General features: G+C 33.0%; 2 protein-coding genes across 19 annotated transcripts; both read right to left on the bottom strand.

The window, feature by feature from the left end:
- Positions 1-2,199: 2,199 nt before the first annotated feature.
- Positions 2,200-38,173, bottom strand: LOC148604345 (uncharacterized). 12 transcript variants are annotated; one of them, XM_088547783.1, is made up of 10 exons: positions 38,152-38,173; positions 27,203-27,234; positions 16,070-16,152; positions 14,033-14,098; positions 11,250-11,309; positions 8,902-8,967; positions 7,711-7,776; positions 6,382-6,447; positions 3,755-3,826; positions 2,200-2,313 (listed from the first exon to the last, which is right to left on the bottom strand). In XM_088547783.1, exons 3-10 carry the CDS (start codon positions 16,102-16,104, stop codon positions 2,229-2,231), a joined length of 516 nt encoding a protein of 171 aa, XP_088403909.1. In that variant the 5' UTR covers positions 16,105-16,152; positions 27,203-27,234; positions 38,152-38,173; the 3' UTR covers positions 2,200-2,228. The 12 variants fall into 12 exon arrangements, with proteins under 12 accessions (XP_088403909.1, XP_088403907.1, XP_088403910.1 ...); XM_088547781.1 differs by lacking the exon at positions 38,152-38,173 and adding an exon at positions 37,981-38,100; XM_088547784.1 differs by lacking the exon at positions 38,152-38,173 and adding an exon at positions 37,686-37,801.
- A 4,302-nt stretch (positions 38,174-42,475) lies between these two features.
- On the bottom strand, positions 42,476-50,424 carry LOC148604344 (ankyrin repeat domain-containing protein 61-like). 7 transcript variants are annotated; one of them, XM_088549903.1, is made up of 7 exons: positions 49,611-49,626; positions 47,832-47,849; positions 47,199-47,346; positions 45,648-45,757; positions 44,396-44,516; positions 43,918-44,120; positions 42,476-43,396 (listed from the first exon to the last, which is right to left on the bottom strand). In XM_088549903.1, exons 3-7 carry the CDS (start codon positions 47,335-47,337, stop codon positions 43,178-43,180), a joined length of 792 nt encoding a protein of 263 aa, XP_088406029.1. In that variant the 5' UTR covers positions 47,338-47,346; positions 47,832-47,849; positions 49,611-49,626; the 3' UTR covers positions 42,476-43,177. The 7 variants fall into 7 exon arrangements, with proteins under 7 accessions (XP_088406029.1, XP_088406025.1, XP_088406024.1 ...); XM_088549899.1 differs by lacking the exons at positions 47,832-47,849; positions 49,611-49,626 and adding an exon at positions 50,357-50,424; XM_088549898.1 differs by lacking the exons at positions 47,832-47,849; positions 49,611-49,626 and adding an exon at positions 50,391-50,409.
- Positions 50,425-54,200: the final 3,776 nt, after the last annotated feature.

The raw sequence follows: 54,200 nt of genomic DNA, 5'->3' as shown, positions 1-54,200 counted from the left end.
AGGGGGGATGTGCAGGGTCGGGCAATTTAGCCTCCTTCTGTGGCGGAGCGCAAAGGTTCCTACTCCTATCGAATACCACAGCAGGGTTCTTTAACGTGCGAGGAACGTGACATCTTTCCCAATACGGTGCACTACTATGGTTTGCAGTCAGATTTTCCGTATTATAGTCTGATAACCCAAGCATGTAAAATGCCAGGGGTACCCCATTCCACCACCTGGGGCACACATCCCAGTTGCTCTGTGGGCTGAGCGCCTAGCCCCCGGCTAGGTTTCTGAGCACTATTTAGTTGCCTTTTACGACAAGCTTAGCGCTGCTGCAGGCCTATTCTTTTAACACCCGGACCTGCACGGGGCTAAAAAAAATAACAATATTGACTTTTTTTGTTTTTTGTACTCTATTACAAAAACTTCTGTTTGTCAAAACAAATGGGATAGTCGAGCATAAATTAAAAAAGGAGATTTTTTTCACATTTCACCTTTTTATATAAGGTCCTGCTTTTTAAACGTTTTCATTTCACCACATGCCCTTTCGATTAAAGATGGGTTTGGACCCCAATGGTATGAGTGTAAAGTTATAACGCATCTTTCAACTAACCACAGTATACCGAAAAAACCGTTCCCAACTCGCTTTTGTTTATATTCAGACGACACGAAGGTCGTGTTAGTCATGCCCGGTCCTCTGACGTTTTCAAGAGCTTACGACTTGCACACTCATCTCGTCCTTTACAATCACCCAAGTGCTCATATAGCCACCCACATCCCAATGTGTGGATTTTTTACGCTTCCAGCGCTAGATGAGTTAAAGCGCCCCAGCCTTTTGTGTTGACACCTCCAATACTTTCCACAATCTCGGGACATTTCGTCAATTCAATATATCCTTGTAGTGACGTGCTCACTTAGCACAACCTATTTTTCCAGAATCCCGATACCTGACCTGTGTCATCTCGCTTATAAACCTCATTCGAAGTAATATAATAGTTATAGTATATACCATTTTTCGTAATTTTGTTTTCTTTAAAAATGTCCCTATTCCCTATTTTTTCGCTTTTAACAAGAGTGTTTATTGAAGTTCATCCGATTTCAAATAGATGTGTCTCAGAATGAATTCCTACCCTTCTGGTCCATGCTCCCAGTTTTTAGTGGAGTCGGAGTTGCTCATTTGCTTTTGTTACTGTGTATGTATTATTTTAGTTACTTAATGTTCTTTGTTGTGAATGTCTGATTTCCATGTTTGGTCTTTGTCCCTGGATTACTTTCTTTTGACTTTCGCTAGAACCTTTGGTTCCCTTGATTACTCCTTCTAATGAAGTCGAAACAAAAACACAAAATCTATGTAAAATTATTAAAAAGAGTAATCATGGGAACCAAGGTTATAGCGGTAATAAATCGAATAAATCTGTTTTCATGGTGCAGATGGATACACCATAACGATCCATGAGTTCATGATGACGACCATAAAACTTCTGTAGTGATGACTTCAATCTTGTAGCAACATAACCCTGTTCTAGAAGCCTATTTGTTAGAGTTCTAGCGCGATAAGTCTGCGTAGTTTCGGCAAGCTCTGGCATAACGTATGAGTTGTGATATGAACACTCCATACGCAGGGGCTGAAGGGATGTTGCCACAGATGAAAGGAAAGTTGACAATTCTGAATGAAAAGTCATCACGTTTGTCGTAAAGTTTGGTCAATAGTTTTCCTTTACCATCGATTTCTAAGTGTAGGTCAAGATATGAGGCTGACTTCACAGTGTCTGTAGTATCCTTTATCTCAAGTTCTTTTGGGTAGATGCGATGTATCAAACCCCCCCCACCCAAAAAAAAAAAAAAAAAAAAAAACAATTTTTAAAATAGAGCAACATGCATTTCTTCGAAAACCAGAATCATGAAACAAGTGTAACGGTAACATAGGCATGCACTGCTTATCCAGAAGCGCCAAATAATTTGTCAATGTCATGCTGCTATAAGGAAAATTAAACAATAAGTACTTATGGTAAAGAACGACGAACAATATTGGTAATTTACTTGGTTGATGATGGCAATCCAATGTCAGAAGTACACTTGTTGTAAAATTTTCGGTATTTTAATGTGATGTTGAATGCGATATTTTTTTTATCAAAGGAATTGTTAAGCGTCAAAGGTGTAGTACAACATCTAGTCAGTCACCAAATTGTAATGCGAGACAAAGAAAATACAATGATCTTTGATTTCATAATTTTATTGAATGAATTTTAATTACGGCCAGCTTTGCCCATGGTGTTGTGGTTCCCTAATTGAATCTGTGCCCCATCACCGTTGATGATGTTAATCTTGTTGCTGGAAGAAAATATGACATTTAATTGCATACTTGTTTGTTTAATTTTAAAAAGGTTGTCTCTACTAAAATAAGAGAGTAATACATCGCTTATTGTAATGTTATCTACTAGTAAATAAAACTCTAAAGATTCGACTTGAAATGATGAGGTCTAATTGATACATTGTAGACAAGTTTTCTGGATTTCGGTGGAATTGAACCTAATTTGAGCCAACCTTTCTTAGATACTTTACAGTCGAGGCATTTTTTGTCTAATAAGGTCCATTGGTCGATAATTTAAACATTTTGAATTGATCGTCTTTTAATGACTGTACGTAAAAGTTGATAACAATTCACACGCATTTAGAAATGATTTGTTTGTGTCTTGGGATTTAACGTCCGAGCAGCAATATTTCAGCTATATTCAGACGATGAACATGAAATTGATGATAAAATGAACATGAAATGATGATGAAATGAAAAAGGGATGGGACACAAGGACAATGGGGTCGACAAATTTTGATTGCCTCTGGAAATAGGGAGAGGTGGGTAGAGTCGGGCAATTTAGCCTCCTGTGGCGGAGCCCTATGGTTCCTACTCCGGGAGAATACCACAGTAGGGTTCTTTAACGTGCGAGGAACGTGGCATCTTTCCCAACACGGTGCACTACTATGGTTTGCGGTCAGGTTTTCCGTATTATAGCCTGACAACCCCAGCATGTAACACGCCAGGGGTACCCCATTCCACCACCTGGGGCACACACCCCAGTTGATCTGTGGGCAGAGCGCCCTAGCCCCGGCTAGGGTTCTGAGCACTATTTAGTCGCCTTTTACGACAAGCTTAGCGCTGCAGCAGGCCTATTTTTTTAACACCCGGACCTTCACGGGTATTTAAGACATTTTCACTAACCTAACGGATTCGAAATTTAAGTGCAAATTCTCTGTACTGACCAAAAATTAGGAAAAAATTGGAAAACACAAATGCCCAATTAATTTCATGCATGTAAACGTGGGAAAAATAAAAGTTTTTTTTTTTTATTTTTGTAACACCGTTGTCATGGTAATTGTGAAAGTAATTTCAATCTACTGCAAGAATGGTCATTCCATGCAGTTTTCCATGGGAACTATTAATGTATTGATTTAATATCGTTATTCTGCATTTATTAACAACTACATTTTAATATTAATATTTGTAATACTGCTGTTAGAATTCTTGTTCAAAAAAGAGTTCAGAAGTACCTTTCAAATATGGTATTTTTTTTGCAATATTATAATGCTATTTTTAGTGAATTCAAATTTGCAAAGACAAGCAATTACTGGATATGTTAAAAATATTATATTACTTCTACAATGAGAGAATTAGACAAGTCATTTTTTCTATTTTAAGAAAAATGACCTTTAATATGATTACAATGACAAAAGCAAAAATATAAATTTCATAATATTTTCTAAACTCAAAACCTACATGTATTGATATACTTTCGCATCCTTTTCTCTTCCATCATTTTTCAGATCCTCTGGTTTTCTATTTGTAGCTCTACAAGATACACCGTAAAAGTAAAGTTTAAATAAGTAATCAAGAGAACCAAGGAAACTGGGAGCATGGACCAGATGCACCGGTAGGGTAAGCGTCCTCTGCTTTTCTAGAAACACCCGCCGAATTGCTCATAAAAAGTCGTCTGGAGTAGACGAAAGAGGAAAGGAAAACTATGACAAGTTGAACAAATCTGTTTTCATGGCACAGATGGATACATTGTAACGATCCATGAGTTCATAATGACGACCATAAAACTACTGTAGTGATGACGTCAATCTTATAGCAACATAACCCTGTTCTAGAAGCCTATTTGTTAGAAATCTAGCGCGATACAAAAAGTCTGCGTAGTTTTGGCAAGCTCTGACATAATGTAGGGGTTGTGATATGAACACTCCATTCGCAGGTGCTGAAGGGATGTTGCTACAGATAAAAGGAAAGTTGACAATTCTGAATGAAAAGTTATTACGTTTGTCGTAAAGTTTGGTCAATGGTTTTCCTTCACCAACGATTTCTAAGTGTAGGTCAAGATATGAGGCTGACTTCACAGTGTCCGTAGTATCCTTTATCTCAAGTTCTTTGGTATAGATGCTATGTATCAAATCCCCAAAATTAGGATTGTTTAAAGATAATACGTCATCTATATAGCGGAAACTGAGATTAATGGATTTTGCTAAACGATATTCTTTCTTTCGGATCAGATCAGCTATAAAGTCAGCATCATAAGAGTGAAGGGAATGACGAAATAGGTCAGCAAGTAGAGGAGCACAATTTGTTCCCATTGGAATGCCGACTGTTTGTTGAAAAACACGTCCACCGCACTGGACAAATATGTTGTCGATTAAAAATTCCAGCATTATTTATAATTTACCACCATTTCTGCGTTCTTAACTTGTTTGTTTCATGATACTTTGTTTAATTGGAAGATTTTTCCCTAGTGTAAATTGTTTCTGACGGGACTCCTTTGTGCCTTGTATTGGGGAGCTGCATTATTGTTGCTACATTACAACCAGATTATACACCTTCGCAATACGACGGTTGCTACTTGTGGAGTAGGACATGCTTACCCTTTGGGGCACCTGATGTGACTCTCTGAATTATTACCGATATTTGGGTAGTTGAAAGAGTGATCAAGGGTAGTCAAATCCGGGTAGACGAAAGAGGAAAAGAAAATTATGACACTTCGAACAAATCAGTTTCATGGTGCAGATGTATACATCGTAACGATCTACGAGTTCATGATGACGACCATAACACTTCGGTAGTGATTATTTCAACCTCGTAGCAACATAACCCTGTAATAGAAGCCTACTTGTATGGTCTTGCATGGTCTGCATAGATATGGCAAGCCTTGGCATAACGTATGCGTTGTGATATTAGACCTCCATACGTAGGTGCAGACGGGATGTTGCCACAGATGAAAGGAAAGTTGACAATACAGAATGAAAAGTCATCGCGTTTGTCGTATATGGTCAATAGCTTTCTTTCATCATTAATCTCAGAGTGTATGTCAATTTATGAGAATGACTTCACAGTGTCTGTAGTATCCTTTATCTTTTTGGGGGTAGATGAATGAAATCCCCGGAACCATGATTGTTCAACGATCATACGTTATCTATATAGCGGAAACTGATATTAAATGACCTAGTTAAACGATGTTCCTTCTTTTGGATTAGATCAGCTATAAGTCAGCCTAGTAAATGTGAAAGAGTAGGTTAGCAGGTAGAGGCGCACAATTTGTTCCCATGTGAATGACGACCGTTTGTTGAGAATCGCGTCCACCACACTAGACAAATATGTTGTCGATAAAAACAATCCAGCATTTTGAAAACATTATCTCGGTATATTTAGAAGATGATTTGAAAACATCTTATTTACAAAGCAATATTGTAAAAATAGGCATGACTATTTTAGGATGTTTGGCTAACCAATTAACGATTGGTCCTTTTTATGTTTTCTGGCTAACCAATTAACGATTGGTCCTTTTTATGTTTTCTGGCTAACCAATTAACGATTGGTCCTTTTTATGTTTAATAGAACTGATTTAGATTTACAGTATCATACTCCTGGTTTCATTGTTTACATTTTATTTACTGTGTGAATCGCTCATTGACGGTATCAAAATATAGGCTGGATTTTTTTAAATAAAAATTTAACAACCAAGCAGTTTAATATGTGAATCAGATTTAAGATGCTTTATCTTTCGCAATATTGAGAAGAAACGTATAAGCTTTAGATAAATCTACAGTTTAAAGTCAATTGTGTAATAATATACATAGAAATAATAGCATTTACTTCTATAGTTATTTTTAATTTGCACAGGTTTTTTTTTAATTTTTCATACCAAGGAATATTTATTTTGTTTTTACTCAAGGTCATTGTAACTATTATTATCTAATTCACTAGTACAATTGACAAAATCCTTTTTATGAGTCAAATATAATTTTAAATGATGATGATCAATCCAAAATTTTTAATATTGCATTTATAAATATGTTTCTTCGGAAAGCTTGAATTTTAGTAGAAATAATTATGTATTAAACTTGTAATGTACATACTCATAACCTGACCCAACGTATTTCACTGCATAATTATTTGGCATCATTATGCAAGGATTTACCAACCTGAAAAAAGTTATATCACAAATTAAAACTATTGAGATTTTTTAAAATGTGTTTACATAACGTAGGCAGGATAATATAGACACATCTTACTTTCCATTAATTGACTTTTCAGTCTTCATTGTAAGAGTAATTAAGAGAACCAAGGTTATAACGGTAATCAAAAGAATGCAATCCAGGGACAAAGACCAGACATGGAAAACAGACATACACAACAAAGAACATAAAGTAACTAAAATCATACATACAAAGTTACAAAAGCAAATGAGCAACTCAGACTCAACTAAAAACTGGGAGCATTGACCAGGTGCACCGTTAGGTAAACGTCCTCTGCTTTTCTAGAAAAACCGCCGAGTTGCTCATAGACAAATAAGTTGTCGATAAAAAAAATCCAGCATTTTGAAAACATTATCTCGGTATATTTAGAAGATAATTTGAAAACATCTTATTTACAATGCAATATTGTAAAAATAGGCATGACTATTTTAGGATGTTTGGCTAACCAATTAACGATTGGTCCTTTTTATGTTTTCTGGCTAACCAATTAACGATTGGTCCTTTTTATGTTTTCTGGCTAACCAATTAACGATTGGTCCTTTTTATGTTTTCTGGCTAACCAATTAACGATTGGTCCTTTTTATGTTTAATAGAACTGATTTAGATTTAAACAACAGTATCATACTCTTGGTTTCATTGTTTACATTTTATTTAAACAACAGTATCATACTCTTGGTTTCATTGTTTACATTTTATTTAAACAACAGTATCATACTCTTGGTTTCATTGTTTACATTTTATTTACTGTGTGAATCGCTCATTGACGGTATCAAAATATAGGCAGGGTATTTTGAAATACAAATTTAACAACCAAGCAGTTTAATATGTGAATCATATTGAAAATACTTTATCTTTTGCAATATTGAGAAGAAACGTATAAGCTTCAGTTAAATCTACAGTTTAAAGTCAATTGTATAATAATATACATAGAAATAAAAGCATTTACTTCTATATTTATTTTTACTTTGTACAAGTTTTTTTTTTAATTTTTCATACCAAGGAATATTTATTTTGTTTTTACTCGTGGTCATTGTAACTATTATTATCTAATTCACTAGTACAATTGACAAAATCCTTTTTTATGAGTCAAATAATTTTAAATGATGATGATCAATCCAAACGTTTTAATATTGCATTTATAAATATGTTTCTTCGGAAAGCTTGAATTTTAGTAGAAATAATTATGTATTAAACTTGTAATGTACATACTCATAACCTGACCCAACGTATTTCACTGCATAATTATTTGGCATCATTATGCAAGGATTTACCAACCTGAAACAAGTTATATCACAAATTAAAACTATTGAGATTTTTTAAAATGTATTTACATAACGTAGGCAGGATAATATAGAAACATCTTACTTTCCATTAATTGACTTTTCAGTCTTCATTGTAAGAGTAATTAAGAGAACCAAGGTTATAGCGGTAATCAAAAGAATGCAATCCAGGGACAAAGACCAGACATGGAAAACAGACATACACAACAAAGAACATAAAGTTACTTACAAAAGCAAATGAGCAACTCAGACTCAACTAAAAACTGGGAACATGGACCAGGTGCACCGTTAGGGTAAACGTCCTCTACTTTTTTAGAAAAACCGCCGAGTTGCTCATAGACAAATAAGTTGTCGATAAAAAAAATCCAGCATTTTGAAAACATTATCTTCGGTATATTTAGAAGATGATTTGAAAACATCCTATTTACAATGCAATATTGTAAAAATAGGCATCACTATTTTAGGATGTTTGGCTAACCAATTAACGATTGATCCTTTTTATGTTTTCTGGCTAACCAATTAACGATTGGTCCTTTTAATGTTTAATAGAACTGATTTAGATTTAAACAACAGTATCATACTCTTGGTTTCATTGTTTACATTTTATTTAAACAACAGTATCATACTCTTGGTTTCATTGTTTACATTTTATTTACTGTGTGAATCGCTCATTGACAGTATCAGAATATAGGCAGGGTATTTTGAAATACAAATTTAACAACCAAGCAGTTTAATATGTGAATCAGATTTAAGATGCTTTATCTTTCGCAATATTGAGAAGAAACGTATAAGCTTTAGATAAATCTACAGTTTAAAGTCAATTGTGTAATAATATACATAGAAATAATAGCATTTACTTCTATAGTTATTTTTAATTTGCACAGGTTTTTTTTTAATTTTTCATACCAAGGAATATTTATTTTGTTTTTACTCAAGGTCATTGTAACTATTATTATCTAATTCACTAGTACAATTGACAAAATCCTTTTTATGAGTCAAATATAATTTTAAATGATGATGATCAATCCAAAATTTTTAATATTGCATTTATAAATATGTTTCTTCGGAAAGCTTGAATTTTAGTAGAAATAATTATGTATTAAACTTGTAATGTACATACTCATAACCTGACCCAACGTATTTCACTGCATAATTATTTGGCATCATTATGCAAGGATTTACCAACCTGAAACAAGTTATATCACAAATTAAAACTATTGAGATTTTTTAAAATGTATTTACATAACGTAGTCATGATAACATAGACACATCTTACTTTCCGTTAACTGACCTTTCAGTCTTTATTGTAAGAGTAATTAAGAGAACCAAGGTTATAGCGGTAATCAAAAGAATGCTGCAATCCAGGGACTAAGACCGGACATGGAAAATAGACATACACAACAAATAACATAAAATAACTAAAATCATACAAACCAAGTAACAAAAGCAAATTAGCAACTCGGACTTGGAGCATGGACCAGATGCACCGGTAGGGTATGCGTCCTCTGCTTTTCAAGAAACATCCGTCGAGTTGCTCATAAAAAGTCATGTCCGGAGTAGACAAACGAGGAAAGAAAACTATGACTCGTTGAATAAATCAGTTTTCATGGTAGATGGATACACCATAACGATCCACGAGTTCATGATGACGACCATAAAACTTCTGTAGTGATGATTTCAATCTTGTGGCAACATATCCTTGTTCAAGAAGCCTATTTGTTAGAGTTCTAGCGCGATACAAAAAGTCTGCGTAGATTTTGCAAGCTCTGGCATAACGTATGAGTTGTGATATGAACACTCCATACGCAGGTGCTGAATGGATGTAACAATTTTCATTTAATTCTGAAGTACTTTCAGTGGAAATTAGTGGAACCCCTTAAATGCGTTGGACTACAAAGTATTGTTTTAAATATTAGACCCATATACGGCTATATAATATCTAGTTTAATAATATTATACTTATTTTAGAGAGAATAGTTGTATTTATTTTCCTTTTTGTATTGTTTAGAAACATGGTGAAAAATCAATCAACCCTTATAAACTTCGAATTTTATAGGATAGTTGATATAAGTACAATCATGTGACGTCCAGAATACGACTGATGTGAGTAGTTTGTAATATAGAAAGAAGAATTCTATAAAAGTCAATCAGAAAATAGCGACAACCGTAGAACATTTGGAATGACAACCATTGTCTTTGGACTACATATCTTTGTCCTAGTAACTTTAGCGTAAGCCGTTGACATCCTTAAAATAGATCAGTATAATTATAGCAAATTCTAGCATAGAGTTTGAGCTGTGAAACCAAATTTCAAATCTGGAAGCAACTGGAATGCATTTAGGATTTGACCTTACAACTTGGGAAAATAAAGTCGTCGACTATGTCAAAGAGTTTATTTGAAAGCCTTCCCCTTTGTCAATTTTGTGATTATGGTCAATATACAAGACCAGTTTGTCTATATAATCCTTAATTTCAAGTCATTTTGGCAAATGATTGAAATAAGGAAAGGATAATTTCGTGATAAGGTTATATTGCGGAAGTTCTAAAGGACTGTGCCGACTTACATAGGAATCTAGATCATTAAATAGATGTGGATGACTACTGTCTGTTAAAGCATCAATCTACCAAACTTTACAAATATGTTTTCAATCATAAAGTCAAAATAGTAGTGTCTCTATGATTTAATTTCAAAGTTACGTCAAAAAATAATTCTCTGTCAGCCAAAATATTTTTGTTGTTTTCAATTTATCGTATTGTTTAAAAGAGTAAACAAGGGAACCAAGATTCTAAGGAATGTGATCAAGGGACAAAGACCAGACATAGAAAACAGACACACAAAACAGAGAACGCAACAAAAGCAAATGAGCAACTGGGACTTTACTAAAAACTGGGAACATGAACCAGCGTCCTCTGCTTTTTCTGCTGGATTCATTCTAAAAGTTCTTTCCGAACAGTAATGCCAATGGCATGCAATGCCCTCCGTTTTTGAACTAATTCGGAAAAGTTTTGCAAATGTCCGTTGCCATGGTCAAAATGTAAATTGGCGACCTTCGGGTGAATTCGCTGATCGCACAGCAATCATTGAGATGAAGCGCAGTACTTCATTGTTTTTTTAGGTAAAATGTTGTGACATTACCGAAAGTAAGTTTCCTCTTCTTTTCACAATACATTTGGTAAGAATGCAGTTTCCGTGTGCTACAGTGAAATATTTTTTTAAAACATTTTGGACTTCAATGTAGGTTCCTTTCTGGCAGGTATTCTGTTTACCAAGGTCCAATATAAAATTTTGTTTATATAAAGGGCCTTCAAAAGGCTTTGGTTCAGAAGGTTTTCGGATTATTCAGAGTTCGGTTGAGACAGGTTTTACTGTATATATAAAGAATCAAGTTTAAACAATCCCATTTTTTATTCCAAATTTGTTCGATATTTTGATTGATTTTAAAAAGAGAATATTTATGATTAACATACATGTGCAAGTATCCATGAAGAAGTCTTCGATTGTAAATTGTCCCAGCATAATGTGCGATACTACAAATAAAATTCAGTAACAAAAATGAAAATATGTGATTTCTTTTTTAATAGAAGTCAAATGCTCACTCATTATTAGGGATAATACTGTTTCTGCGATGTAAGTTCACATTCATACATTTTTGGTACACTTGCTAGTTATTTGTTCATAGTACTTTGAGTCTGAGACTTCTACGTTACTATTTATGTCAATGGTAATATGTTCTTATCGTGATTACAAACCAGGCGAAAAAAATAACTATTAATATTTAACGTCAAGAAAAATAAAAACTTGTATGTAAAAGTGAAAATTTCAGTTTTATTTATTTCAAAAGTTGCTTCATAAACAATAATTTTATCATCGAGCACATAGAGGAAATAAATTTTGTGATCTTATTTTGAAGAAATTTAATATTAAAATTAAAGTGAACACTATTAACCATTAAATCCCAAAATTCGAGCGTAGTTTAAAAACGTACCAGACAACTTCTAAAGCAACATTTTTTGTAATACGGAGTTTGTTGGATAAACCGTACATTTGAGGCTGTCTGTTCCACGATTTTCTGTGTCAAATTGTGTACGTGTGAGTCATTTTCAAATGTTTTTGATTATTTTAAAGGATTTATTTAACAGTTACATAAGAAAGGAACTATCCGTATAACATTTGAAGATTTGTCCTATTAATATACATATAGCTTTGACACACGCAACTATTCGTTAACTTGTTCCGCTTGCGCCTCGCAAACAAGCTCAATTTGTCACCGTCGAATACACAAATGACGCCTCCAAGTCCGTAAGTATAATACTGTCTTCTCCTTAGAAGAGCGAAAATGAAAACCGGTTCATGCAAGATAAAAGAAGATAGGCCTTTTTTGTTTTAGATAAAAATAACCAATGTCTGATAACAGATGACACATTGACAAATATAAGTTATACTAGAGGATGCCCGCGAAATCGCGGTCGATTGATCAAAGTGTGGACACAGTACTAAGTTGATGGTGTACAGTTTTGTTCAAATTGCTTTAGTGGTTTAAGAGAAGTAGACCATTAACCTTTCAGGGGACTTGGTTTTCTTTAGACTCAGAATTATTTTTTCTTGCAAAATATGCACCCTACCGGTGCACCTGGTCCATGCTCTCAGTTTTTAGTGGAGTCCGAGTTGCTCATTTGTTTTTGTTACTTTGTATGTATGGTTTCAGTTACTTTATGTTCTTTGTTGTGTATTTCTGTTTTCCATGTCTGGTCTTTGTCCCTGGATTGCATTCTTTTGATTACCGCTATAACCTTGGTTTCCTTGATTACTCTTTCTAACGCATGTAAGACAAATTTTTAAGTAAAAATTACCAAATTATCTTTTCTCCAAAGCCAGGATGGAAATATTTTTAACAAGCAAAGAACCCAATATCCCCCCCCCCCCGAAGTTAAATGGTGTGTCTCTTAGTAAAGCTTCAAATCTTCATGACAATGCACTTTCCTGGAAAAAAAACTGGTTTAATCTGAGACTAAGAAGCTGTTTTTTGGTCCTTGGTTTAATTTGACCCATGGGTATGGGAGGAGCTGATGTTTTACGACGACGATGACGAAACCGACAAACGCAAAAAGAAGACTTTTAAATTTGATATGGCCCGTTAAGAAAAAAAACTCCATTGAAATACACTTGCAATAAACAATATGACTGATCCAGACATGCGTTGCGTTAATGAAGTATTTTTGCAGCGATCGATTAATTCAAGATTAGCAGTCTTTACATGTAACCCTGGCGCTATTAGCTGGTTATCCGGAGGCTTCGCTCAAGTTTTCACTCCATGGCCAGTGGGTATAGCAAAAGAGTAATCTTGATTTTTATTTTATCAAGAATTCTGATTATGTGTACGTTATAGGGGGCCTTCTTGGTCTGGTTTGAAGGAGTTAACATTTTTTCATTGTTGAAGACCCTCGTTCAACATCAAGACGCAGAAGAGGCATTAAAGCCCTGTTCCGCGATATCGGTTATTTCCAATTTATCGTGTGAGTTTTTTTTTCAGACGCACATTCACTCTGTAACCACCCTTTTAAATGTTTATACAAATGTGTGATCAACCCTCAAACTGGGACTTGTTCGTTTGCAATTTTTCAATGGCTGAATTGGCGAGAAAGTCGAAAGGGAACTTTCTAGCATTAGGTCCTATTATTCTGCCAAATTTCCTGTTAGTTATCAAAGAATTACACCCAATAATGCTTTCAAGTAGGTTAACAAAGTGGTCTCTTGCTAACTGAAAAATTATTTTTTTTTTATCTAGCTCAAACTACATGTATTTTTGTGCTTAACAACGGTACAAAATTTTGTTTATCAAATGCAAACGCCAGGAGACGAAAGGAATTAAGCAAAAAAAAATGAACGTACAATACTCGTGTAACACATGTACACATAATCCGGACAGTACATCAATTGAGCATACGCGAAAGCGTATTATAACACACGAACCAATGACGGTCTCCGAATTGAGATATTTTCCCCAAAATTTGTGTTTTCCGTAGAAAAATTATTGTTTCAAAGACAAATTTAGGAAGTACACAATACTACATTTATACCTCAAATCACAAATGTATTCGACCTTGTTTGGTTTCAGAGCTCAAAGAAATTGTTCTCGTCCTTTAGTAGTATAGAAGCATAATATCACTAATATTATATCATAATATATTCATGAATATGTGTATGTTTGAAAAGGGCAATTTATTGTTTTAATTTTTCATTATGTACTTACTTTAGAAATGGATTAAACCACACCAATGGCTGCTCGATCAGAAACAGTTTTGGTGTTTGTTCCATTCTACAAAACAGTTCTTATTGAAGTCCAATATCATAATAAAATATAGTGATGAAATTAAATAAGAAATTTGCTGTAAACAGATGTCTATTTTTAGAAAATGAGCCTTCTTATACAGTAGGATAACGGAAAAAATAGATTGAACAAGTTATGAAAAGCAATAATTAAAATGGGAAAACCAAACAAAAAAACAGATATATATAGAAAATATGATTAAAATTTCCACAAAGCTTGTTTTACTTGAAAGATAATAAGAAACAGAAATATGTCAGTATAGACAACTTCCACATTCACTTCCATTCCGAGAAGGCTCTTCAATTATGTAGAGGTTAACAGGCGTAAGACCAGGCGATATTACAATGCTAAGAAATATTTAAATGATACATGTATTAAAGAAGCATTTCAGATATTTTTTTATGTTCGGAGACGTATTACCATACAACTATAACTTTTCTTGTAGCCTATACACTGCTGGCTGAAATTATGACTGTAGTGACCATGCACAGTCAAAATATACTTGATAAAAACAAATATAGGCTACTAAAACGCTCATTTCGTTTTACTTAGTCACATTTTTACCATATCAGCATGTACAATGTTCATTTAAAACACAATTTGTCTAACTCAACACAGAAATACGTTGTCTTAAAACACCAAAGTAAATTTAGTGTTAAGTAGGACACAAAATGTCTAACACAACGATTTTGTGCGTTGAGGTGGACACATATTGTCTACCACAACGCAAAGTGTTGACGTAGACATTTTTTTAACTCATTCCAAAAAGCGTTCACATCGACATTTTTGACTAATTCAACCTTAAAAGTGTTGACAAAGCCAAAAAATGCCTACATAAACATTGTATTTGGTTTAGATTGACAAAAATAAATGATACAACATTTTTTTTTACCGTTGTGGTAGAAGAAATGTATTTCTTTTATACATACAATGCATTGATTGAGACATTTGTATCAGTCAAAAAACGACTGTGGATGGTCATGTCTGTCATTATTTTGTCTAGTAGTGAGCTACAAATCTGATATTCTTTCTTTGTCTCGTATAAAAACTCTGACCATTTGCTTACAGATTAGTCGGAAATGGCGAACGTAAAAGTCGTCTATCTATCTAAATGTTTGGATGCTGCAAAGTGGCTTTCAGTTTTTTCTTTTACTTTCTATTAACTTAGTCGAAGTTTTAATCTTTATTATATTGTTTTATTGATTTCATTTACTTCTGTTGTTTTGTATGTATTATTTTAGTTATTTAGTGTTATTTGTTGTGTGTGTCTGTTTTCCCTGACAGATCTTTGTCCCTGGATTACGTTCTTTTGATTCCCTCTGGAATATTGGTTCCCTTGATTACTCTTTTAAAACTAATGGAAAGCGACAGGTTTTCATCTAATAATGTACACATTAAAATATTTTGTTTTGGTCAATTTTTTTATATTTACCAAGCACATTTTTAAAAAGTATATTAGCACATTGTATGCACCATAACAATACTTAAAATAGTTAAGAGTAAATTGCACCTATGGCATTGGAGTATTCTTTTCTGTGGCCTTGCAAAACTATAGAGACATACATGTTTACAATTAAATAATAGTGTTTGAAATTATCTGAAAATAATGTGTAAGACTATTTGTCATTAAAAAAAATTGTAAGGTAACATTATAGACATTATTTGTGAAAATCCTCTTTCAAGGTGATACATGTGGCTAAAAAATTCTTTCAAATGAGGATAACATTTTGGAAAATGTTTTACAAAAATGTGCCATGGGAATCCTTTTTTATATAAAATGAGAAACCAGGGGGTCTATATAAGGTATGATCCAGCTAAATACAAAAAGCTACAACATATATCATATTAACGCAAAACATGTGATCAGTTATTTATTGGGTTATTTCTCTTCTTTTTCTTTTCCTTTTCCATAATGACAATATTGACAAGGTTATTCCAAATGATTTATTTCATACTTACAGTTCAAGGTTTGGTATTTGGTACACAACTGACATCCTTGTTTTTTGTTTTAAATGTGCAGCAAATGGAGTTGAAAATATCCTCTGAATTCAATAAAATAGAATTTCAAAATGATATTAAATATTTCATATATCATATGTTCATCAGAGTATTATCAACAAAAACAAAATGTATAATGTGTTTATTACAATAAACAAAAGAAAAAAATTCACAACAACGAAACTTTGATAAAGAATCCTATTCACCAGGAGGAACAGTGCCTTATTATTTACAACCAAATGATTACATATTTTAATTCCAATTTGATTTTTGATGTGAGGAAAATTTTGAAGCCATAAGAATTTGGGAAGAATTACAAACAAAAGTGAATATCATCTTGCTTCACCCTTGCTTATATGTTTTAGTATTGTGATTTCATACCAAATTTGACAAAAATCCAATCAATGGAGTAGAGATTTTTGTGACGAAAATTTTCGCTATCATTCGATACAGTGAAAATAGCTAATTCCCACGAAACAGAAAGTTGATATCATACAACATCACAAAATGATTCCAACATATGTCCCATTAATATAAAGCCACACCTCAAACTTAAAATTAATCCATCCATTGGGAGTTTAGATAAGAAATTCGAACAGACGGTCTGACAAGTTAATTCCAATACACTACCCACTTGTTGAAAGAGTAATCAAGGGAACCAAAATTCTAGCGGAAATCAAAAGAATGAAATCCAGGGACAAAGACCAGACATATAAAAGAGACAATCACAACAAAGAACATAAAGTAACTAAAATTATACATACAAAGTAACAAAAGTAAATGAGCAACTCGGACTAAAGACTGGGAGCATGGACCAGTTGCATCAGTAGGATAAGTGTCCTCTACTTTTCTAGAAACACCCGCCGAGGTGCTCATAAAAAGTCAAGTGCGGGGTAGACAAACGGGGAAAGGAAAACCATGACCAGTTGAATAAATCAGTTTTCATGGTGCAGATGGATACACCATAACGATCCACAAGTTCATGATGACGACCATAAAACCTCTGTAGTGATGACTTCCATTTTGTAGCAACATAACCCTGTTCCAGAAGCATATTTGTTAGAGTTCTAGCGCGATATAAGAAGTCTGCGCAGTTTTGGCAAGCTCTGGCATAACGTATGAGTTGTGATAGGAACAATCCATACGCACGTGCCGAAGAGATGTTGTCACAGATGAAAGGAAAGTTGACAATTCTGAATGAAAAGTCATCACGTTTGTCGTAGAGTTTGGTCAATAGTTTTCCTTTACCATCGATTTCTAAGTGTAGGTCAAGATATGAGGCTGACTTTACAGTGTCTGTAGTATCTTTTATCTTCTTTTGGGTAGATGCGATGTATCAAATCCCCGAAATTAGGATTGTATAAAGATAATACGTCATATATATAGCGGAAACTGAGACTGACGGATCTAGCCAAACGATATTCTTTCTTTCTGATCTGATCAGCTATAAAGTCAGCCTCATAAGAGTAAAGGAATAGTGAAAAACAACGATGTATAATCTTTTTAAGTCGGGATTTTAACTGAGTATGGGGAATAGGAGTATACAGTGTTGAAAAAGCATAGGTTTTAATACTATTATATTCAGATAATAATCTTGAACTGATTGTCTCCATAAGATCTTTCGAGTTTTTCAGGATCCACATTGAATTAATACCACTACGGGAGTAACAAGTGTTGTGGTAAGACTGCAGACCCTCTTTGACAGTTGTGAGTATAGAAGTTAAAAGTTTTGAAAGAGGTTTGGTGGTACATTTTGCAGATCCAGCTATGAAACGTTGTTTGTATGGATTCTTGTGGAGTTTAGGAATCCAGTACATAGACGGTAAATCACAATCATCGTCCTTGGTAGGGAAACCAAAAGAGGATAGCACAGATTTATGAAAAACGTGTCCATCACACTGGACAAATATGTTATCGATCAAACATTCCAGATTTAAATTTGAGAGAGAGTATAGATTTGTCAATTTGTTATGATATAAAAGTATAACTATCGTCAACAACAAATCACTTCCGTTTTCACAACCCGCAATGACATAATATATTTAAAGGATATTGGAATACATTGATCAATTATGGACTGTTTTAAATGCTTTTTTTAGTGTCAACATCATCGATTAACTGACAATAAATAGCTCTAATCATGGGCTTAATATAGGAATTCACTGATTTCCCTTTTAATAATTATGCTTTGAAAGTTGACTATACTATATAAAATACATTGCAACAAAATCAAAAGTGAAAGTGTGTTTTTTTAAAACAAATTATCTTGTCAAATTTTATCTAATTTGGTTGCGATTTACAGGTCGGGCAAAAGCATTTTATAGTTGAGTTGAAAGATGTCAGAAAATGATCACGTACGTAATTCACCAGTGACAATCACAATAAATCGAAAGTAGACAAATCGCGTATTTAAAAACCTGTCTTATCAAACAAATCTCATAGAAAATGTATAATAGCAATCTTAGTAATTTCAAAACAGTTTTACTACAGAATTCAACTTAAAGATTTTTTTATTTCACTTAAAACGGCCTTAACCGCCGTGCGTTTCTATAACAGTTACTATATCCAATGAGAAACCTTCTTAAAATGTTGATTTCATTTGCATATCCAAATGATTCTGTAAACTAATTGCATACAAAATAGACTTTAGTGACAAAATTTAATTTTGTCTCACAAAAGTCAATTTTGTGACATATAATTGACTTTTGTGACACAAAATTGAAAATTGAAAATTTTGTAGTATGTTATAGATTTTGTTAATCAGAATTAATTTTTGTTGAACAAAATTAGCTTTTGTGAGTACAAAACCACAAGAGTTCATTTGGCGCCCATACAGAAAAGGTTTAACTGTGGTTAAAAAAGAAGAACATATTACAGACAACTCTCTGCAAGTTGGGTTCCGATTATCTTTTTAAAAATAGGTGTAATGCACCACGAAGAAAAAAAATATAACCTCTTAATGTGCTAATCCTTATTTAAAATACAATTAACGGGTTATATTCTTTCTTTCATAGATAATTTTGAAAGTGAGGCAAGCTGATCATAACTTCTATCATGAGCATGAAAAGGTGATTTATTCCAGGGGCTGACTGTACATCTCGATGTATAGAAGGCAGACACAATAACTCTCAGGTCGTAATGTATACCATTTCAAAATGAAAATAAGGTCTGTCATAAAACTTGTGTTCCCTTGAATAAACCGTAAAAGTAACGACCGAAAATTCCATCAATTCATAATTACAATAAAATGCCACAAATTTCTATTACCTATTGTTGGATATGTTGCTTATTTACTAACTACGCAGTTATATGGAAGGGTATATATTTACATATCAAAAGTGAATCGATAGATGCAAGGGGGCGGGAGTTACGGCCGGCCTCACCCCAGATTTACTTGCTAATAGCATACTTGCCGATAAACAATGTTCATGACAAACTGTGAAAGGATTCAAGTAACCCATTTTAAAAGTACAATGCATAGGACAAGGAGTCGTCAAATAAGTATCAGAAACATCTTTGGTCTCTGTACAATTTCTTACTAAGTGACTAAGTATTTTATTTTCTTTTTACAAGAAATTCTTTTCTCGACGGTAATTTCTCCCTGGGTGCTATGCTAGTAAACAAGAGAAACAAAACAAAGTTAAAATTGTCAATATTTATATTGTATTAGTTTTAAAATTTTTATTAAAACTTTTTTTTCAAAAATATTCCGAAACGGTAGCAATAAAAATCAAGAATGTTACTGATCTGGTCAACGAGTTCGCCATGAATCAAAAAATGATTTCCATTATTTTATTCTTATATTTGGACTTCTGCATCACAAGATAAATAATTTGTCTTTATTGCCATCTTTAAAGCAGAAAAAAAATCCAGATTTGCATGTGTTGTGAAATACGTTTTCACATATATTAATTATCCTGAAGTATTTTGGGAATTATAACAGTTTTGGGAAGACAAAAATATACTTAGGGATAATGGTTTAGCATTGTCTTACCATTTAAGTTATTAATTATTATCATTGTAACAGAAGTCTGTCGCTGTTTTGACGTCTACATTTTCCGCCAAAGTAGAGTTATCGTTCCTTTGGCGTACATTAATTTTTATACCAGGACTGGTTAGATGCGGGTTTAAATTCCGTGTTTTGAGTAAATTAGTTTTGTTATAGAATATTGTTGTATATAGTTATGTTTTATTCGTTCTACATATTTGTCAGTCGCGTCAGTGTTGTGAACGTATTTTATTCCGCGAAATTAGTGTATTGCGGGAAATTTCATGCGTTGTGGTCAACAATCTGACGTTGGTGTTTCTACTGAAAACAAAGTTGGGAAATTCGAAATTCGACTGTCCCAGGGATCGGCGGTGTCGTTCCCTTGACCTGTTTATTTGCCACGTTTGGACTTGTGGATATTTATATAGTCAACGGTAAGCTTTATAGCTCTTTTTATACACATCTTCCTGTATTTCAAGTGTTTTTAGACGGTGAATTCCGTAACGCTTTTACTTGAAGGTGCTGTTTTTGTTAGCCCAACCCCGGCCTAGATTTGATATTTTATTATTATCACTGATAATTATTTAGTGTTATATTTATATTTTTGCCTAAATTACTGACATTATGCAGGTTCTTTGACTTGGGTAACGGAATTTGTATATTGTTTTTGGATTGTCAAAATTATATTCCTGCATAATAAACTATTCATTTTTATACGTGTTACATGCAGCTTCTACGCCCATCAGTTTCTGATTATTTCGTAGATTTCCGCTCGGTTTCCTAGTTTTGCAATATTGGGTTTTTTTTCCATCAGTTTCTGATTATTTCGTAGATTTCCGCTCGGTTTCCTAGTTTTACAATACATGCCACAGTTGGTCAAAAATAATCGTAAATACACATTGGAAATGATTCCAGGTAGGATGCCGCATGCCAATGTCGCAAAATATGTACTCCTACCCCAACGACAAATCGCTGAAATTGACGTTAAGTAATGTCAAAACCTCTAGAGAATACCGCTGAATGGAGTGGTAGGGAATGTATGGTGTACCCTCCCAGCCAATGAGCTAATTATGTGGATGATGCTACTGTCCGGATCTTTATGATTGTCGTTATTTCGTTTATATATTGCTTGTGACAGCTGTGTAGACCCAAAGGTTCCCATTGTAAAATTCAGTAGAAACACTCCTCGTTAATCCTAGCACAATCAGAGACGGCAGTAAATCAACAAATTATGAAAAGAATACCTGGCACACATTGAATGAGTAACTATGATGCATTAACTAACTATAAGGAATATTGTTAATTTTAATCAAGCTGATTGCTTTACATCCACAAAAGCTTAATAATCGCTTGTAAATATGTACTATTATTCCAATGACACTTGTCCAAATAAATGTACAATGTTAAAATTTTATGGCAGTTTTATTTTCGGTCAGATTGTAACGTGAAATTCTAATTAACGTGAATATTTATTTGAACGTTATAGTTCAGGAACTATCGTGAATTTATGACTTTTTGACAGTATAATGATGACAAAAACCGCGAAAAAAGTGTCCTCTTCATTAAATAGAGATTATAAAGTATAACTGAAACCACAACAAAATATATCGTTATCATGGTTACAGTCTTGCAATACAGGTAGAACTATTAAATATACTCCAGCAATAAAAATGGAATAAAATGCGTCATTATACAAAGGCGCATAAATCTTAAGCAATCGATTGCTCTTGTATCGTTAACCTGAAATGTAGTTAAAATATATGTGCAAGAATTTCAAGATTTGTTAAAAATAACGCCCATATCATGAATTCACAGCAAATGCTGCAATCATGAAAAGAACATATTTTCCTTAAAATTGTCCACTAGGCCATAAACATAAAAGCTTGGACTGTAATATTCAGTAATGGACATTTTCAATATATCATGAACCTTAAATGAATATTCACTATACAGGCATATTAATTTCTGAGTGAAAAATGCAGTGGATGCAACGATGACACGCAAATATAATATGATAAGGTTTACTAACTTATATAAAGATATCCCAATTTAATGAAAGAGAAATAAAATTCAATTTTGTTTTTTCCGGATATGTTTTTAATTTGTAATCAGGAATTTGACTTTCCCTTTCATGATCAAACAAAATCTTGAAAGCGACGATCCAACTAATACAATATCGACATTTTTTTCAATCGTCAAAATCTCAACTAATTATCGGCCATCCAAGAAAAATTGTCGCCGAAAAGAAATAGTCAACCTCCAAAAAAGTATAATCCAAAAGTTTTTGGCTCAGACCAGCTTCTCCCGTCCCTTTCAGCAAATTAAACAAAACCAACTGAAAGTCAATAAGCCCATGCTTTCACCATTTCAAGACAAAGTAACCAAGAGCTACCCGGTGCAGTGCAGATCCTTGATCCCTGTTGCATCCACCCATGGCATCTCCAACGAACAATCACGGTATGCAATATGATCAATCAATGCCAATTTCATCTAAATGTTAAGGGCCAGGCACCCATGGGATCGGAGTCATTTCAGCTAGTCCCCTTGATGATGACTTGCATGTGATCCAAGATCCTGGTAATGTTTCTTGTGTATTTGATCTGATTCCTTCTCACATCCCACATAATAATAATTCTAAGATTTCAATTTACTCCTAATATTTACACAGGATCTTGCAGACATCGAGTAAAAGAGAAATTTCAGTAAAAGGCGGTGTCTAACCCAGAGTTTACAAAATGACAAATCTTATCAATAAAAATATATATTTGGACTACAGGAAGCATAATTGTTGCTAACATTTTTATTATAGAAAAATGGCCGAATAAATATCAAGAACTTTTTAAAAATGTTTCATTTAATCAGAATGGAATCTTCTAGGGGATAGTCATATGGTTGGGTTGAGATGATGAACAATACCCGTTTACGAAAAGCAATTTCACCATTCACTTCTTGGGGAATGGTAGACCTGGAGTTGTGGATGTTATGAGTCGCAACTCCAAATTTGGATCCCGTTAAAAATCTGGACAATCTATTAGACAAACTGTTAATCATTTGGGGGTAACTTTTACTAGGGTCAGTCCAACTAGTACTAGAACTATAGGAATACATTACGTCGTCTTATTTATACATGTAGATTATACAATAGAGGACATTGTAAATAATTGAAAAATAATTAAATATACACATTAATGCTCAAAATGTAATGGGAATCACAATTAAGTAAGCTTGAAAAATGTGGTTACATTTATCATGTTTTCTTAATACCTAAGATATATATCTATATTAGTTTCGTTACATTCGATCCAAACATGTCATCCGTTTATTGATATCAATGATTTTTACATTTTGTTTTTCTTTTTAAAATGTATGCAGTTACATTCGTTGGGAAATTAACCCGTTAATATAAAGGAAGTTAAAAAAAAAGTTTTAGTTAATGATCCACAACGACTTATTCAAGGACTTGAGTACGGGTTGAGATTGCAATACTCCGGACGGCGCCTGCCGATAACATTCCTTTAAACCGTCACTGCCAAAAATAAAATTAAAAAAGAGATACATAAGATCGAATCGCTGGTTCTTTCTCTGGCCATTCTTTCCCAACTTTTTGTGTTTTCACTTCATAGCTCATCCCAAAGAAGTCAAATTCCGAATTTTGCATGATACATTCATCCAAGAGTTTGAGAAAAGATTTATATTGCAATACTCCCGTCTGCGCCTGAGCAAAGAACACTTATCCTACCGGTGCACCTGATCCATGCTGCCAGTCTTTAGCTTATTTACTTTTGTTACAGTCTATGTATTGTGTTGATTATTTATGTTCTTTGTTGTGTATGCATGTTTTCCATGTCTTGCCTTTGTCCCTGGACTACGTTTTTCTTATTTCCGCTAGAACACAACTTTTCATTACCGCATATGAATTTTGACAAATAATTTTGTTTAGTAAAGTGCTCGATATCATGGACATGTTGTACCAATGATTTACCAACTAGAAATGCCCTTCTTTTAAAATGCCACGTACAATATGCGTTTAGATTACTATGATTGTCTCCAACCGAGTATGAAATCGTGTGGTTCAAAATCAGTACTACCCTGATAGGTGTTAACCACAATGATGTGCATTGAAATAATGTCTTTCAGCATAGCCCTCACAGTGCAGCAACGGCAAAAATGATGATGTCCTTCTTTATTTGGTTGGTTTCTTTTTCGGTGATAAAGCGGGATTTAAGTTGATTTTAATTTCCTTTTCGTGTGGGATAACGGGGGAACCTATGTAAGTACAGATACATCGTACGCTATTCAAAATTCATGTAATGTAAATCATGGGGTGCACTTTTAGTCCATGACAAAACAGTCGAACCTACAGTGATTATAGTTTTTCTAGCCATTGATTTCGATAAATCAAAATGGTCATGAAACTCATCCATGACAAGTTTTTCGAATGAAAAGAAATGATAACATTTGCCGTGCATAGTCAACAAATAATTTTAAGAAAGATACAGTAGTGCAGCGGACGTCTAAAGATTTTTTAGAATTTTAATGGGCCTATATGGTATACGGCTATATTATATGTCAATGGAAAGATAGATCAGTGTAGTTTATGAATATCATTTTTTTTTCTAACTGAAAAGTAGTAGAGTTTTCTGCTATTTTGCGTTGATTAGAGTAGGGGTCAATAATCAATCGACCTGGATACACTTTGATAAGTAATGTAAATGAAATCGTGCGTAATAGGTATCGGAAAACCGGTAACATGTAAAGATCACATTTATAGAATTTCAAAAATGTAAAGGGAAACATTTTTCCGACAAAATTTGATTATTTGATGACTAAACAAAAATGCCCTTATAATTGGTTGCATTTTAGTGCATTTTCATTGATTAAGAGATAAGACACCGTAGAATATTACAATGTATATCTAAATATTCTGTACTGAAACACAAATAAAAACAACGCAATGTTTTCGATTCGATCTGCAACATCAGCTATGTAAAACGAGTTTAAAGTTGGAAATTTTCATACATACTATTACTTGTATTACATTGATTAATGCGGAATCATTTCCGGACAATTTGTCTACTTAATGTAAAGCATCGAGTGTACCTTCCGTTTTGGCGAAAAGATTTATTTTTGTACATACAAAATCATACATATTTTTTTTTACATTTGTCTTAATATGCTTTGACTTCAAATAAAACGTTTAAGATTAAACCATGAATCAGGGATTCTCAAACATAAAAAACGCGACTCTGGGTTCACGGCAGGGCTGGATTTCGTAATAAATTTGATAATGCATTAACTGTGAACTTTGAACTTTGAGGCATGTGCATACATGTACATGTATGTTACCACAAAATATATGTCTTATGATATTGTTCTCCATTATTTTAAATGTGATTCAGGCTGATGGTTGTAATACAATATCGTCTCAGTCTGAACGGGTTATTCTAAAGGAGTTGATAAAAACAAACCAGATTCCTTGTAAAAATTCCATGGTCAGACAAAATAAAACTTCTAAGACTTTCTTTCCCCTAAAAAAGGCTCCATTTTTAATAGCAGTATGAATAGGCCACAATGGTGACATAGTGGTTATAGAATATTAGTTCAGCGGAAACATCATTGTCCAGGGCAGGGGAGGACCGAGAATATCAGGAAAAAAGATGGGCTCTGATCAGGACATTTATAGACAGATGATACCATTTGCTTTTTACTGTCAATAAGTTGTTCAAAACTTACTTTTTACGGCGTAAACATACATGTACAGATCCGTTGTAGTTAGTGGTCGGTGCATTTAATTGATTGGTATAAGAAAGTATCGTGACTACTGTTGTCATTTTTTAACAAGGTAAAAAGTTGTTTTGAACATTTACGATGTCATAATTATAATTTTCACGTCTGTCTGCTTCACGTAAAGAATGAATAAGAGTAATCAAGAGAACCAATATTCTAGCGGAAATCAAAAGAATGTAAATGAGGGACAAAGACAAGACATGGAAAACAGACTAACACAACCAAGAACATTGAATAACCAAAAGAATACATACAATATAACAAAAGTAAATGAGCAACACGAACTCCACTAAAAACTGGAAGCATGGACCAAGTGCACCGGTAGGGTGAGCGTTCCTTGTTTTTTTCTAAAAACACCAGCCAAGTTGCTAATAAAAAGCAAAGTTCGATGTAGACCTAAAAGGAAAGATAAAATATGACACGTTGAACAAATTGGTTCTCATGGTGCAGATGGATACACCATAACGATCACAGAGTTCATGATGATGACCGTAAATCTTCTGTAGTGATGACTTTGATTTCTAAATGTAGGTCAAGGTATGAGGTTGACTTCACAGTGTCTTTAGTACATGTATCTTTTATGTCAAGTTCATTGGTGTAGATGCAATGCATCAAATCCCCGAAATTCGGATTGTTTAAAGACAATACGTCATCTATATAGCGGAAACTGAGATTAAATGGTCTAGCTAAACGATGTTCTCTCTTTCGGATCATATCAGCTATAAAGTCAGCCTCTTAAAAGTGAATGAATAGTTCAGCAAGTAGAGGAGCACATTTGTTTCCATTGGAATGCCGACCGTTTGTTGAAAAACGCGTCCACCACAATGGACATATATGTTGTCGATTAAAAATATCTTGTTTACCCTTTTTATACAAAATTAAAATGATTAAAACAGGATTAGAGAAACTTGCAACGTATCATGTACGTTTTGTTTACTTACTTAGTTAGCATTTGTACTTGTATTCCAGTAAATTTACAACTTAATTGTAGTTTTTTTTTATTCCAATTTGCTTATGATTTTTATTAATTCTTACTTTCGTTATCACCAAATAGTCAATATAAAGGTTAAGTTTAATTTCAGTTAAAAACAAATCGAGACTGTTTTGAAGTCATCCCCTTGTAAAATGAAGCTACAAACAAATGTGAATATTATCTTCGGGCAATCGTGCTTGTATGTTCTAAATACTTTACAGGAAATACATTTTATGTATTCAGAATAAATGGAAAACTAATACATCCTGTGTATACTCAAGCAAATGAAGAATACAGCAAAAACATTTCAATGAATCGCCAATTTATGATATAAAAGTATAACTACCTTGAGCAATATATCACTTCAGTAGTAACAACCTGAAATTAAATAATATATTTAAAGACTTAATAATAAATTGATGTACTATGAACAGTTGTAAATGGTTTATGGTTTATAGATATACTGATAATGATAATGACATGTCTAATAATCGGTAAAATAAAGGAAATCACTAAAAGCACTTTATTTATCATGTCAAAGAAATTACAACAAAAACAAAAGGAACTGATGGTTTTCTAAAAAATGTATCAAAATACACTAAACAAAACTAAATACACATATTCAATATTTACAGAAGAGCAATGATGTTAAAAATTGAACGAGCATTTTTTTTTCATTTGCGAAATGTTGCAGCGTAGCATACATACTGTCATAAAAAGTAATCTGACTGACAATATCTCCTTATGATAAACTAATTTAACAAAAGAAATCAATTAAAAGAAAATAGATAAATTATACTTGGTTAAGGTATAAGGATAACTAGCATGGGTACTGAGAAAATACCTCATGTTTTCCTTCAAACTCATCCTCTGTAACATTATTTTCATGTATTCTATTAACGAATCAATTTGTTGCCCAGAGTGAAGAGAATGATTTTTTAATTTATGACCATTTTTATATTTCGAGATTTTTTTATTTTGGTTATTTTATAGACTTTTACGTAATGAAGGAGGTAAATCAACATATAGTTCAACTTCGGAGGCTTTTGATAAGTTTTAAAAAGTTGCGGTCATACATCCATTTTTTTGGATAAATACAAAATCTGTACCAATATTCCAACGACAATTTGATTAAATTGACACTTATTTCAATGTAAACCCCCCCCCCCCATAGCATACTGATGAGTGTAGTGTGATTCTTAGACCCCTAGCTCAGGGACTTATAGATGGTAGTACTATTTTGGCTCTTCATAATCGTCGCGTTGCTTTTGTTCTTTGTTTGTTTGTTTGTTTGTTTGTTTGTTTTTGTTTTTTGTTTTGTTTTTTGTTTTTTTGTTTTTTGTTTTGTTTTGTTTTTTTTCTTTTTGTTTTTATTTGTTTTTTTTACTTAGAGAAAGCTGCTTGTGATAAAACAATAACTGTTTCATCTGTAAAATTATCATTACTAACAATCCGCAGATACTGGAACAATCAGAGAGGCAATTACCTCAACAAAATCATGAAAATTACCCGAAACATGTATTTAACGGAACTTCTATTCCTTAACCTATGGAGACTACGGTTTATGTAAATTAACTTGATTAATTTAACTTCCAAAAAATAAAAAAATTATCGCTTTATAATTCTAATCATAAGGTTCTTCATGCTTATTTCTGTTTTGGATTGGTCGAGAATGTCTTTCCAGAAAGTTCATACTTGCATGAACTTCGCCAGATCGTTCATACATGCATGAACGCCAGTCAACTTGAAACCAATATGGCGGCCGTGAAGTTCGAAAGAGTGTGGCAACGACCTAAACGGGGGGAACATATCCGTAATAATAGTTTAATACATCAACATTGACTTTACTGGTACAGTATTACAAGATATTACAAGTAATATCGCCCCAAAATTAAATTGTCCCAGAACTATATTCTATAAATACATTTTCCGGTTCAACACATTTAAGAAAAATAATTCCCAAATGTCAGGATATAATTATAAGGATTAAACAGCTATTTTCGGTCGTTCATGCTTGTATGAACGGATCTTTTCAATCCTAGACATTACATGAACGGCCTTCGGTCTTCATTGAGTTTGGGAGCTTCGAGATCCGTTCATACATGCATGAACGATCGAAAATAGCTGTTAAATCCTATAATAATTCTAATAATAAGATTCTTTATGCTTATAGCCGTTTTTAGTTGGTCGAGAACGACTTTGCCAGAAAGGTCATACTGGCATGAACGTCAGTCAACTTGAAACCAATATGGCGGTCGTGTAGTTCGGAAGAGTGTGAAAACGACCTAAACGGCATGATATAGCTGTAAGAATGGTTTATTACATCCATATTTATTTTACCGGTACAGTTTGTTAACAGAGAGTAATTTTCAGCTCAGGGAAAGAAACTTATAAATGCTACAAGTAAATTCGTCCCAACATTAAATTGACTCACAACTACATTCTAAAAATACATTTGCCGGTTCAACACATTTAAAAAAAAATATTGCCAAATGTCGGGACAGAATTATAAGGATTAAACAGCTATTTTATGTCGTTCATGCATGTATGAACGGATCACTTCACTCCCAAACATTACATGAACGGCCTTGGGTCGTTCATTGAGTTTGGGAGCTCCGAGAGACGTTCATACATGCATGAACGACATACAATAGCTGTTTAGTCCTATTTTGAACTTGTTCTACAATTTTCATTGCAACAGTCGGAACAAATGTTAACTGTGTGATTTTAATGTCCGTCGTATTTAGGTAAAACTTGCAACGAAAACAAAATAAATGTTTGTGAATATTTTATCCAATGGACATAAATATAAAGAATATTGCGAATTTAAAATTGTTTGAAAGGAGATGGATCGCAAAACCGTAAAAAATAGATGGCGAAAGTTCCCCGATTTAGATTAAATACTGGTTCTTATCATTCAACAGTAATTATATATCATAACTGGAAACATAAACTGAATCGTTGTCTGGTTATATTGATGAATTATTTTCATAACATGGCTAACTAGGAATTATGCGCCATAGGTATGTCCCATTTATAGACTCAACCAATAGCGAAAAAAGAAACTAAAGCAAATTCGTTTTATTTTTTTTTTTTAACAAATGAAATGGTTTTTTTAATGTTATATGATGTAAAAGTGTATTTATCTTGAATAAGATATTGCTTCTATATATACGACGTAAAAGGAGGTAAAATATATGTGAATGTATTTTAAGAACCTAGTAATATGTTTAAAATAGCATTTCCTTAAATATCAGTATCATAAGTTGACTGATATGGAAAGTGTGCAATCATAGCGATTATATAACTTTTACTCAGAACTAAATATAAATATGCGTTTTTAACTGCTTCAATTCTTTTTAAGTGAAATTAAAAATACATATTCAACGTTTACAGAAAATCAACGGAAAAAATGTAGGTAGTAAAACTAACGAGTTTAAAAATTATAAAAACTGTCTGTCATTGAGACATCTTACAATTAACGATCATGGCGATTTAAAATATTTCAAAAGTTATCAGTTATCATTGTTTTTTATACACTAAAGGTAAAATAAATAATAATTATACAACTAACTTTATTTGGTTTGCATATTTTTAAAATAGCAATAAATATAAAATGAATGAAAATGGTCATATCAATCATTTAGGGGCACTAATTTCCTTTTTAAGGTATTACGATATATTGATGATGCTACTGTTCGGCTCTTTAGAACATTCCATATTGTTGAACCTGATGACAGTTGTGTAGTTTAAATGTAACAACTGAATATGGCATCTGAGTATAATAATTAATCTTTGTTAAATAAGAGAATAGTTTTATTTAATATTTTGATATAGCAAAGCCACTACAAAAACGTAAAAATAATAACAGAAAGACATCGTATAGATCTTATTCTCTAACTCGTAGTGACGGTTGGTGTAACTTGGCCCAATAGAAGTAACTGTTAGTGGCAAAAGCGAAACAATCCCTGCTGTTGAACTTGCTCAAGAAGTATTATGATAATTATCCGAATGAAAGTTTTTCCATACAAACATCACATTTACATAATGATATTATAACATGACTAGACACAGGAAATTGTGCACGAATCGCCATCTGGTTATTAAGAATAGACAACGTAAAGCAGCTCCGTGTAAAATAAAAGGTTATAACGGGCCATCAAATTAAGTCCTTCATCATTAATGTCTTTTTATATGTTTATATACAAAGAATGCCAAATAACAAAAAAGGTATCTCTGGCAAAATAACTTGCTTTATCTTAACTTTAAGTAGAACTAACGTAAACCAGTATATGTACATAATACAAATATCCATGCTTTAAACAAACATAAACTTAGCATTCACAAACGCCTTACAAGAAAATTTGTTTTCTTGAAATTATACCAGTCCATAACAGCTCGTTTCTGAATATTCAATAATCGGAAGTTAAAGATTTTATAGAAACTAAATCGAGTATTCACTATGCATTTACATTCAGTACTTATCGTAAAAAATACTGCAATGATTGAAACTGTGACCTGCAAAAATCATATATGAATATATGAGCATTATGAATGACCTTGACCCAAACATTGAATATTGCAGATTTTTGTGGAGTATATTTTAAAAGAAAGATAAGTTCATATATCAGCCCTGCGTTTTAGGTCATATTGTGTTATATTATTTAAAAAGGTACTTAAAAAAGAAACAAAATTAAAGGTGTTAGATAATCACGGAAAAAGATCCAAACTATTTTTACAGTAGTTTTATTTATTCATTGTCGCGTTCGAATGAAATGGTCCTTTGATATCACATTTTTCTGAGTATGGTAATCTAGGGAAAACAACACCAACACAAATACTTAGCTAAAGCCAATAATAGTGACTCACATCAACGTAAACGTTACACAGAGATAATAACATTTTTTCACTTGATATTTTAAAATCTAAATCGTTTTTTATTATGATTAACGATCTTTTTGTAATTTGGACTAGTCGAACCATATATATATACTCCGGATATAAAAAAAGAAATAAAAATTGTGTTATTAATTTTTTTTTCTAAAACAAATATCATTCTAGACAAATGCGTTCTGTTAAAAAAGTATCACCTTTAAAAAGAGTAATCAAGGGAACCAAGTTTATAGCTGTAATCAAAAGAATGCAATCCAGGGACAAAGACCAGACTTGGAAAACAGACATACACAACAAAGAACATAAAGTAACTAAAATCATACATACAAAGTAACAAAAGTAAATGAGCAACTCGGATTCCACTGAAAACTGATGAACTCCATTAAAAGATGTTGTTACTGTACGGAAGTAAAAGTAGTCATACATGTACTTTAAGAACCAAGTAATAATTTAATTAAAAAAGAAGTGCTTAAATAACATAAGTTGTCTCAAATTCAATACCTACCTACTGATATAAACGTTCCTATTAAAGACAATATTAATATTTGGAATACACGTTCTGTCGTAATATAGCATTAAGAAGTTTATAACACAGAAGCAAATGATTTTGTTTTACAAACAAGTAAACGCGCATTAAACGAAAGTAAATATACATATTCAACATTTACGGAAAATCAATGGAAGCAGACAGGTAGTAAGAATCATGAGTTTATTTAACTTTTCAATTAAAGAGCTATGTCACAGCAAATATGGCGTCTAACATTTCACCGAAAGTTATCAGCCCGATCCAAATTGATTATATTCCAAGTATACACATTATTAATGACTATGCAGTTGACCATTAGTTTGAAATTGTCTTAAACATATATAATAAGTGTCGTTCTTGTGTTAAATTTGATCCGGAAGTTCTACTCTGTAAGTATTTTAAACCAACTACCGATTTGCATTTAGTTAGCTGCTGACGAGTGTATCAATGTGATGTCTAGTTTTCAAAATTTCCTTTTTTGTGTACATTCCAAACGCCAATAATTATTTTAATAGGAGTTGGGGATCCATTCTCGTAAATTCACGGGATCATGTGACGAGGCTTGCAAGCCCAACGATTGCATATAATTTATGACAACAAAAACTGACAAAAAATTTTTTTTTAAAATAATCAGATAGAATCAAAAATAATTGTCATTGATAAGAAGCGTATTATGAATCTATTACGCTCTTCAGAATCATTGCTTTTTCTCCTACATAAATCAGGAACCGAATATCAAATTTCTCGACGTAAAATTCTCGTAGCCATAATTCGTGAATGCTAGCACAACCACATATCAGTTTTCAACCTCTTGATATTGCAAAACCTCAAATAATCTTTAAAAAAATACCCAGAACAAATTGTTGAATCTAAAGCAGTTCCATATCGAAAATGATCAAATTGATACAGGGAATTCCCAACGATGTTAGAACTTATATATATAAATGCCGGCCGCGTCTGATGAATATTTTAAATAACTTAATTCATAAAATACAATAAAGTACCAATCTATTCCTAGGGCGGCATTTTTTTACCAAATGAAATGCGCAATTTCATTTTATCTTAAACGATTTACACGTTAAGTTGATACAGCAACGAAATATCGACAGTTATTTTAAGAAAATTAATCATGTATAAACTAAAGTCAATGAACCTATTGACGCTTCGAATGCCGATACAGATTTTTAAAACCTTCTTCAAGCTGCTCCACTGATGAAAAAGCTGACTCTTTTACTGGGCCTTGCAATTTCAACCTAGGAAAAGCGTCTACCGCTACATGATAAAAAGAAGATGAATTCAAAAATGGAATTTTTGATAAAAATAGCCCAACGTTGAAAATAAATATTTTTGGACATGAAAAATTCCCAACGATGTTAGAACTGTTAAATTTGCGATGCAAATTTTTGGTCGTTCCTTCCGCGGGACTCGAACTCGTACTGCTGTGACATCTATGGCAACACCGCCTGCACATAGACCAACGACCTAGACCACTCGGCCAGCTAGGCTATATATAGCTAGAAAATCTATGTAATTAACCTCTCTGATAACGCCAGTACTTATTGCAAAATCTCGCAATAATTAGTAGATTTTGCTGTCAGTGAGATACATGCAATAAATAAACTTTCTGTCCATATTTGTGTAAATGTATGCTCATCTTACTGTGCATACCTGTCCTGTATGCTACGACCGGGAGTGCGTAGATTGAACCTTATCTACGTTCGACAATAGCATATAGCGACTAACAGGATTGTGCATATCGCTTGCAATGACATTGACTAAGTTATAGACTGTTTCTTTGAACGTTAGGACCGCAGACTTGCATTCATATTCAGAGTAGAAGGCGAAGCTTACCTGAATTAGACTTATATTAAACTGTACTTTATAACGAATATACTATAATAAATATTCTAGCTCTCTACTTACAAATATTCTTCAATATAATAATCCAGTTTTGAGAATTTTCCTAGGGTTACATTTTTGAAATACAATATGCTATTGTACGTCTGAGATAAAGAAACCTCAATCACATCAGTTATATGTTGAAAATATATATTCTTAACCCATGCAGATACAGTTAATGCTTATCCAAAATTAAAAATCTTGTCACCGTGCATGTCGATATGTTTTGTGTATTTAATTGGTCAAGAATTGTAACTATTTTATTGGATGTTATTTTCCTCATTTCCGTTATTATTCATTTGGCGTATATTAATTTATGCAGAGACCACAAAAAGGTATGAATGCAGGTAATGTCTGGACATTATTTTCTGTCTCAAATTAACAGAAATTCTGGAGCTTCCATTAGGCTTTGTCCACCCCCTGGGTCCCCATCAAGGCGTTCCCTAGGACCCACTCGGGCCATTCAGGGGCCCTAACTCCTTGTCTTGATAGGCTTCTACATGCATCAATCCCTGGCCACACCCCTGATAGAAAGTAAAGTGCGTTTATGTAATATGATGTTAATATCATTAATTATGTACACTAATAAACGAACGTACATCAGTAAGTTTTAAAACTGCTTTGAACTGGTTGATAAAAGCATGGCAATTTCTTTTCTAAATTTTCTTCATGTTGACTTGTTTGTAATATGTTCTTATTGAACCACAGTTTATTTTTTTAACTTTTCTAAAGACAAATATAATTTTTTTGAACAAAAACAAATACAGCTGAGTCTTTTTCTCCAACTAAGGGTTACGGTTTTCTGAAAATGTTGAACTATTGTATGTACTTTCGTTTTAAAACGAGAGACTTTTTATAATTACTATATTCGATATAAGGTCATTTTTTTCTTACGATTATCACCCTATGAGACCACAATATCTCAATTTTTTTAATTAAATTGAATAATTAGAAATAATACCCCCTAAATGTAGTAATTCTTACTTAAAATACAAATGACGGGGGTATTTTTTCTTTCATAAATAATTTTCAAAGTTAGACGAATTGATCATAACTTATACCATGAGCTTGAAACGGTGACTTATTCCAGGGCCGACTGTACATCAGACACAATCACGCCCAGCATATAATGTATGCAATTTCAAATAGCCATTAGGCCTGTCATTGAAATTTTTGTTTATTTTGTATTACTATTTAAAATTTTCTATTAGCCTATCTTAAAGCTTAAATAATGTATGATTACTATTATACAGAAAATACACGCTGTTGTGTCATAATTTTGTCCCAAACAGGGCACAAAGGTATACTTTTGTCACAAAGAGGGCACAAAGGTATACTTTTGTCACAAAGAGGGCACAAAGGTATACTTTTTTGCATGTTATATGTAGTATTTATTAGAGAAATATACTTAGTATTAGGACTTATTTATCATTACATGGAAACTTGAGGCAAGTCTGATTTCATATAAATTGGTGTTCAGTGCAAATCTTTGATGAAAAACCATCATGTCCCACAGAAATTGTTCTTTAACAAAGTAGATGCCCCATGCCAATCTAGACCTTACCCATACCTTGTTAAATTGTCTTGATAAAAAGAAAGAGTAATCAAGGAAACCAAGGTTATAGCGGTAATTAAAAGAATGTAATCCAGGGACAAAGACCAGGCATGGAAAACAGACATACACAACAAAGAACATAAAGTAACTAAAATAATACATACAAAGTTACAAAAGTAAATGAGCAACTCGGACTCCACTAAAAACTGGGAGCATGGACCAGGTGCACCGGTAGGGTAAGCGTCCTCTGCTTTTCTAGAAACACTCGCCGAGTTGCTCATAAAAAGTCAAGTCCGGGGTAGACAAACGAGGAAAGGAAAACTATGACCCGTTGAATAAATCAGTTTTCATGGTGCTGATGGATACATCATAGCGATCCACGAGTTCATGATGACGAAAATAAAACTTCTGTAGTGATGACTTCAATCTTGGTGCAACATAACCCTGTTCCAGAAGCATATTTGTTAAGAGTTCTAGCGCGATACAAAAAGTCTGCGTAGTTTCGGCAAGCTCTGGCATAACGTATGAGTTGTGATATGAACACTCCATACGCAGGAGCCGAAGGGATGTTGCCACAGATGAAAGGAAAGTTGACAATTCTGAATAAAAGAAATGATACAAGGTAAAAGTTGTCAATATTTATATTTGTTTAGATTTAACATTTTTATTTATTTATTTTTATATTTTTTAATATTCCGAAACGGAAGGCAATGAAAATCAGGAATGTTAATGTTTCCGCACCACGAGTGTGCCATGAATTAAGCAATTAGTTTAATTGATTAGAAAGTCTTGCAAAGTTAGGTATAATCATTGTGTATTCTCCAGCAATAAAAGTTGTTTTTCTCAAAAATGTTTATTATATTTTTATAACAAATAACTCTTTTGGTCAAATGTTTTATTTTATAAAAGTTTAATATACCTTAAACTTAAACAAGCTATGCAGTAATAGATATGTGCAAGTATTTTAAGAACCTAGTAATTTGTTAAAAATAACGCCAATATCATCCATTTACAGGTAATGTACATATTCAGCATTTACAGAAAATCAATGGATCAGCCAGGTAGTAAGATTCATGTCATAGCATAAATATGGCGTCTAGCCAAAAGTTATCAGCCCTGTCCAAATTGAAAAAAAAATATAAATGACTATGCAGTTGGCCAATAGTTTGATAACACTACAAACATAATTTATAAATGTCGTCCTCGTTTTAAATTTGATCAGAGAATTTCTACTGCTGTAAGCATTCGAAAACGATTTGTATTTAGTTAGCCTCAGAAGGGTAAATCAATGTGATGCATAACTATCAGAATTTCCTATTTTTTGTAACTTTAGATGTATATAGTATAAAAAAGTAAAACGTCATATTATTTTCGTATCATCGTATTTTCCATTGATACATTTGCAGTCTTCACACTATGGACAACCGCCTGCTACTTTTTTAATGGGAGTTTTTGGACCCATTATCATTATACCTGACAAGACCTGCAAGCCATACATTTGCACATTCTTTATGACAACAACAACAAAAAATAGTAAAAAAAGAGAATGAATTAAGAATAATCAAGGAAACTAAAGTTATAGCGGTAATCAAAAGAATGTAAACCAGGGAAAAAGACCAGGCATGGAAAACGGAAGACATACACAACAAAGAACATGAAGTAATAAAAATCAAACATATGTATTAATTAAGTTACTTTATGTTCTTTGTTTTTGTTGTCTGTATTCCATTACTGGTTTTAGTCCCTGGATTACAGACTTTTGATTTCCGCCTGAGTATTGATTCCCTCGGTTGTTCTTTAAAGTGATATAAAAGGAATGCAAATGTGATTTGTTTAGTTAGTTGTCGGATTAAACAATGTTTGATTTCGACAGGTTTCAGGGAGGGTGGCGGTCTCTAACAAGATAAGGGGCACGGTCCTTTCCAGTATTCTACATAGGATCATATCATAGTATACCTTTCATGTGTTATTGCAGGAAGTTGATGTTAGGACATCTCATGTCATCATATGCATATATAATACAATACCATTAATTATTTAATTAATGCTAAGTTATGTAGCATACTACTTGCCACAGGAATTACTCACTGCATAGAAAGTGAAAGTGTGATTATATAATATTATGTAAATACTTTTAATTGCGTACACTAACAAACAGATGCATATAAGTAAGATTTTAAAACTACTTTGAACTGGTTGAAGAAAACACAGCAGTTCAAATTTAAAATAAAATTTAACAAATTTCTATTACCTGCTGTTGGATATTTTGCTTCCTTATTAATTATTCAGTTATAGGTAATGGTATATATTTAGAAAATATGAAGTCAATTCACCAATCAAAAAATGAATGGTTAGAAGCAACGGAAGTCAAATAATGCACAAGAGGAGAGACACGAATAGCAAAAACTTGCTGATAACATACCTGGCAAAAAAACAGTCAGAAGTAATTTGTCCCTGTGTACTATGTTAGTCATAAAAAGAAACGATAAAAGGTTAAAGTTGTCATTTTTTATATTTTTTAGAATTAAAGGTTTTAAAATCTATTTCTGTAAACAAGACAATAATAAACGTCTATAAATCCTTTTAATAACATTTTTTTTTTTTAAACGGATGCGATAAAAATCCGCTATGTTACTTGTCTGGTCAACGAGTTCGCCATGAATAAATAAAAAAAATATTGTAATTGTTTTATTCTAACATTTGGAGTACTGCACCACAAGGTAAGGTAACCAAAATAGAGAACAAATCCAGATTTGAATGCCTAGGTCTGACAAAGTTAAAAATAAGCGTAAACAGACTTTGGAAATAATTCTACGTAGGATAACTCATGCCAATGCCAATGAGATAAAGGATTATACAGACACTGTGAAGTCAGCCTCATATGTTGACCTACACTCAGAGGTTGATGGTAAAGAAAAATGATTGACCAAACTTTACGACAAACTTGATGATTTTTCATGCCGAATTGTCAACTTTCCTTTCATCTGTGGCAACATCCCTTCAGGACCTTCGAATGGAGTTTTCATATCACAACTCATACGTTATGCCAGAGATTGCCGTAACTACGCAGACTTTTTGTATCGCGCTAGACTTTGTACAATTAGGCTTTTGGACCAGGGTTATGTTTCTACAAGTTTGAAGTCATCAGTACGTATACAGAAGTTTTATGGTCGTTATCATGAACTCGTGGATCGTTACGATGTATCCATCTGCGCCATGAAAACAGATTTGTTCAACGTGTCATAGTTTTCCTTTCCTCTTTCGTTTACCCCGGACTTGACTTTTTATGAGCAACTCTGCGGGTGTTTCTAGGAAAACAGAGGACGCTTACCCTACCGGTGCACGTGGTCCATGCTCCCAGTTTTTAGTGGAGTCCGAGTTGCTCATTTACTTTTCTTACTTTGTATGTATTATTTTAGTTACTTTATGTTCTTTGTTGTGATTGTCTGTTTTACATGCCTGGTCTTTGTCCCTGGATTGCATTCTTTTGATTTCCTTTGATCACTTTAACGCTTGCGCAACCGCATATTGAATGGGGAATATAATTCACGAAGAATTCTTTATCATAAAATGCAATGTTACCCCCTTATCATAGTATGTGACAAATCAAAAAAGTTCAAAGCAGTCAATGCCAATAATATCAATGTAATACAATCCAGCTCAGTCCATTATAGTCGCATAAAATATATGGCTTCAATAAGTAGCAATAATTCATCGCTCCAGCAGTTATTTGTCAGAAACTAAAAGACCATGAAAATACTCCCCATAGTAAGGATACGTTCGGGAAATCAAATGGACCACTCCGAATGATAATCAAAAGAACAAAATACAAGGATAATAACTAGAAAATGTAAATAGATACACACAATAAAGAATATGAAATAACTAAAATAACTCGAACAAAGAAATAAAATTGAATGAGAAACCCTTAATACAATAAAAACTGGGGACCAGGTGTGCCGATAGAGATAGCGGGGGTATGGACCAGGTGTGCCGATAGAGATAGAGGGGGTATGGACCAGGTGTGCCGATAGAGAAAGAGGGGGTATGGACCAGGTGTGCCGATAGAGATAGAGGGGGTATGGACCAGGTGTGCCGATAGAGAAAGAGGGGGTATGCACCAGGTGTGCCGATAGAGAAAGAGGGATATGGACCAGGTGTGCCGATAGAGATAGAGGGGGTATGGACCAGGTGTGCCGATAGAGAAAGTGCCCTCTTCATTCCTAGAAACAATACCCGAGTAGCTCATAAATATTACGTCCGGGATATACCAAGATTTAGAGACAACTTTGACACGGGCAACAAATTGGTTTTCATGGCACATATTGCTACACCTTAACAATCCACTAGTTCATGACGTTTGTAGTGATGAAGGGTCTAGCACGATACAAAGTCTGCGTACGATCGGCAAGTTGTAGCATAACTTTTGAGTTGTTTCATAAAAACTCCATATGCAGGTTCTTGGGGATGCTGACATAGATGAAAGGAATGAGAAGGCATTGCGTTTGACATATTGTTTGGCCATGAGTTTTCCCTTCTCATCATACTTGGCTCATATTGTTTGGGTCTTCACTTTAGCTAGATTCACGTTACATTTTAAGCTCTAAATATTATTAGATTTGTTGAATATATTCACTTTACCAGAGGATTGGCTATGGGTGTCATCAGATACTCCTTCGATATTTGGAAATGACCTGCGTCATAGAACTATAGGCCTCTAGAAGCCTTAATCGCGCACCTGGGTCATTTTTCTTCTTTCAAGGGCAATAACTCTAACCAGGAGCCGTCTTACAACTCCCAACTATGGAGAGTCTCCGTTGTAACAAGGGACTCAGACCTTTTAGAAATGATTTTAGGTGTGTTAGATTGTGTATTATTTTTTTCCACAGTGGTCAGATTATAAAGGGATGGTTTTGCTAATCCTCCCCTTTCTATTACAGTTCATCATGACAGACGATGACAGTCAAGGGACTACAAGTGATAGCAACATCTCACATGGCCTTTGGCAAGGTGGGCTAACAAGAAACGGATATGGTGAAACGCCACATATGCACCAGCACATAACCTAAATACAAACAAATTAAATACTTTCAGAGATCACCAAGAGGTCTTCAAAAAGTATAAACACTAAGTAAGCCCTGTAAGGCCCGACAACGAAACTAAGAGCAATGCTCACTAACTTGATACCCCAACTCCCCCGTTTGACAACATGCCCCTTTTGATAACATGCCCCTTTTGACCTCCATATTGACTTGAATCAAATTCTAAATTTAGAGTTGCACAATTGGAACATGTTATTGAGATTACATGTATGTGAAAGTTTCACTCAATTCAATTCAGTAGTTTAGGACACAGGCACTTGACACCAGGATTTTTTTCTTTCAATTTTCCTCAAAAATATCAAATCATTTTGTTTCCATACTTGAGTTAATATGCGTGTTCTCTGACATGTCCGCTTGCTATTTACTACTGTTTATACTATGCCTAGTTTTCATCTATATACTTCTCTACATGAAAACTAGGCATAGTATAAACATTAATAAATAGGAAGCGGACATGTCAGAGAACACGCATAATAACTCAAATATGGAAACAAAATGATTTAATGATATTTTTAGGAAAATCTTTAAAAAATCATGGTCCCAAGTGCCTGTGGTTTAGGAGTAATGGCTAAGTCGTTGGCCCCCTTGTCCCCATATTCAAAAATGGCAAAATCCATGTCTTGCTATGTGAAACTCCCAAATTGAATTTAATTCCATTCAGTAGTGTACGAGTAACGGCTAAGAGATGCCCCCTTTCCTATCCTTATATTCAAAAATGACAAAGTCAATGTTTTGCTATGTGAAACCCCCAAATTCATTCGGATCAAAATCCAAAAAGGAGATGCAAAATGGTAAAATGTAATGAAGATTCTGTGTAAGTTACATTAAATTCCATTCAGTGGTGTTGAAGGAGTAAGGGATAAGCGATTGGTCCCCTGTGTAACGGAAGGAAGGACAGACACCCCTATCACTATTTAATTCAACCCCCACTTGTAATTTGGTGGTATAATAAAATCCACGGCAACAAACGGTGACAGTTCTTGAAAATAAACTAAAAGGTAAGATAATGACACAAAAACCAATAAATAACAAACATCTGACTGTGGACAGGCGCAAATCTGCAGCAATGTTTAACTAGTTTTATTAGGCCCTAACTTCCACCCATAAATGTAAAGTAAAAGATAAACAGAAACAGCAAACAAAAACACTCTATAATACATCCCATCCTCCCCATGGAATACCTCAACATACACCATATTGACAATATGAGATGTCCACTTAAGAACACTTGCTGGTATTAAAAGCTAGCTCAGAAAAGTTAATACCATCACCAGGAAAAATCATTCCTGTAAAAATGCTAACAATTGATAAGTAAGGACCGGCAATTGCATAGTCTTTCATTATAGTCGTTTTATCAATTGTCAGAATATTTACAGAAATCATTAATATGATGTAGCTCATTTTTAAATTACTAGTTAGATGTTAGTCTTTATTATTAGTATATTTTCCAATATACTTAGTTGTTTACTGAAACTTAATCAATGGAATACCACATTATGGAAATTTAAATATACTTTGTTCTTTATTTGTTTGTGTTGCTTTTGTCAGTTTTCTGTGAACTTTATTTTGATAACAATGCTTCAACTCCCTTAATCTCTATATGTCAACTCTTTCTACATTTCAGTGTACAACAGTCTAAAAATCTGATGCAACATATTTAATTCATAAGCCAAGATTTAATTCAATGCTTATATTCAACTGAAGTACAAAATAATAAATACAAAAATATATCTCGTATAAAATCAAGATAACTCATTAAACAAAATTTTGAGATTAACTCTTTGATTTGTACAACACTTTCAATGTAAATAGCAAATAGCACTAACAAGGATATGATGAATACAACAGATGAAATAGGCAATAAACTGATAGAATATGTTTAAAACAATCATTATTCCACTTTCTGGACATAATTATCATTTTTCTCTGAAGTCATTTCAACAGTTGTTTCCTATGCTGAAAGTCATGAGATATAGTCTAATACATTTATATGGCTATTAACTTATACAACAGCAAAGCAAAAGTTTGTTCATATTCTTTATACAAAAATAAATCTCCACCTCATTCTTAAGAAGGCATTGAAAATTTGTAAAGGTCTGATAAAGAATATAAATAGAGCAAAAACAATAACAAAGGGGAAAACAAATCCTTGAAATGATGTGAATTTATGTTCAGATGATATCATTACAAAAGTTTCATATTTTTCGCAAAATTATAACTATTTAAATAATTGCTTTTAAGCTACTGTAACTACAGAATATAATTGTGTAGCAAATCTGAACACTTTTTAAAATGGTGCTGTAAACTGAACACAATAAACTCTTAATATAAAATGAGCAAACTCTATCAAGTCCATGACTGGGAAAACTGCTGTAATAATTCAATCATGCTATCATCCTCAGCCTCTTTTGCCTCCTCCAATATTGTAGCTCCTTCTGCATTTTTAATATTCTTATCAGCCCCTGATTTGAGTAAGAGTTTCATGATTTCTTCATCATTGTTGCCATAGGCATGCCACAGAGCTGTCCAACCATCTTTGTCAGGGGCATTTATGTTACAGTTATTCTGAAAACAAATGAAAATGTTAAATATATGTCCTAAATTTTGATGCTGTTCAGTAGTGTAAGGTTATTCAAAAGTCAATTAAAGTAAACAGGAAAAAAATAATGAAAATCTATTAGCAAGCTCACATAAGGAATACCCTACATTTTGGGTGGACTTAAGTTGTGTTCCAACTCGAAAGTTGAATAATCTCCCTTTGCAGTGACTTGGCATCAGTTATTGTCATAAGTGCACATCTACATGTTATTTTTAACCTACATTTAAAATTTATTTAAAATTCATTGAGTGGTAATTGGTGTAGAAGTAATTGCACTTTTCATGTCTTTTTTTTTTTTTGAAAGCTGTTTATGTAGTAGTGATCACTCATGGTTTGGTGGGTACCAGTATCAACCCCTCAAGTTTAAAACATATAACAGCAAAAACATATATATATATCAATATGTGACACTATAATAAAATAAAATAATTATTATAAGTATTGCTATCATTATTTTTTTCAACATTATCAAACTATTATTATGTACCTTAAGTAATAACTTGATAACATCTAAATGTTCAGCAGTAGTAGCAGCAATCAGGGGAGTTAACTCCTCTCCTTTTTGGCATGGTTGGTTTATATCAGCATTACAACTCAGCAGTCTAGGTATAAGACTTGTGTGGCCTTCCTTAGCAGCTATAAACAATGGACTTTCTCCATCATGATTTACAGAGTTTACTCTGGCACCACCTATTCAACAGAACAATTGAACTTGAGTAGAATCGATAACTCAATAGAAGAAGGTTTCACTTATAAAATCCTATTCATATGAGTTTGTTCATATTAAGTTAGTGTACTAGCACAGGTTAATGAAATGTTTGATATCAATCAGAGTTCTACTTATAATTTAAAATAGTGTATATAGAAAGTCTGGTCAAATTTCAGAGCAAATATGAATGACTTTGTTCAGTTCAAGAACACTTTATTATAAAATCTTCTTTCTAAATAAACATTATACAACTCACCATCTACCAATGTTTTCAGTAGATCTGGGTAAGACTTTTTAGCTGCTACACACACTGACAAATCTCCAGTAGAAAGTGGTTGATCTGGATGTACACCTTTAACGATCAGTGCCTCTACAATCTTCAAAAAAAGGCTTTGTGTATTATATATCACGTTTCATTACGGCCATTATTTTTGTGTAAATAATCCTTTCAAAATGAAATTCAAACATGATCTCTATTTTATAATACTCAATTACTGTACAAAGTTTGAAAAAGATCCTTCAATATCTTCGAAATTTATCATCTGGAAACATCGGGGGATACAACTGTTTGGAGGATATCACATCATATCTCGCCACTTCGTGGGGTATAAAAAAGAAGTATGCCAATCTTATAAAAATCTGAGATTGTTTTTGGGCTATTCAATTTAAAAACTTGTTTTATTCATTTCTATTACTTTGTTTTTGTTGTTTTGCATCTAAATACATTGTATCTTCAAAATTTCTTCTATCTTTAGTAGTCAATATAACTGATTTTTTTATTACTTTACTAGACATTCCCAAGAATAAGAAAGAAACTTTTAGCAGCTATTAAATTCATTATTGATAAAAAAAAAAAGACAATACAATATGAAAATTGATATAGATAGAAAACCTTTCCAAGTATCATGTCCGTGATAGTCAAATTGTCAAATTTCTTTTCAGTTGTTGAACCTTTTGTATCTTTAGGTTACATGTAGACAATATTACAGTGTAACTATCATTGAGGAAAATGCAACATGACTGTAATCGCACGAATCAAACTTAGCATTGTCTCAATGGTCAATCAAAATTAATATACAACTAATTTTTGTATTTTAACCCTTGATAATTACAATTTTTTTTTTTAACTTTTGTTTTTATTTTAATTCTAAATACAAATAAATGTTTTTTGGTGGAATTTCATGTGTAAATGTGAAGAAAAGTACTCATCCTTGAATATAAATAAAGCACAGCCTTTAGAAATCATCATATATTAAAGCTGTATAGAATTCAATCTACAAAAATAATATAATTTTAGGCTAGGCCTATGTCTATAATGAACAGTGTCATATTTTAGATAAAACAGTGCCTCTGCACTTGAACAATCGTCTACTTCTGTGTCAACAAATTTCACCACTTCCATCAGAATATTTTTTAGCCATTAATAATTCTGGCTTATGTTCTAAACTTATAGGATGTCGTTGACACTCCACTCATATAAACTGCTAAAAAATACAATTACAACATACCCTATACAAGTTCCTGTTGACCGCATCTTCAAATGGTGTTACACTGTGTCTGTCATGCAAGTTATGGTCACAACCCCGCTCTATCAAATACACACCTATGTCTTCATTCCCTGAGTAAACATTCAAAAGTAAACACATATTTTTATGTAATATAGACTGATTGGTACAACAGATATTTTTTTCTTTTTAGTGTTATAGAGTGATGAGTGTAGTTTTTAGAATTATAATAATAAAGAATTAAGAATGTATACATTGAATATGTTTACAAAACCCTAACACTGTAGGCAAGTAATCACTAAGGGGTGTTGTAAAACCTGGACTATATAAAAAAAAAGAATAAAAAACATACATTTTTAAGTACTGTTTTGTTTTCCATCTGTGTTATCAGGAATGTTCATTCTATTCGTTTTTATATATGTCATGTACTATTACATTGTAGCAAAAACTATGAATATATCAAAAGAGTGAAAAGGGTCATCTCTTTATTGTGTAATTAACACTGGTTAATAATTAAAAAATTCTTCTTACATACTATTTGATTTTAAAACCATTCTTATAATTTATGTCATTGTAACAGTATTACTGATTATGATAATAATGTTCAATATCAAGTTTTATTTTTGTAATCATTTTCGTAATTAGTGATGGTGCAAGGAATTTATATTTGTGTAATTAGTAATGTGTAGTATAATAAAATCAGTACAGATTAGCTATCACTTCATGATAGACATAGTAGCTGTCTCGTATCACTGTGTTCATTAATAATTCATCATTAAATTCCATCCTTGCAAAGTGTGTAGGTACATAGTGATTAGGGTATCTGTCATTACTGTGGGGTATGTAGTGATTAGAATATCTGTCACTCCCTGTGTAGGTATGTAGTGATAAGGATATGGGTCACTCCCATGGGGTTCGTATTGATTAGGGTATCTGTCACTTACGTGGGATACATAATGATTAGGGTATCTGTCATTCCTGTGGGGTATGTAGTGATTAGGATATCTGTCACTCCCATGGGGTGCTTAGTGATTAGGATGTCTGTCACTCCCGTAAGGTGTGTAGTGATTAGGGTATCTGTCACTCCCGTAAGGTGTGTAGAGATTAGGGTATCTGTCACTCCTGTAAGGTGTGTAGTATTTAGGGTATCTGTCACTCCCATGGGGTATGTAGTGATTAGGATATCTGTCACTCCTGTGGGGTACATAGTAATTAAGGTATCTCTCACTCCCTCCAAATTTCCTTCCATCTTTTAGACCTCCTTTTAAATGTGTTCTAAAAGAGTTGAAGAGTGTCCATAGCAAAGCATGGACTTTGACTCTAATAAATATAAGGTATCCATCTCTTACACATGTACCTGACGATTCTCCTACATCACTAATTGGAATTTAATGAAATTTCGTACACAGTAAACATGCACCTTCTATTTTATATGTTGAATTGAGAGAATGTTTTTTTTAGGTTTTTTGAGGGTGGGTGAGGTAACTAACAGAAAGTCATAGACTTTGTTATGGAGTCTCATGAACAATTACCCACATCTTTCTCACAACTCACTTTGTTGAATGGCAACTTGTAAGGGAGTCCATCCATAGAACACACAATTGATGTCAACACCAGCATCTAAAAGTTCTTGGAGTTTCTCTTGGTCGTTTTCTCTGATAGACAAATGTAAATGCTGCTCTGGAGTGGCCATTAGCTTTATCTGTTAAAATACAAAAATAGCAGAGAGAAAACCTGTACAAAGATTATCTTGAATGAACATAATGTAAATTATCGCTATTTTGTTTAAAATTCCTTTGATCTTGCCATACGATAATTTTCAATCTCACGCCAGTCGAGTGAGAATGAAAATTATCGCTAGTTTCTATGTCCTCCCATGACAAACAAGCAACAGCGTAGGAATATTTGACGACCCAAATAACCATCTCTTTGTTTACTGCATATGAAATAATGGCTAATTTGTGGCAATATTTTCTAGTCTACAATGGAAAATGATTAAATACAGTAACTTACCCAATTAGAATGAACAAATCCCAAAATTATTTAACAAATTTTAAACGCGATCGTCATAGTTAACCAATTTTTTTCAAAAAATGTGTATCACAGCTGCACAACTTATGTGACATCACCTAGCATGTCGCTGAAAATAGTCCCGAAAGGAATTTTTGCAATGCTTATAAAACTTACATATTTAGGTCAAGAAAACTGAAAATAAAAAAAAAATAATACCTTACTGTAACAATTCAGCAAAACAGCAATAAACAGATTATTAAATATTTTTTCAACTCACAGGACTTTCTCATGCTCATCCTGTCTTGCAGCAAAGCCGCTCGATATGGTAGGCATGAGAAACTCCTTCTCGTTGACAAAATATTAAATAATCTAATAATATCAACATGGGAAACCTTGGTCATCAAATTTGATATTTAAATAATTGAGCCTTAATGCCCTAGTTCTTTTGTTTTGTTTTGTGTTTTGTTTTTTTTTATTTACAAAACTTTATAGGGAATTTACACAATTACCCAAATTATTTGAAAAAAAATGGTTTAAAGAATAAAATATATCTTTAAAAATTTGTGTATAATTACTTCATTCATCTCATGTTATTTTATATTTCAGAAAGAAAAATTGGGGTCACAGAACATTTGTTATTGTTATATTAAAAAAAACACACATAAATTCCAATTGTACAAAATGTACATGTCTTTCGAATACTTTTATCTCCTCCTACTTGATAGAGCTCTCTTAGAAAACTTTTAATAATTTTACCATACATAAGACAACTTCAAAAATTCTGTGTCATACATGTAATTTAAAGATATTTTTAACATCATTTCCAACACTTTTTGGTCACTGAAAACACATACTGTAGGAAAGTTTGCAAATCTATTAATGATGCCATATTTACTAATTTGCATATCATTAAGTATCAAATTGGTTGGCAAATATACAACTTAATAAACAATTGTCAATGTCATGATTAGAATTCCAATTTTCTAAACTTGATCACTTTGTTATTTTATATCCAAATTTGCTTCTGTAAAATGTTTCATTTAGATAAAACAAAAACATATTTTGTAAGTAAACTTATAATTCTTTTACTTGAAAAATAAATTTGTAATGATATTTATATGTAAACCTCTATTTTCATATAAAATTATAATACACCCCATTTATTCAACGGGTCATAGTTTTCCCTTCCTCGTTTGTCTACCCCGGAATTGACTTTTTATGAGCAACTCGTCGGGTGTTTCTAGAAAAGCAGAAGACGCTTACCCTACCAGTGCACCTGATCCATGCTCCCAGTTTTTAGTGGAGTCTGAGTTACTCATTTGCTTTTGTTACTTTGTATGTATGATTTTAGTTACTTTATGTTCTTTGTTGTGTGTGTCTGTTTTCCTTGTTTGGTCGTTGTCCCTGGATTGCATTCTTTTGATTACTGCTATAACCTTGGTTCCCTTGATTACTCTTTCCGAAAGGAAGCGTTTATGGTTGCATTATCAACTTGGTTCTGTATACTTATGGCAAGAAAAAGTATCAATATCCGGTTTGTACCTTCATTTTCAGGAGCTGAAAAACAGCATAATGGCAGCTTCATTTGAGTATACTTGTATATGTGCGACTGAGAGCCAAACCAGTCTTGGAAAATATTTGCTAGTTTCGACAATACAAATCGAACCATAGCTTTTCCAGTATAGGGTTGGCCTTATAGTCTGCAGTATGGCACCCAGATGTTTACGAAAATTACGTTATCAATATTACCCATAATTCTCTGGTCATAAAAATTGCAAAACGAAAATAATTGATAAAAGAAAGAATCGGAACGAATCAATTTGATAAAATGAATCAAATCGTAATAAAAACATACTTAACTATACAAAATGAAACAGAAGTAAAACTAAATGCAATATAAGAAATCTTTTTAGGCATTTTGCAAATTAAAAGAATCAAAATGTTAACCAGTACCTGATAATTCGACCCAAAGGCATAACCAGTGTCTGATAATTCGACCCAAAGGCATTTCGGACCATGACAACCAATAATTCCTTATGAAAGCCAAACATTTCAGCCAATAGACATTTCAAACAATGACAATTAGTATAATGCTTTAGGACAAATATATATCATTACAAAATTTACCATAATTGAAGGTTATAAGTATAAAATTAAATCAGAGCTGACAAAAATTGTTCTTAATTAACGTTTGTTTGGGAGCGTTATAAGGTTTCACCTTCATCATATTTTCATATAAAATTATAATTAAAATCTTATGCTTGTATAGTCTAATTAATGAATATTTATTTAAAAATTCCAAGGATAAAAAGAATTTTATTTGCAATTTTGGGAACCAAAGGAATTTTTCAATAAGGAAAATTAGCGTCCGTCGTCGTCGCTAACAACTTTTCAAAACTCTTTTCCTCTGAAACTACTTGACCAATTGAAACCAAACTTGGTATGAATGTTCCAAATAACTTGAAAAATTAAAAAGTTAGGATGATTTACAGTTGATGCCCCATGCCACTCAATGGATCTTTTGCCAACCAAAACCAAATCACAAGTAAGCGATGACATCACCAAGAACTCGCCTTTACATGAACTTCTGTATGATTTTGCAAGATCGCAGAAGCGACTGAAAGAATGGTCTGCATATAGGTTACATGTGTTATCTATTTTAGAAAGGACTGGCATGGTGTTTGGCGCTGTTTGCATACCTAGTATTGCACCTGATACCAGAAAAATATTTACCATGTAGCGTCTCGGTAACCAAGATGGCGTGACTAAAATTGGATCCATCCCGCTAAGGTCCGGAAAAGCGATCCGTCTTTCTACCCAAAGACTCTCAAAGAAAAAAAGAACTACCAACCGAGGGAGGCGCAAAATTTTGATTATGACATAACAGAGAAGAAAAAAAAACAACAAATTTAAATATAAGAAACTTTTTGCAATCGAAACTACTTTCTCGTTACAAATAACGTTGAAAAAAGAGCAGTATTTTTTGGCCGATATACAGAACACGATTTGTTTTAGTGCAAATGAAATCTCATGGTAAAGTAACTGAAATACAATGGATATATATGTTGTCAGTTTCTAGAGTCATCCCTGCAAATTTGCCATTCAGTTTTCAGTTGGATTTTTTTTTTATTGTTTTGTTGGGGGGGGGCGTGGTATAATGGCTATATATATATATATAACCAACCGTGGTTACAAGTTGAAAAATACTGACTAACCCTGTGTACTTGCTTTCTTCTGGCTGTAATACATATATATATACCAGTTGCAAATCTAGGAAGGTTCAGGGTCGGAACTCTCCTTTATAGATCATCTGGCTGAAGGCCATGTGAGCTATTGCCATCGATCACTTGGCGTCCGTCGTCGTCGCTAACAACTTTTCAAAACTCTTCTCCTCTGAAACTACTTGACCAATTGAAACCAAACTTGGTATGAATGTTCCATGGGGTATTATCCTGCATAGAACTAATATGGGGAGTTTTGATCCGTCGAAAAATATGACTGACGTTACTAAAAATAGAACACGGGGCAGACAGTGGTTTATCGCATATATCACCATAACCGTTAGGTTTAGTTAAATTCTGACAAGGGTAAGTGTTCAGCATGAGATCTATCTGTTGGTCAAATTTTCATTTTGATCCATTAAACCATGTTTGAGTTTTTGCCCTTTTTCAACGTTTTTTGCCATTTTTAATGTTTTTTTTTAATCTTCTCCTCTGACACTATTTTACCAATCGAAACAAAACTTGGTATGAATGTTCCTTGGGGTATCCTGCATAGAACTGATGTGGGTTTTTTTATCCGTCGAAAAACACCGTCGTTACTACAAATAGAACATAGGGGTCAGACAGTAGATTTTCACATATACAATGTATCACCAAAACCGTTAGGTTTAGCCAAATTCTTTCAATGACTGAAATGATCCTTATTTTTAGGACTACAAAAGTCTTCAGCCATAAATTAAGTTGTCAGACGACTCCTTACAAGAGTTATTGCCCTTGACAGGGGGAAATGACAGGTTTTGCCAATGTCTTGAAAACTATGATAGATTTAAACTTTCATTTTCTGAAATGATTCTTATGATAAGTACTATCAAAGTTTTCTTGAGTCAAAATTGTTGGACAACTTCTTGTTTAATCTATTACCATTGAAAGGCAAAATTCATCAAGGTGAGCTATTCAGGCTCCTGGGAGCCTCTTGTTTTGTTACTCCAGCAGTGCTAGAGGTTGTCTGGCAAGCTATTTTCTGACTTGGTGCCATCCTAACCTCTAGCATCTGACATGTTGAAAGCCACCGCAAATGTGAATAGCTAAAGATGTGTTTTAAACTATTTTAAGTCTTTAATTTATATGAAAGAAGTTAATCTACCGGAAATCAAGCGATAAAAATCCTATTTTTGTTTTTGTTTTTGTTTTTTTGTTTTTGTTTTTGTTTTTGTTTTTGTTTTTTTTTGTTTTTTGGTTTTTTTTTGTTTTTTGTTGTTTTTTTTTTTTGTGTTAAATTATTTGTTATGAAGACAGTTGTCAAAGTGACCAGACATTTTGAATTAGGTCACTAATTTCACGGAATACAATATACTTTTGACAAAACGAACTTTTAGTTGGTAAAGGCAATTTATTGGTTAATTTAATATGTTCTTTTCGCAAATTTTGAAATCCATAATTTTATCAACCAGAGTAAAAAGTTAAGTTCATTTAAACTGCTTTTACAAATGATTTCCAGGATTGATGGATTTTTCTAATCAGGTAGGTCATTTGTTTTTCTTCAGTTTATTCACCTTCTCCCGTGTTATGTAAAGGAAACTGTATAAAATGTTTAAATGGTAAGTATTTTAAAATAATTCTTCCGATTTCAAAGTACGTCGGAACGAGCGGTATGCAATACGGCGCTCGGAAGTAAGAGGTTAGGGTATGGAGGAACGAATTCCAACATCATACGTTGTAGGAGTACTTTTTTGTTGCAACATTTTGTTAATTTCTTGCACAACTTAGGCAAAATGAGCAAATAGTAGCCTGAACCCACATTTTAAGAATCACGTGCCTAATATTTTATACAACATAGTATTTTGAAAAAGTTTTGGAAATGTATATCCCACCAAACGTGTAACGTATCATTACAACTACATGGTGTTAATTATTTTTGCAACTTTTTGACAATTAACAATCATCAATTCACTTAACAGATTATAATTTAATAGCCTTTTTTAAACAAATATACAATTAAATGAGAAACTAAATATCAAGCAAATGAAAATGAAAAAGAATTGTTCTTTGGTCTCGTCGAACAAAATAATTTAAGAGGCATTAAACTTCTCGTTGTTTATAATCTAGATAAAATGGCCAAAAGATATGCCTAAAGTAATTTCTGTGTACTATTTACGAGACACCACTCGTTGCAATGTAGCTAAATTGTGTGTATCTTCATTGAGGTCAAATTATAAGCAACGGAGAAGAAAAAAAACACCCGGACAAAGATTCTAGCGGAAATCAAATAAATAATCCAGGACAAAGGTCAGGCCGAGAAAACAGATACACACAACACAGAACATAAAATAATGAAAATAATACATACAAAGCAAAATCACTAACCCAATTTCTACCAATTCATAGATCATTCTTCGGTCATAAAGTAATAACAAATCCTTACTTTTATTTTATCGGATTTTGACATTTCTCCACTATTTAGTCCTCTCGGACTCATATAAAAGGGTATATTCGTTTCTACCAATTTCCAGCCCTTTTGTGTTCTGAAAACTTTTTAGGTTACCCGCTGAAAGACTTATTGCCTTATTTTGAGCTAAAAAGATGACAAAACCCAAACAAAAAAAAAGTCAACATAAAATCACAAAATCTATCTTTTTTTTTAAAGTATTTTTCAATAATTTCATACGAAAGTTTGGGAATTATAGATATTTTTTTTCGATCTTGACAAACCAAATACTAATAGTCCTGACTTTTAACTCCATTTTTCACCCGTTATGCATGAGTGAACAGAACAAGTTTTGATGGCGAGCTATGCACACATGTACTTATATATTATGCAAACCCATGTTGATTTTATCAAATTTATTTTCAGGGTGAGGGTCTTATTGGCCTAAAATACAACTAAAACTAATCACGACGTATTTGATAATTTAATTGTGAATTTGGAGACTTGAATCCATCACGAAAACAAAAAGAATTCATATATTTTTTTTCCATTTCTGGAGAGATTGAAATTAATCTATGTCTTGTGTGAACACTTTAGAACGAAGATAATGTAAACAGAGACTTAATGTTACGCATTCATTGATGTCACATTAAGCTAGAACGGGTGGAATATATCAGCCACTGGACTCCCTTTATTGAAGCCGATAACCAGAGTTAATTGTCTTAAAATTAAATAATTATTGTTACTTGGAATCTCATAAGTTCAAATCATAGACGTGATTTATTCATTTTATGTTATTCTATTGTATGTGATTCTTTTCTTTTGTCTTTTTGTTTAATGTTGTTTTTGTTATTTTTGTTGTTGTTTGTTTATTTTATTTTGTTTTTTTTTTGTTAC

This window comes from Perna viridis, chromosome 10 (assembly GCF_037379345.1).
Source record: "Perna viridis isolate PV_CMFRI_1.1 ecotype Kerala chromosome 10, ASM3737934v1, whole genome shotgun sequence".
Taxonomy (NCBI): Eukaryota; Metazoa; Mollusca; class Bivalvia; order Mytilida; family Mytilidae; genus Perna; species Perna viridis.
Note: the sequence above shows the minus strand (reverse complement) of the source record. Positions and strands in the feature narration are given on the sequence as shown.

Bases quoted from the DNA above. Each gene is read 5' to 3' on its own strand.
- LOC148604344 (XM_088549896.1), bottom strand. From the start codon at position 50,216: ATGTCATCGCTTACTTGTGATTTGGTTTTGGTTGGCAAAAGATCCATT. The intron at 44,517-45,647 runs GTATGTTGTAAT...CTTTTTTTGAAG, and splicing joins TCAACAGGAACTTGTATAGG to ATTGTAGAGGCACTGATCGT. The intron at 43,397-43,917 runs GTACATAATAAT...ATTTGTTTTCAG, and splicing joins TTATCAAGTTATTACTTAAG to AATAACTGTAACATAAATGC.
- LOC148604345 (XM_088547783.1), bottom strand. From the start codon at position 16,104: ATGTCAGTTGTGTACCAAATACCAAACCTTGAACT. The intron at 8,968-11,249 runs GTATGTTAATCA...AACTTGTTTCAG, and splicing joins CTTCATGGATACTTGCACAT to GTTGGTAAATCCTTGCATAA. The intron at 2,314-3,754 runs GTAGGTTTTGAG...ATTTTCTTCCAG, and splicing joins GCGAAAGTATATCAATACAT to CAACAAGATTAACATCATCA.